The sequence below is a fragment of the Quercus lobata genome, chromosome 1 (genome assembly GCF_001633185.2).
Source record: "Quercus lobata isolate SW786 chromosome 1, ValleyOak3.0 Primary Assembly, whole genome shotgun sequence".
NCBI classification, from domain to species: domain Eukaryota; kingdom Viridiplantae; phylum Streptophyta; class Magnoliopsida; order Fagales; family Fagaceae; genus Quercus; species Quercus lobata.
Window position 1 is genome coordinate 51939737 of NC_044904.1, and position 72089 is coordinate 52011825.

General features: G+C 35.8%; 2 protein-coding genes across 4 annotated transcripts; both read left to right on the forward strand.

Annotated features, from left to right (window-relative positions):
* The first annotated feature begins 11441 nt into the window (after positions 1 to 11441).
* LOC115992023 (type II inositol polyphosphate 5-phosphatase 15) lies at positions 11442 to 29450 on the forward strand. 3 transcript variants are annotated; one of them, XR_004092400.1, is made up of 11 exons: positions 11442 to 12246; positions 12720 to 12960; positions 13567 to 14359; positions 20582 to 20706; positions 22541 to 22625; positions 24236 to 24541; positions 24647 to 24914; positions 25258 to 25381; positions 25971 to 26331; positions 28352 to 28837; positions 29013 to 29450. XR_004092400.1 is itself a non-coding variant. In XM_031116072.1 (11 exons), exons 1-11 carry the CDS (start codon positions 11556 to 11558, stop codon positions 28706 to 28708), a joined length of 3249 nt encoding a protein of 1082 aa, XP_030971932.1. In that variant the 5' UTR covers positions 11443 to 11555; the 3' UTR covers positions 28709 to 29450. The 3 variants fall into 3 exon arrangements, 2 of the variants coding, with proteins under 2 accessions (XP_030971923.1, XP_030971932.1); XM_031116072.1 differs by having other exon boundaries at positions 11443 to 12246; positions 24236 to 24401; positions 24504 to 24541; positions 28352 to 29450; XM_031116063.1 differs by having other exon boundaries at positions 28352 to 29450.
* Positions 29451 to 36149: 6699 nt separating this feature from the next.
* LOC115960029 (polygalacturonase-like) lies at positions 36150 to 38266 on the forward strand. The gene is made up of 4 exons (XM_031078748.1): positions 36150 to 36587; positions 37303 to 37592; positions 37699 to 37927; positions 38048 to 38266. Exons 1-4 carry the CDS (start codon positions 36150 to 36152, stop codon positions 38264 to 38266), a joined length of 1176 nt encoding a protein of 391 aa, XP_030934608.1.
* The last annotated feature ends 33823 nt before the right edge of the window (positions 38267 to 72089 follow it).

Sequence of the window (72089 nt, forward strand, 5' to 3'; positions counted from 1 at the left end):
TCTAAGGTCCACGTATGGTTTTCATTCGAAGCCAAGGTTGCTTGATAACATTTGTAGATACCGAATTTTGTCCACCCTTGATTTATGTGCCGGACCCCAAAAATCTCAAAAATATTAACTTTCTTCCATGGGGACATGGAAACATCTGGATTGATGTAGCGTAACTTGCTCGGGCATTAGAGCACTCAAAGTGCCATTTCAAGTCAAGTTGACCAAAATGCACCTGGTCTACACTAGGTTAACCAAAAGTCAAAACTGGTCATAATCATCCTAAAACAATATCTTTCCATATTTCTACATCAAACCCGAGCTACTTGGTGATTTTTGTCAACTTTGACCAAGTTTGACCCAAGGTTGACTCTTGGGGGCCCCAAAAACCCTATTTTTGATCCAACCATCAGAACAGGTTGAGACCAGCGTCATTGTAAAGATTATTGAATTCCTTTTCCAACGATTATTCATGGGTCTAAGTTGGAGTTAAAATAGTTAAGATATCTTGAAAACCATGTAAAACACGTTAGCTCGCTTCTTGAGGCCATAACTTTGATCCGACTGTTGGAATTTCAATTTCTTTAGTGTTTTGAAAACTAGACACCCGGAGCTTTCTAGGGACACCAAATTCTGCTTAATTAGAGTCTGAGAAGACATTCAGATAGGTAGTCAAAGTTAGAACCAAAAAAGTCGAACCTTGCTGATATTAGTACCAGCTAGGCGAATCTTTAGTGGCCACCGGAGCTGGCCGGTAGGAATAGCAACGGGTTGGGTTCGGGCCGGGTTTTTTCATACCCGGACCCGACCCGCAGGTCTGTCCCAAAAACCCGAACCCGGCCTGTTTATTAAACAGATTTTTTTCTTAACCCCAAACCCGGCCCGTCGGGTACCCGCGGGCCCCGTGGCCATGCCACGATTTGGGCCCAAACCGTGGCCCAATCCCAAAAAAAAAAAATTCTGCCTGAAGCCCATGTCGTGGCCCAAAAATTAAATAAAAAATGTTTGCCCAGATTTTTTGAGAATGTGTTTGCCCAGATTCAAGCCTTGATTTTGGGCAAACATAAATTTTTTTTTTTATACTAGCAGGAGTATACTTAGGTAGAGAAAATCAAAGAAATCAAAGGATGAAAATTGAAAAATTGAAAAATAAAAAGAACCACTAGGAAATCATGGATGAACATGACCAAAGATTTATGATTTTCCCTTTCAAAATCACAAAAACAAACACAAATCCTGACACAAACACAAACCCAAAAATTTCAAATTTATAATTTTCCCATTCAAAATCACAAACACAAACACAAATTCAGATTTATAATTTTTCCCATTTAAAATCACAAACACAAACACAAAAATTTCAGATTTATGTTTTCCCTTTCAAAATCACAAACACAAACACAAATCCTAACACAATCACAAACAACTCACATGATTGAGACGAAATGAACCCAGAAAAAAGAAAAAGAAAAAAAAAAAGATAGAAAACGAGGTGGTCCGGTGGAGACAAATGGAGGAAGCGAGGCGGCTGGAGGTGCAAGTGATGGCCGGCGGTGAAAGGCTTCAGGCTAATCAGGCCGGCGGTGACAGATGTTCAGGCCGACGATGACAGATCGGAGGTTGGGTGTGATGAAGAGGGACTGACCAAGTGAGAGTGGGAGAGGAGAAAAAGAGTAGGCAAGTGGCTTAGAGTGATTGTGTGAAATGGGAATATGGGGTTAGGTTTTTTTTTTTTTTTTTTAACTTATATATATATACGGGGGTATTTTGGTATTTTTAACTTATATATAAACGGGCCGGGTCCGGGTCCGGGTTCGGGTCGGGTTTTTGCCAAAACCCGAACCCACTTCAGGTTTTTTTTTTTAAAACCCATACCCGATCCTATAATTTATCGAACTGGGTAAAATCCGGCCCATTAGGATCGGGTCGGACCGAGTATCCGCGGGTTGGATATAAATTGCCATCCCTACTGGCCGGCGGCCATTGAAGAGTCACAAAATCAATACAAATACCCCCGACCCCCTCAAATTATAAAAACAAAAAAAATAAAAATTGGGCTATTTTGGAGCATTTTTCTAGGCAGATTCTCTCACTTTTCCTCTCTAATTTCTTTCCCAAACACATCAAAAAACCTTTGATTTCTCTCTTTTCCCAACAATTAAGAGGTAGTGTTCTTGGACTCTTTTTCCTCTCCTTGGTCTTAGGACCTTGAATTTGAGGTTTTAATGGTATAGATGCAGCTTTATAGCTACAATCTATACCCTTTACTTTATCTTTCTTCATAGCATGTCTATTTGCTTTCCATAGTATATCTTCACTTTATCTTGCTTCCTAGCATGTTTTATAGCCTTTTAGCATGTCTTTTTGCTTTATGTCATGTTTTACTGCTTTGATATTGTTGGCTTAGCCTTTTTGGGCTAAGATATGCCTAAATAGTGTGTTTGTGCTTAGATCCATGTACCTAGGTTCTTTTTGCCATGTTCATGCTTAGATCTACTTGTCTATATGCTCATTGCCATGCTTATGTTTAGATCTATATCTTTGTGTGCTCCGGGCCATGTTCATATGTCTAGATCTACATGTTGGTTGCTATGCCATGTGCTTTTACAGCCTTTTTGTGTCTTGTTGTCCCTTTTTTCTTGTGTTTCAGCCCATTAGGTAGGGTGTAGATCTAGATCTTGTGGTCTAGGCCTACATCCATACACCTAGGCTTATATTAAAGGGTTTGGATAACTTCCTTTATGCATGTCTATGATTTCTTGCTTCTATGCTTTATCTCTGTGTTTGCCTCTCTAGATCTAGACTCTGCCAAGCTTTGTGCCCTTCGTGGGCTTGTGCTTGTCGATCTTTGGAGCCACTTGTTTGTGTGGTTGCATCTGCCCCTCTTGTGCCTTGTTTGGGTGTGACCACTTGTGAGACACATCTCCCTGATGTTGGTGTGCTTGATACACACCTTTCTGTACTCTGTGCGATGTTGTTGTGCTTGCTTTGTGCCACCCGTTTGGCTTTCCTTGCTTCTTTGCATCTTTGCACGCTTGCTTAGATGTTCATGCATAAGTCTGTATGTTGTCCATATTCCAATCTCATGGAACTATGGACACTCGATCTAAACCTATATTTGTCCTCCTAGGACACCCCCTTTTGTTTGATAACATGTTTGTTTGTCCCCATTTGACACCTTTTGATGGCTTGTCTTTTAGCATGCTTTCCTTCTTCTTATTTCTTTGTTTGTCTGTTGGCTTGTTTCCTTTGTCATTGTGTGTACACGCTTGGAGCATGGACACTTGGAGCAAGGGTGCAACCTTCTAGGAGGTTGCTTTGTGCCATACATTTGGCTTTGCTTGCTTCTTTGCATCTTTGCATGCTTGCCTAGATGTTCATGCATAAGTTTGTATGTCATCCATATTCCAATCTCATGGAACTGTGGACACTCGATCCAAACCTACATTTGTTCTCCTAGGACACCTCCTTTTGTTTGATAACATGTTTGTTTGCCCCCATTTGGCTCCTTTTGATGTCTTGTCTTTTAGCATGCTTTCCTTCTACTTGTTTCTTTGTTTGTCTGTCGGCTTGTTTCCTTGTCATTGCATGTACACACGTAGAGCATGGACACTTGGAGCAAGGGTGCAACCTCCTAGGCGCAAGCAAAAAAGGGCAAGGATGCAAGCCCATAAAGGGCAATGTTCAATAAATTATGAGGCCTAGCCTCCTTGAATGGTTACATCTTTCTCTCTCTCTCTCTCTCTCTTAACCTCTTTTCTAGAGCAATGTATTAAGGTTCCCCCTCTCCTTGTACTTTTTATCTTTCTTGCTCTTAGCTTGGGCCGCGTTCCTTCGATATGACAATGTTTGTTTTACATTTCCTTTACCTTATTAGGCCATACCCTTGGAACGTTGGCAATGTTTCTTCTACTTCCCCGCTCTGTGTGGCAGCATTGTGCATGATGCATGTGTATGTATGTATATATATATATATATATATATATGCCTGTGTGTGTGTGGGTGATCGTTCACTTTGTATGATGGACTCTTATAGCTATATGAGTGACCCTATCTAGTCATGAGAGCCTTTGACCTTGTGGCATGAGTATGTGCTCAAGGCATTTGCTGTAGGTGCATATTCATGTCATACTGTGTGCATAATCATCGCAATGTGACCGTCCTGATCCATGTCACCATGTGACATTGGTTTCCCCATGAATGCGACACGTATCATTATACTTGATGCTTTGAGTCTTTAGCTCATCCTAGTATAAGCATGTTGGCACGTGCCATATACACAAGCACGAAACCTTGCCGGTGCGCCATAGCACACCAAACACAAAACTCTACCATATTTTTGTCGTGAAAATGGGGCATCCTTATTGTTGTATTCTCACAGTGAAAGCTTGGCAAAAATAGTTTTTTGTGTGCTATGATGCACCTGAGGCAAAGCGTTGCTGAATTTTCTCCTTGAAAATAAGGCGAAATGCTGCCGAATTTTCGCTGTAGAAATTTGGCAATGATTCCAAACACACTAAGGAATCATCAATCGAGACCACACCTCTTCCAAAACCAAACCTCAAAGCCCGACTCACTTAAAGCCCTGAAATCTAATGCCAATAACTCATTTTCATTTGCCAATGTCCAAAAATTAAGGTTTTACCATAACAAAGGACTGTCTACAGACAAGCGTTGTGGGGTGCCTTACACCCATGCGTAACTAGACTTCCGAACTCAAGAATCAAGATTTTTTACCCATCCACATTAGATTAGGAAAAACTCTCTTTTTCTTAGCCTAGGATCGGTAATAAAATCAAATAGAGTCAGGTGGCCAATCACACCTTAGAAAAAATACAATGATTAGTGGCGACTTCACTTACCTTTGGTAATTTCTTTAAAATTGACTCATATTCCAATCACACACCAGAGGTATACCCTTTTTCACAAAACCCGAGCTCTGAGCTTTATATGCACATGCATATCCTCCAAAAAAGCGCACTGGTGTCACCATGATGAGTGGTTGAATCGCCATAAGGCATCGACAGACATTCTCAAGCAATAACCTAATCTCCCTGAATCTCTCCCACTCCATAAGCTGTTAGGAACTTTACCTTCAAGCAATATGTTGAAGTGGCTGCTTTTAGACAATTTAGAGGGCATTGTATGTGGAAGGGCAATCCGTTATTAGGAAGTCAATTTTCTTGGATATTTGAGCTGGATAAGTTCATGCAACAATAGTTAGTGTAACAATCCCCTTAGGGTATCTCTTGTCACCTGTGAAGCTTACAAAGGGTGATGTGAATGGACAGAGCCGTTCTGTCACTATCTTAATCTACTATAAGGCAAGCAAGTAAAGGATATCTATTGAACTTCCATGCTCAATCAAGATTCGGCGAATATTATGCTCTTCTATTCTTAGCATAATGACCAAAGGATCATCGTGAGGCTATTTCATCCCTTTGGCATCCTTCTCGGAGAATGAAATGTCCAAGTTGTCCTTTCTATGAACTTTGGATGATGGATGGCGAGATTGAACGCTATCTTATTTCTCTCATGTATGCTTTCCTTAGAGACTTAGAAGATCCCCCCGTATTGAGTCCTCTGGAAATCATCCAGATTTCTCCGATGGGGGCTTTGGCTTTACCAGGACTTGATTCTCTTTCCTTATTCTTCTCGTCTCCATAGGGTCATCTTTGATAATCTCCTCTTCGCACAAACTTTTGCAGCTTTCCTTGACAGATCATAGACTTTACTTGTTCTTTTAAGTGCCTGCATTCATTAGTATTATGCCTATGATCTTGGTGGAATCTACTATACTTACTTTTGTCTCGTACTTCAGTTGGGGCTTTGATTGGTCTAGGCCATCTTAATGCAGGGTCATCCTTGATTAGCCTCAGCACTTGCTCAACAAGCATCACTAAGGGAGTGAAATTAGTGAATCTTGGCTTCTATTTTGGGGGGTTTCTTTTTCTTTTAGAGTTCTGCTTTGTGTTGGGCTGATCTTTCTTCTTCTCTAGACAGTGGTCCACCTAGTCATCTCTCTTTCTCCTTGTACTGACCATCCCCTTGGACACATATGCATCCTTTGTGTTCATGTATTTTCTGTGCTCTGTGAAGCAACTTTGTCACTGTCTTAGGTGGGGTTTAGGTTATAAAGAAAAAGAAATCTCCATGCAACAATCCAGCTTTGAATGTGGTCAATATAACCTAATCTTCTGCTTCATTAACCTGCCACACCTTCATGTTGAAGTGATCTACATATTGTCTTAGTGACTCTCCTTCTTCCTGTGGGATGTTCAGTAGATGGACTGTCTCTTATGGCATTGTCCCCTATAAAATGATGAACAAAGCTCTCACCTAATTGTTCAAAGTTTCCAATAGTACCTGGTGGGAATTTGCTGAACCACGCTCTAGCTGCACCCTTCAAAATGGTTGGGAATGCTTTACACATAACTTCATTTGGTGTCATCTGTAGATGCATATGAGTCTTGAAGGCCTCAATGTGATCTAGGGGGTCTTTTTGTTCATCGAACGACTTAAGCTCTAGAAGCCAAAATTTTGGTGGCAGCCGACAATTCAAGACTTCCGTGGTGAAAGGTGAATCTGTCCTTTCAATCATGCAATCCAGATTGACCGCGGATTTCTCCTTCACTACGCTTCTCAATTTGTATATCTTTTTCCTCATGTCGTGGAGTTCTTCCTCCATTTTGTAGGAATTCTCTCCTTCAAGTGTTCCTCGCCTCCTATGATTCAACAGATCGAGGGTATCTTTGCCATTGTTGTTTTCCTGTCTTTCTTCATTCCTGTGACCGCTTTGGGCTTTGACAATATGCCTTAGCTCCAGGTTTTGCTGTATTAATTCTTCAATACTTGTTGTTAGTGCTTGAATCTGATATGCTGCTTAAGCGGAATCCATCTAGTATCAAGATGAATTCTTTTGTAAAGAAAAAGGAAATTGTATGGCTTTGCTAACATTTTTCTCCACAGACGACACCAAACTGATAATGCAAAAAATTGTCAGTTGAACTCCTTGTCAATACAGATGAACGATTTCAAGTCAACAATTATGGAATCCTGGAAAAAAAAGAAAAAGAAAAGAATAAGTACTGGAGTACACCGTTATGGTGTGTGCTAAAAAGTCTCTAACGGGCTAGTTAGTAAGATTAAAGCTCAATTGTATGGAGAATCGCTATATAGCTAGTAAGTTTATGTGTGTACCTTTTCTTTGATTCTTTGTGCCTTTTTATAGGTCTCTGCCCTTCAGGATTGGAGTAATTGCCGACCTTAATGGTTTTGGATGGTTGGCCATGAATGCTAAGGCATTCTAGACTTCAATGATCTTCTGCCCGTTGTCCGTTAGTTATGCTTTTGGTTGTCTGGCGTGTTACTTGTCACATGTATCATTTATGTGGATCTCATTTAAAGTTCATTGTACTCGTCCATGATACGGACGAGGATGATTCTTCTCTTCTTTGTTATAATGACGATGGTGATTTTTCTCCTCTTCAATTAGTAATAAGATTAGATATAAAATATGTTAATTTCAAATTATGACGTCTACTTTATAATGATTGTTTCTATTATCCGGTTATGATACAAACAAGTTTTTAGTGTAAGTGGGATTTTGAAAGAGAAGGTCTCCGTGATGAGGCAGTAATAAAAATTAAAAAGTAAGAGTAAGAAATATGAGTTGAGTTAGAGAGAGAGAGAGAGAGAGAGAGAGAGAGAGAGAGTTTTTAGGGGCTGTTTGGTTTTTTTTTTTTTTTTTTTTTTTTTTTTTTTTTTTTTTTTTTCATCACTCCTCACTCAATTTTTATCACTCATCACTCGTTACTTAAAATACCCCAATTCCCTACACCCAACTGTTTGGCACATATCACTCAGTTATGGTTTCAACCAAAAAATCTAAAAAAATGGGACCCACACACTGACCCATGTCGTAGGACTTTCCTCTTTCCTTTTTTTTTTTTGTTATTCCTGAACCCTTTTCTTAGTCTCTGTTGCTTGTGCTTTTTTTTTTTCTAATGCTTGTGGTTACCTCTATTGGTGCTTGGCTGAAGATAAAGCACACAAAAACAAGATTAAGGTTTAAGCTAAAACAAAATCAATAAATGAGAAAATAAAAGCAAGAGAGAGGAAGCTCATGGTTATGATTGGTTCTCTGATTTTCTGTTGAATTTCTGGGGTTTTCGGTGAACGACGACACTGGAGCTTTTTTTTTTTGTGTATGAACATGTTTGTGGGTTTGTGTGGATGAACATGTTTGTGGGTTTGTGTGTTAGTGTGTTAGAGAAAAGATTGTGAGAAGTGAAGAAAGAAAGAAAGAAAAAGAAGAAAAAAGAAAAAAGAAAAGAAAAGAAGAGAACCCAAAAATCCAGTGAAAAGGAATGGGAAAAAAAAGAAAAAAAGAAAAAGGAAAAAAAAATGCAACCAAACCCAAAAACCCAATGTGAAAAGGAAAGAAAAGAAGAAGAAAAAAAAAGAAGATGAAGAAGACTAGACCTGACCCAGCGTGAAAAGGAAAAGAAAAGAAGAAGAAGAAGAAGCCCAGTGTGAAAGGAAAAAGAAAAAAAGAAGAAGAAAACCCAAACTCACCGAACCCAGTGAGAAAAAAAAAAAAAAAGGTCAAAAGTTGCGGTTGACCTTTGACTAGTGGGTCCCTCAGTGTGTGTTTAATTACCAAAATGCTATTAGAAATTGAAAACACCTAAAATGTGTTTTTAGGGACTGTTTGGATTTACTGTTTCCATAACTCATAACTTTGTTTTCATCACCCATAACTCAAAAATGGTGAGAAGTGTGTTTCACTTTTGTTTTCAGTTTTTATTTCCATTACTCAATTCTCTGATTTTTGAGTGATGAGTTATGGAAATTGAAAACACGTTTTAGGTGTTTTCAGTTTCCAAAACTCAGTTTTCAATGGCATTTTCGTAATTAAACACACACTGAAGGTCCCACGGTCAGAGTCCAATCGCAACTTTTAACCTTTTTTTTTTTCACTGGGTTTGGTGAGTTTGGTTTTATTTATTTATTTTTTTTTACTCTAGGTGATCTTCTTCTTCTTCTCTTTTTCTTTTCCCTTTTACGCTGGGTCTGGTTTGATCTTCTTCATTATTTTTATTTTTATTTTTTTTTTCACACTTGGTGATCTTCTTCTTCTTCTTCTTTTCTTTTCCCTTTCACGCTGGATCTGGTCTGGTCTTCTTCATCTTTTTTTTTTTTTTTTTTTTTTTTTTTTTTTTTTTTCACTGGATTTGGTGAGTTTGGGTATTGAGAGTTGAAGGAAAAAAAAAGTAAAAATAAAAGCTGCACCAAGTTACAGGTATGGGGCCCATAAACAATTGAAAAATTTAAGTGATGTCAAGTTGAGTAATGGTGCAAAATGGGTGGGGTGTAGGGAGTTAGGGTATTTTAAGTGATCAGTGATGAGTGATAAATGATGAGTGACGAGTGACGAATGACGAAAATTGAGTGAAGAGTGATAAAAAAAACCAAACAGGCCTAGTTTTCATAACTCATTACTTAAAAATCAGAGAATTGAGTGATGGAAACAAAAACCAAACACACTTTTTAGCCGTGGGTCCCACAATTTTTGAGTTATGGGTGATAGAAACAGAGTTATGATCTATGGAAATATAAAAACCACACAGTCCCTTAGGCCTCGTTTGGGAAGAGGAAATGAAAAGGAATGAAAAGAATAATTTTAGAGTATTTTTCTCTTCCCTTATTTGGGAGTTTTAATGGAGGGAATGGAAAACTCATTCCCTTATTTGGGAGTTTAAGTGGAAGGGAATGAAATGGGTAGGAGGGAACACTCATTCCTTTTTATTTCCTTAAAATCTCAAATTTTCATTCCCCCCGAAATTTGGAGAAATGGGAGGGAATGAAATTAGATTTAATGATTTTTTACTAAAACTCCCAAAATACTCCTATATATTCAACCTTTATTTTAAAATATGGGTCTAATAGTAATATTATTATAAAATGATTCCATTCCATTCCCTCCATGTTGTTTCCAAACAAAATTACTTACATTCCATTCATTTTCATTACTTTATTTTAAAATATCAAGATTACTTAGGGTATGTTTGGTACACTGAATATGGATTACAATAGAAATGGTAATATTTATTATCAGAAATAAAATGTGTTGTAATGGAATAACTAAACTTATTCATTAGTTTAGTTGTGAGTTGTAACATTAGAATAAAACTTATGATCTATTTTAGGAAATATCTTATTCATACAATTATATTTCCTAGAAAATAATATATTTTAAATTTTAGAGAGATGGGTTATTTTTTGATGATTTTTTATTTCTATAATTGTTAGGTAGATAAGGAAAATTTATTTATTTAAAAATATATTAATGTTAGAAATTATTAAATCTACTAAGGAATAGCTATTACAACCCTTTTAGAGAGAAATAGTTATTCCTCATTTTAAAGAATAGCTATTCATAAAGAATGACTATTTTCTGTAATAAAAACATAACCAAACTATTGAATAGCTAAACCATAGGAATAACTGTTACATTACAGTACCAATTACAGTCTACCAAACGTGTCCTTAATTCTATTCCATTCTTTTCTATTCCTTTCTCTTACTTAAATACATACCATTCTATTCTATTCATTTCAATTTCCTTATAATCATTCTATTTCATTCTTTATGAATTTCCAAACGGAGCATTATTCTTGTTATCAGAACACCCTTTCCAAATAACAATAAATATCAAAAAATTTAGTTAATTGTTATGTTTCAAAACAATACTGAAAAGTAGCATCTCGAGTGTCTAATATTCGAGTTCCAAGAAAAAACTCGAATTTTTAAGTCTCGATTTGTAAGTGGATGGGTTTGATGTGGAAAAAATCCACGTGGAAATCGAGTTTTAAAAACTCGAGTTCCATAAATTGCAGGAAAACGCCGCTATAGGGTTTTAAAACGTCACTATAGGACTTAAAAACGCCACTATAAGGCTCTCTAAACCTGGTACGGGGTGATCATACTTATAAAATTTTTTTTTACAGGAAAACGCCGCTATAGGGATTTAAAACGTCATTATAGAGCTTAAAAATGCCACTGTAGAGCTCCCTGAACCTGGTACGGGATGATCATACTTATAAAATTTTTTTTACAGGAAAACACCACTATAGGGATTAAAAATACCACTATAGGACTCCTTGAAGTGTGGGGTGATCATATAAAAATTTTTTTTACAGAAAAATGCCGCTATAGGACTTTAAAACGTCGTTACAGGGTTTTAAAACGTCACTATAGGACTTAAAAACGTCATTATAGGAACTCTAGTTTTTAAAACTCGAGATCTATGTGGATTTTTGCCCAACTCAGCACCACAAAATAAGTACAAAGCGAATTTTTGAGACTCGATTTTTAACGTAGAACTCGAATTTCTAAAACTCGATACGCTACTTTTCATTATTCTTACAATCGTTGCCTAACTAAATACATACAACCCTCTTACACAGCAATTCTGCACATTCCCTCCTTGTTATCGTGAAGTCTCAACTCGTAATCTCTCCTAAAGTCCTAACACCCAACAGTCTCTCCCTCACACACTCTAAATGGAAATGGATCCACTACCACCACTGATCGACTTAAACGACGACGACGACGCACCTCGCTTCTTCGACCGCTACAGTTCCTCTCCATCCTCCACCACCTCCTCATCCTCCTCCACCTCCTCACCCACCTCCTTAAACGGCGTCGTCCCTTCCTCCACCACAACCAAACGCCTCGACTACATGCTCCAATTCCTTGATCGCAAGCTCTCTACCGAAACCGCCACTACCACATCTCTCCCTGAGTTCATCGCCAAAGGCGGTGCCTCCGCCATCTTCAATCCTCCGTCCCGCTCCGTTCTCCACCCTGATCGCCCGCCTTCCCTGGACCTCCGACCTCATCCGCTTCGCGAAACTCAAATCAACCGTTTCTTACGAACCATAGCTTCTACGGATTCTCACTTGTTGTGCGGAAGCGAAAATGGAACTTTTAGGGTTTGGGACTTCAAGGATTTGTACGAAGCTGGAAACGAAGATGAGGAGGAAGATACGGCGCCGTTTTTGGACTCTTCCTCTTCGGCCAGTCCAACTCTGTGTTTGGTTGCGGATTTAGGGACTGGAGTGGTGTGGAGTGGACACAAAGATGGGAAAATCAGGTGCTGGAAGATGACGAATACGAAGAGTCCCGTTAAGGAAGCGTTGTCTTGGCAGACGAATCGCGGGCCGGTGCTTTCCATGATTGTTACGTGTTCTGGTAATGTGCCTCTTCCCGTTAACTGTTTGATCATTGAATTTGTTTTGTAGGATGAATTTTGAATTTTGAATTTATTTAAACGGTTTTGAATAAGTAGGATTAAAATAGAGTACATGTAGGTTTAGATTTTAGTAAATTAGAAACAAAGATGAAAGACTTGATTGTTGAGAGAATAGATTAAAGGATGCAAATTTCTTTAAGTTAAGTTAGAGATCATTGTGAAGTAAAAGGTGTGTTCAAACATTCTTCAGATGTTTGATTCTTTCAACTTTTAAATATAAAATGGAATTCACAAATCCCCTCTTTTCAGGGAAAAAAAAAAAAAAAACATTTTAGAAGTATTAGTTATGGCTCTACCTTTTCTGCTTTGTAAGGTTTAACCTTTATCAGCCAATCAACATTAAAGGCTTGGGGTTACAAGAATTTATCATTGTGCTTTCTCCTTTGCTCACTTCTGTTTGACTTTCGTCCAGGGGATCTGTGGTCGGGTTTTGAAGGTGGTGGTATTATAATATGGCCATGGGAAGCTATTGAAAAATCTCTCTCTGTGACGAATGAAGAAAGGCCCATTGCTGTTCATTTAGTGGAGAGATCGTACATTGACCTGCGGAGCCAACTCACTGCCAATGGTTTCAGTTCAGATGTTAAGTACTTGTTATCTGATAATTCTAAAGCAAAAGTTTGGAGTGCTGGTTATCTGTCGTTTGCACTATGGTATGTTTTAACTTTCAATACTGTTCTTTATTTCAAGTTTGATATTGTTTTTATTTGTTCATAGATTCCTTTTAATAAACTGTTTTTCAAACATTAGCAAAAGCAAAAGCAAAAAAAAAAAAAAAAATCTGACTAACTTGCTCGATGAAAAATCTGTCATTTTCCTATCATGTTTTTCTATGTATTAACTTTGGTCCTTGCTGGTCCATTCATAGCAATAATAAGAACATAAATTCTCCATGATCCATCTTGGGAGCTGCCCATGCATCCTGTGCAACAGATAAAGCTCAAAACTGCTTTATCTGGTCTGATACTTCTTCGAATGTGAGGAGGCAATTCGTATATTACCAGAGGGCGAAAATTTTGATAATAGTCTGCCACTATGCCGCATTTAAGTTTGGGCTTCCTATGTTTTGGGTTGGTGCACGCTTAAGTTGTGATTCCAAATGTGCTTGGAATGAAGGGAGAGTTTATAAATGACTAAAAATGATGCTTTTATGTATCTTTTTAATAAACGTATTCATGCGTTGCATCTGGTTCATCTAATTGTATTTGTTTGTATTTCATAGGTCTATGGATTTAACTTGTTCAGTTGTTATCTTACAGGGATGCTCGGACAAGGGAGTTACTGAAAGTTTTTAATACTGATGGTCAGATTGAGAATCGAATGGACTTTCCTTCAGTACAGGACTTATCAATGGAATATGCCTCTAGCTCAAAGAAAGAAAAAATTCAGAGTTCCTTTGGTTTCTTTCAGCGCTCACGTAATGCTATTATGGGAGCTGCAGATGCTGTGCGTCGAGTTGCAGCGAAGGGAGCCTTTGGAGATGACAATCGGAGAACTGAAGCAATGGTATTGACTGTAGATGGAATAATTTGGACAGGGTGTACAAGTGGCTTGCTTGTGCAGTGGGATGGCAATGGCAATCGCATACAAGAGTTTCAGCATCATGCTTTTGCTGTTCAATGTTTTTGTACATTTGGGTCGCGAATATGGGTAGGTTATGCCAGTGGAATTGTACAGGTAATGGACCTTGATGGCAATTTTATTGGAGAGTGGGTTGCTCACAACAGTCCGGTGATAGGAATGACTGTTGGAGCAGGCTATATTTTCACCTTGGCTAATCATGGTGGTATACGTGGATGGAACATCACATCTCCAGGACCTCTGGACAGCATATTGTGTTCAGAATTGGCTGGCAAAGAATTTGTATATACAAGGATAGAAAATGTGAAAATATTGACTGGTACTTGGAATGTTGGGCAAGGAAGAGCGTCTCATGATTCACTTGTATCTTGGCTAGGATCTGTGACCTCAGATGTTGGGGTCATTGTTGTTGGGTTGCAAGAAGTTGAAATGGGTGCTGGAGTTCTTGCAATGTCTGCAGCTAAAGAGACTGTAAGTACTACTTCTTTTCAGTCAAAATCTCTTGTCAAGTAAGTCAAAAGTTTACAACATACAAATTGTTCAGTTTGACTTTGGAAAGTATAGACTCTTAGAAGATATTGTATCAAAAAATAAAATAAAATCCAGAGCGTCAAAACTTATCCATGAATCCTCTTTCAAATGTACATTTGGTAATCAATGTTATGGTGTTGGAGAATGGGTGGTTCCAACTCAAGAGGGTTGGTTCAAAATAAAAGAGTTGGCCAGGATAAAAGAAATACAGTTTTAATATGCCATAAATAAGACAATGATTATCAAGAATTTTGGCTATTTAGATATCTTAAGAGAATTTTTAACATTATTGGTCTGAAGCCTCTAGAAATGTGCGGAATGCTGTGGAGACATTAGCGCTAGTAAGAGAGATCAGAGTTTCACGCTCTGCTGAGGGGCATTATAAAGTTGAATTTGGACTGGATTGTGTTGATATTCTGTGTTGAAGGCCTTGTATTATATTGTTATTCTAAGCAACTCATGACAATTGCTTGAATTGTGTGGTTAAATAATTAAATTTACCATATCCCAGTAGCTTAAACTTTTGGGACAATTGGTAATTTAACATAGTATCAGAGCATGAGGTTCTGAATTTGATTCTTGTCTCCTTCACTCTACCTCCCATTTAAATTTCCATGTGTTGGGCCTCACCTATTAAAAGATAGTTTCGGCCTACACGTGAGGGGGAGTGTTTGAATTGTGTGTTTAAATGATTAAATTTACCATATCCCAATAGCTTAAGGTTTTGGGACAATCGGTAATTTAACAATAACCAACAAGCTTATGTCATTCTTTAAAATTTTGCTAATTTAATATGTTATGACCCAAATCCATGGAACATGAATTTAGATACATGACTAACTTGCTAATCTTGCATATCTCAATAACATGATTAATTCTAAAATTAAATAAAATTCCAAATAAACAATGCTCTTAATAAACTTCTTACAATATCTAAAATCCACAATTTAGAAATAATCGTCAAATATTGTAAAATCTTAAGCGAAATAAAAATAACTAAAAATCCTATAAGACTTCAAGCTTTACTGAAGTTGCCTAAAAACTCCCACGCTCTACTTTGCATCTTACAAAGCGATCTAAAGGATATGTTTCCCAACTAAACTTTAATATGAAAATTGTAATTGTTGGGGTGAGCCACACATCTAGTAAGCAATTATACACAATATAGAACATAATAGAATCAAGCAAAGCATGAGTATTATGATTTCACATATTCACTCAATGATATCAAATATAGTTTTCCAAAACTTATAATGAACCGCTTTTTTTTTGATAGGTAATCAAAAAGCTATTATAAATGAGAGAAAAATGAAAAAAAGAGAAGTTCATGATGATGAACAACAAGATATAAAAGAAACAAACAGCACAACAAACAGAGGGTAGTCAGGAAACTAAGCTAAGGGAGGACAAAAACTCAGAGAGAGAAGAACAATCCGTAAAACCCCAACAACGAGACCACTCCAAAAGACTACGATGGCATAAAACCTTTAACTCATCCAACGTCTTCTCTGTCCTTAAAGGATCGACGATTTCGTTCCAACCACACAATCCACATTAAGCACCCTGGAATGAAGTTCCAAATGTCCGAATTATGCTTCCCAAGCCATTGATGCCAATAAGATAACAAACCCGCCACTGATCCTAGCATAACCCAATGAATACCAAAGGCCTGTAGCATAAAAGTCCATAGGGAATGGGTAACAGGACAATGAAGAAGAAGGTGGTCAACTGACTCCCCATCATAGCAACACATACAACACCTATTAGCCAAAGGGCGACCCTTAAACATTAGATTATCCAAAGTGAGGATTCGACCATGTGTAGCTGTCCACAAAAAGAACGCCACCCGCTTAGGAATCTTTGGTTTCCAAACACCCTTCCAAGGAAACAAAGAATTCAAAGCACCCCGAATCGCATGGTAGTAAGACCGAGTGTCAAACTTACCATCACCTTTAAGCTGCCAGTAAAGAGTATCTCTCCTATCACCCCGAGGAATACGAGTTTGGATAAGCTGAAGTAGAGAATAAGATGCAGCCAACTCCCAATCTTCAAAAGCTCTATAAAACTTTAAATTCCACACTCTAACAGTACCCCCTTCTGGAATCCACAAAACCTCTGAGATACAAGCATCCTTGACCGCTGAACACACGTAGAGCTCAGGATAGAGATCTTTTAGAGTATTGTCACCAATCCACCTATCATGCCAAAAGCGGATATGAGTGCCTTCCCCCACTACAAAAGTCAGATGCTTAGAAAAGCTCTCCCACCCTTCATTAACGCTTCTCCAAAGGCCACACCCATGAGTCCTCCTGCAAACATTAGTACTCCACCCCCCTTGACCCTCACCATATTTAGAGGAGATAACTCGCCGCTAGAGATGGGTAATTTCATGACCGTATCTCCACAGCCATTTCCCTAATAAAGCTTGATTAAAAGGCACTACACTTCTTACCCCTAAACCACCCATCTCAATGGGTAAACGCACATTTTCCCAAGCCACCAAAGGATATTTGAAACTCCCCTCAGAAGACCCCCAAAGGAAATTCCTTTAAATACTTTCCAATCTAGCAGCCACAGCTTTAGGAATAGTAAAAAGAGATAAAAAGTATGTTGGGAGACTTGAGAGAGTACTCTTTAGTAACATGAGCCTCCCACCCTTAGATATATAGAGACGCTTCCACCCAGATAGGTTCTTCTCCATTTTCTTCAAAATAGAATTCCAAATCGAGGCTATCTTAAAAGAAGTTTCCAACGGCATCCCCAAATATTTCATAGGCAAATTGCCTACTCTACAGTGAAGAATATTAGCCAGAGCATCTAGATTATTCACCACCCCAACAGGAACAATCTCACTTTTCCCTACATTGACCTTCAAACCCGTAAAAGCCTGAAAACACGACAACACCAACCTTATGGACAACAGCTGATCCCTAGAGGCATCACAAAATAAGATAGTGTCATCAGCAAATAGTAGATGGGAAATATGCACACCAACAGAGTTCACAGCTCCCACATGAAAACCCCGAATAAGATTACACTCCTGTGTCTTCTTCAAGAGTCTACTTGAAACCTTCATAATCAAAAGAAACAAAAGCGGGGATAGTGGGTCCTCTTGTCTCAACCCACGAGAGCTTCCAAAAAAACCTTCAGGGGATCTATTTATTAGGACTGAAAAACGGACAGACAAAACACAAGCCTTAATCCACCCCCTCCATTTTAAACCAAAACCCATCCGGCCCAACAAATAAAACAATGCCTCCCAATTCACACGGTCATAAGCTTTTTCAATATCCAGCTTGCAAACCACACCTGGCATTCTGCTCTTCAACCTGCTATCCAGGCATTCATTTGCAATAAGCACTGAATCCAGAATCTGCCTTCCGCCAACAAATGAATTTTGAGTCTCAGAGATGAGGTTATCCAAAACCACCCTCAACCTATTAGCCAACACCTTGGACAACAACTTGTACACACTATCCACCAAACTGATGGGGCGAAAATCCTTAATGTTAACGGCATTACACTTCTTAGGAATTAAAGTGAGGAACGATGCATTCATAGACTGTTCAAACTCAGAGTGCTGATGAAAGTTATCAAAAAAATCCATGACATCCTTTTCCACCACACCAACATTTTTGAAAGAAAGCCATGGTGAAACCATCAGGACCAGGGGCTTTATCACCCTTCATCTCCCTTAATACCTGGATGACTTCCTCCTTCGTGAACTCCTTCTCTAAGGATAACCGCTCATCCTCTTCAATACAAGCAAAATCTAACCCATCCATAGTAGGACGCCCCACCTCAGTTTCCTTATACAACCCTTGATAAAAGAGAACTATCTAAGAGTGCACATTAGACTCATCCTCATAAAGAACAACATCCACCTCAATCCTTTTAATTTGATTAGCAGTTCTATGAGAGTTTGCTAATCTATGAAAGAACCAAGTATTATTATCGCCCTCCTTCACAAATCAAATCTCAAAACCATTTGGAAGCACATATAGATAATTGATCAGAGCATAGTGTCACATATACGCATCACATATTCTTACATATCTGTGAGCAGATACCAACACTTATTCTCACATACAACACTGTGAGCGCGCTTACACATATATTTGATCAATTTTAAAAACATTTAATGAGTCACATATCACAAAAGAAAAGTTTATAAAAAGTAGAATAATTTACTTAAATCAAGGGATGCTTGACTCTTTTAGGGAATGAATAGGAACTGAGGAGTTTATATAAATATTTTACAATTCTTGAGTAAGTCTGAAAATTCAATTTTCTAAAAGAAACATTTTAAATACCATTTGGAAAATAGGAATATGACTTTGAAATCACTTGGTTTTAAACAATTTTAAAGAATATGAACCTTTTTAGAAAACTTATCTTGAAGCTTTATTCTTTTCTGAAAATAGTTTAGTTTAGGAATCATCTATTAAATGAGATTCGGTTGTTCAAAACGTTATTTAAAATTCGAAGTTTCTCTTTAAAACATTATTTAAAAGTTGAAGTTTCTCTTTCAATGATGTAAAAATGCTTTAAATAAACTTTAGAAAACGTATGCTTAAAAACATAACCTTTGGAAACCTTTGACTTCTAGGAGCCTAATGAACAAAACTTGGCATATTATACATAATTACTTACAGCACTTGAATCTCTCCAAATAGTCTCAAAACACTCTTAAATAGGACCTATAATCAACCATGGAAATTACTTAATATCCTCCACAAAATATAAAGCTTATTGAATTATATAAACTAACTCACTAGGATTATACTTTGCTTAGACTAATAACACTTTGACACTGATGTAAAGTTTCTCTAACCAATAATGTTTCCTTGCATTGGGTCAATTCTCATATTACCATTAGAGAGGCAGTAGCTAAAATATTCTAGACCTTGGATTTAATATTCCCATTGAAAACATAAGGGTACAAGGCCACCTTTAGAATTAAAGGTTATAATCATGAAGTCTATATTCGAATAAAATCTGTAGGCTAACTATTAGAAATTTAATATAATATATATCAACCTTTGTTAGACCCAAGGTCTTCAAATTCAATGGGTTACCAATATAAAATACAACACAACCATAAACTTAAGAGAATTACCATCGGATCTTTATCTGAATAACGCTTATATATAAACATCTTTCCACTGTAATCGAATAGTCAATATGATTGACATAACTTAATCTTACCATGCTGCCAAAACATAAATATATCTCAAGATTTATAGAATAGTATAGTAATATTGATCATCTTAGAGATGAAGGTTCTCACCTTGATTTCGCAGCCAAACCTTATGCCTCTAAACAATTTTGGCCTCCTGTCACGCTGACTCTCTCTCCCTCTCAAATTTTCTCTGGCATCCACGTTTACGGAGAAACCCACTTAGTTTAAATAGTCTTCCAAGACTTTAATTTCCAATTAACCTAAAATTAAGGTTTATCTTTTTAGATAGGCTGGAACTCCAAAGGATCCCAATAACTCTTAAACTTCTAATCCAAATAGGTTTTAATCTTTTATCATTTTTCCTAACTGATAATAAGACTAAAAGTCTTATATGAATAACCACAAAGTAACTCTTCACATTACATCTTCCTCTTTTTTTTATTTTTATTTATTTTATTTTATTTTATTTTATTTTTTTATTTATTTTTTAATATTTTAAACTGCCGCACAAAATTGTCTGCACTAAAACTTTAATTTTCTCACCTATTTTGTAGCACCACAAAATTGTCTACTCCCATCTTACTGTGCACACGTCCAGTACCTCAACTCTATAATAATAATAATAGTAATGATGATAAATTAGGGTATTACATAATAGTAATACCCTTTAGATTAGTTTTATTGCTTGGGTGGGTTTTTTGATATTTGTTATTTTTTTTAATGTTGAGTAATATTTGTTAAAAGGGAACACAATATATTCAACAAAGTGGATGAAACTTACCCTTCCTAAAAGAAACGGGAAGAAACAGAAAGAATTGGTTATCACCCTTACTACTGTTGAACAAAAGGACTGGAATAGGTTACTATTTTTTTCTTGAACACTTCTTTATTTTTCATTCCTGTAATATATTCAGATCCTTAATGAACTTCTCATTAGGATTTTTATCTCCTCTTGTTTATATTTTCCCCATTAACTGTAGGTAGGACTTGACGGGAGTTCTGTCGGGCAGTGGTGGCTGGATATGATAGGCAAAACGTTAGATGAAGGATCAACGTTTGAACGTGTTGGTTCTAGGCAGCTGGCAGGCTTGCTCATTTCTGTCTGGTGAGTATATGTCCTGGGAAAAGAGTGTGTTTGGATGAGCTTATTTCCATTGGCTTATTCTGTTTAAAATTAGTTGTGTAACAGTAGAGTTGTACCTTGAAAAAGTAAGAATTTAAAAATCTGTCCGTAAGCTGGCTGTGAAAATACATTGGCATTTTAAGCTAAAACAAATAAACCTTAAATTTAGCTTTGTTGGCTTTTTTAAAAATCCAGAAATTAAGCTCTCTTTTTTTTTGATAGTTAAGTAGTGCAATTTTATTAAACAGAAAAAAAAAAAAAAAAAAACCTTTGAGATCATGATGATGAACACAAAGGAACAAAAGAAAATACAAAAAAATTATGAGGCAGGTCTAAGTGAAGCTAGGAACTCAAAAACAGATGAATAATTAGAAAAGCCCCAACACTGTGCCCAATCAAAGAGTGTGTTGAAACACAGATTTTGATTGGTCCAATGAAATCATGTTGCCCTCAAACTGGTGACGATTCCACTCCTTCCACACAGTCCACATCAAACAACCCGGTACCATATTCCATATTACAGAGTCATGCCTCCCAAACCAATTCCTCTGACAAAATAATAAAGCTGCAACAGTTCCCAGCATAACCCAATGAATCCCAAATATCTGAAACACATCTCCCCACAGAGTTTGGACCCCATTACAATGAAGTAAAAGATGATCCATTGACTCCCCATTACTCCAACACATACAACACCAATTCACCAAAGGCAACCCCCTTCTCATTAGATGATCCAATGTAAGGATCCAACCTAAAGCTCCAGTCCGCATAAAGAACGCAACCCTTTTAGGAACCTTAACTGACCAAATGCCCTTCCATGGAAATGGGGACTTAGTAGCAACCCAAATCACCTGATTAAAAGACTGAGTATCAAACTGGCCCTTACTTTATGGCACCAACACATCCTGTCCATCCCCTCACCCCTTGGAACTTGCGAATAAATGTACTTAAGAAAAGAGAAGACTGCCTCTAGTTTTCAATCATGAAAATCTCTGTGAAATCTCAAATTCCAACTCCTAAAAATCCCATCCACTTGGTGATCCAAAACATCAGAGATAAAGCTTCCTTATCACTTGACATGCAAAAGGATCAGGGCACAGAAACTTAAGAGGAATATGCCCAGCCCACTGATCATGCCTGAATATATGATTACCCTCTCTAACTACGAGTGCCAAATGTTGAGAAGCTCTTTCAAAGTAATGAGGAGTTCAGAGAGTCTAATTAAATTTCATTGGTTTCATATTGTTACAAATAATATTTGAAATGAGTTAATCATATTTATCATGTTAGGTGAGGCTATCATTTTTTTCTTCACACTTATAATATTTGGCCAATTTTGGATGGCCTTGCCTCCTTTCTCGTGGAACTGTTGATCTGTGTCCTGAAATGCAATATAAAACAATGGCCTAATGAAATTTTTGTGATGTTCAGCTCCTCCATGATATGTGTGCGTGTGTGTGTGTGTATAGTTTGCCTTTCTCAGGCCATTAGCGTTGAGCCCAGTGGTATAGCCTGCTCTGATTTACTAGAAGATCCAGGGTTTGTATCCCCTCTCCCTCGTGTTATAACTATCAGATATATATAGTTTGCCTTTCTCTTTCTTTTCTCAGGCGTTTACTTCTTTGTCTTTAATCTTATTTAAGGCATCTATCCTCCTTATGATTTGATTGTATCTGTCTCAAGGGCAGTGTGTTTACAATCATAAACACATTGTTCTTTTTCATCAATAAAACTCTTATTATCTATCAAAAAAAAATTTAAGGCATCTATCCTTGTTGACTTTCTCATCTATGATAGCTTAAGTATTGTATTTCAGGGTTAGAAACAATATTAGAGCTTATGTTGGTGACGTTGATGCTGCAGCAGTTCCTTGTGGCTTTGGGCGTGCAATTGGTAATAAGGTATCCCGGACTCCATCTTTTTTGCTGATTTTTTTTTCTTCATAGTTAATACTTTATTGAAAAAATGAAGAGAGTTTATGATTACAGAAAATATATGCAAACCTCTTCTAAAGAGTAGCGTGGAAAGCAGAATTACAGTCTAAAAGAAGAGAATCTATGAAATCTACTAGAGTTGCATGTCACTGACTCCCGTGCACTGATACCACTTAGACAATGATCTCACAAATGAAGAATTCAGCTCAATAATTGACACCTCCACCCCATAAATAGTACTATAATTCCTTTACTTCCGAAGTGCCCACATTAGATATGAGGGGGCCATATGCCACACCCTGCCACACCATATATCTGCCATGTTACCCAAACCAAAGAATTACTCTGCAACATTCTTAGGCCATAAGCCTATAATCTTTTCAGCCGATGTTTAGTGTATGATATTAGTAAATGAGTTTATTTCACTTCACTTTTATTTATGTTCAGAAAAATGTCCATTTTCTTTCCATCCCACCTTTGTCACTACCCAAAAGAGGGTGAAGAATTAGAAAGAAAAAATACTAGTTCCCTCAAACCTGAGGACACCAAGACTAAAAGGAAAATATATATATATTTTTTTGATACGAGGGTTACTGACGTAGGACAAGGGGGAGCAAACAAAATCTGATTTAGAACACCTGGGGCAGATCTGGTATAGCTTGGGTTTTGAGGAATTAGGGTTAGGTTTTAGTGAGGAATAGGCTAGAAAATAATAGGGATTATAGGGTTTCTAAAGGGGACAAGGATTAGTAGGGTTTGGGTATGAAACAAAGGAGAAGAATCAAGTTTGGGTTGCTGTGAATAGTGTTCTGAACAGTAACCGTGAATGGTAAAATAAAAGATAAATATCTAGGAATCACTCCTGGAGTTCCTTGGCATCACACCTTGGAATAGTTTGCACACCTTGGAATAGTTTGCATCAAACAAACCATAAACAAAGCTTCATAGCTATAAACTGAAAATATTATTGTTAACCATCTCAATAGATGGCATGACAACTCTTTAAATAGAAAGACTAATACCTATTCCTAGTAGAACTATGATTTCTTATAACCCTAATAAGACTTGGACTTGGACTCCTTAGGCTTTTACGACTAAGCCCAACTAAATAACTAAACTTAAAATTAAAATAAGACCCAGAAGAAGATCTAATGGACTGTTAGCACAGCCCATTCCAGAATATTATGAAATTACAAAATAGCCCTTGATACATAAAATCAAATAAAATATAATAAATCTGTCTCCCCAATGCCTCCTGCATCAGTTACATTGAGACATGTAATATTTTTTTACTTGGGATGGCTTCCATTGTCTTTAGCTTGGTGCTGTGCTATTTTGTGATAAGATTTTATCTGATGAGGTTCTGATATCAATTGTCAAATAGTTGGTGACTCCTGTATCACATTTTCCAGAAAGTATAATTCTCTAGATGTGTGCGTCTGCGTTATAACTACAGACATGCTTAAACACAAAGACTTAAATTCCTTGGTTTGTATGAAAGTAGTTTCTTGTTCTTAATCAACTGCATATTATTGGTGGTTATTATATTATTGATGCGCTAATCGTTGTTTGATCAGGGAGCTGTTGGTTTGAGGCTAAGAGTGTATGATCGGGTAATGTGCTTTGTTAACTGTCACTTTGCTGCACATTTAGAAGCAGTTAATCGTCGCAATGCAGACTTTGATCATGTATATCGAACAATGACGTTCTCCCGACCAACCAACCTTTTCAATGCTGCAGCTGGTACGGTTCTGTACCTGTTCTTCTTTTGCTCGCTTGCCTTCTCAATGTATTTAGTCTCGCTTGTTTATAGATCTGGCTTGCCATTGGTCCTTTCTGTTGCAGCTGGTTCTTCTTCTGTTCAAATGCTTCGCAGTACCAATGTATGTAATTATATTGATTGGTAAAGCTGCCATTTTGATTGTTAAGTTACTTTCTGTAGAAATGATTTTGTTCCAGTTGGTTCATAAAGCATGATTCCCCTACAGGCTATTGGCACACACACTGCAGAAGGGATGCCTGAATTATCTGACGCGGACTTGGTCATATTTCTCGGTGATTTCAATTATCGGCTTGATGGTATCTCTTATGATGAAGCAAGGGACTTTATCTCTCAAAGATGCTTTGATTGGCTTAGAGAAAGGGATCAGCTTCGGACAGAAATGGAAGCTGGTAATGTCTTCCAAGGAATGCGTGAAGCAGTCATTACATTTCCTCCCACATACAAGTTCGAAAGGCACCAAGCTGGTCTAGCAGGTTGGTCTTACCTTAACATATATGAATTCTTAGATTAACAGTACTGGCTAGGGCCTCAAAGAGGGGAAAAAACTATAGTTTTATTGGTTATGACCTGCAATGCCGAATGAGTTGATTAAACATTGTTTGGTGACTTGTTGATTTGTTTACGACTCTGATAAGCAATTTCCCTGTTTATAAATGCTTTTCTTTCTTTCTTTCTTTATTTTTGTTTTGTTTTGTTCTCTATTTTGGTGGCAAAAAGCATAAAACCCTTTTGAAAGTTATTGGCACGTGGAGTCTCTCTTAGATTATCTAATAAGGGTTGCCCAAAATCTTCTGAACTTGTGTAAATTGTCTGCAGGGTATGATTCTGGTGAAAAGAAGCGTATTCCTGCCTGGTGTGACAGAATTTTATACCGTGATAGCCGCTCAGCTTTGGTATCTGAGTGCAGCTTGGAGTGTCCTGTAGTCTCTTCAATATCAAGGTAATTTTCCTGGTATTATTGCTTTCTGCACATTTATAGGGAATAGTGAGAATGTTAACACCTACAAAAAAAATTTGTAAATGATGCCTCAGATAATTTAGTGGAGTGTATATATTATGGCCATGTTAGATGGCATTTCTGTGCTTATCACATTTCAATTTGACTTGATTCTTTTTTTATTTAACCTGCATGCAATTTCATGTGATTTGGATGGTATGTGTCCAAAATATGCGAAGGGGATGCTAAGAGCCTTGTAGCTCAACTAGCACCTTATGTTGTTTCCAATAGAGACATCCATGGTTCCACTCTCCGCACCCAAACTATTGACGTATTAAAAAAATCCGAAGGGGATGTGATCAAAATCAAATATAGTCCGACTAAACTAGTCATTCTTTTGGTTTTAGATAAAGTGGTAACGGGCGTTGGCTATTATACTAGATGCAATTTGATATCTGCACTTGCTTTCTCTTTCTGTATGTATATGCAAGTGTACTGCCATTAATATAATTATATAAAGCCATCAACATACATAAGATTGTTTTTCTTTTCCCTTGAAATACTTTCCAACTTGACATTTCCTGTTTAATAGGTATGAAGCTTGTATGGATGTGACAGACAGTGATCACAAGCCTGTCCGCTGCATATTTACTGTTGATATTGCTCGAGTTGATGAGTCAATAAGGAGACAAGAGCTTGGTGAAATTCTTGGATCAAATGAGAAAATCAAATATGTTCTTGAAGAACTGTGCAAAATCCCGGAAACTATTATCAGTACAAACAACATAATCCTTCAAAACCAGGACACATCCATTTTGCGTATTACAAATAAGTGTGGGAAAAACGATGCTTTCTTTGAAATAATTTGTGAAGGTGAGTCTTCCATTAAGGAAGATGGACAAGCATCGGATCATTGTCCAAGAGGTTCCTTTGGCTATCCACGATGGCTTGAGGTGACTTCTTCAACTTGAATTAATTTGTGTACTTTTATTTTTGACATCTGGACCTAGAGTTGGCTTTGGTCAAATTGAAAGTGTTAAGAGTTAATGTTTGAGCTTGTTATAGATTCTGGGTCATGGTATTAGAGCTGTGGTTTGATTAATTGGTCTTGTGTTTGAAGCTATGGAACCAGGAACCCCCATTTGTTTCTGTTTCATTCATATACATGCAAGGCCTGCATTTGGTTTTAGCATTATTGGGTAGCCTTACAAGCGAGGTTGGGTATTATATTTAATTTATGTGAACTTGATGTACATTATTTCTCCACTTCTTGACAGCTATAGGTTTTTATTTATTTATTTATTTTTAATATTTTTTTTATATATATATTTTTTATAAGTAATAAGTTTTATCGATATCAAAAAGGGACACCCTAGTACACAGGGAGTGTACAGGGGTCAACAATCAAGTGCAAAAATTACAAGAATCAAGAAAATCAAAGAAAGAGGTGAATGATTGGTTTTGCAAAGCAAGCAACCAATCCAATAAAGTTCTAAAGAAAAATAAGTTGAGGTCTGGATTAATATGTTTCTTATCACCTGAAATCTACCTTTGTTGTTGACTTTGATGTTTATAATTGATTGGATTGATCTGAATTCATTCATGATTAAAGTACTTCAAATTTTGGATCAGATAACTCCAAGGGCATCATTGTTTTTGCATATTGACTTGCTTATACAATATATTACTTTGTTGTAATCTTATTTGATGTTTATATCATTGCGAATTCAAGTCCAAGTAGTTGAGAGTTGAATAACCTGTCAGTGTCGAAGAAAGGACCTTGAGGTGAATAATATTCTCTTAGTTGTTCAACAATATTGTTTAGGCAACAAAGCTTGGATAATGTCCTTAATCCTGTATAATGTTCTTTTGGGTATATGTTATCTTTTATTATACAAGTTGAGTCGCAAAGGAATTTGAAACAACATGCTCATGAAATAAATCTAGTGCCTTCTAAACAACAATCTGATGGAGAAAGAGTTTATACTTGAGGACATGAGGCATGCTGATGCAGGAGAACCCAGAATTATTTTAAAATTTATTATTTTAGATTTTCTTTATATCGTGGGAGATTGGATATTGTATGTAATTGGATTAGTTTATAATTTTAGATTATTGTGAATTCAAATTAGGATTAGATTAGATAGGGATTAGCCTTTTAGATTATTACCAGTTTAGAGTTTTATGGTTTATGAACTTTTATTCCTAGAAGCTATATAAAAAGCTTCAGGTGGTGTTTATTTGATATATAGTAGACAATTAATTAATGAAATTTCAGATTGGAGATTTTCCAATATGTTGGGCGCTGATTCCTAACGCCTTAGGTGTTGATGCCTATGCCTAAGTTTTATTGCTTGGTGCTGATTCCAGGCAACCCCTAGGTGCTGATTCTTAGGGTTATCTTTTAATTTTCTTGTTATTTTATTTTCCTGTTGATTGTCCTGCAGCAATTTATTAGACTAGGCAACAGCAGAGATCCTACAGCTGCCTACTTTTGTTTTCTTTAGAATAATTATTCAATTTGATTAGTGGGATGGGGACCCATCATTCATGCGAGATTTGGGAGTACCACATTGTTGTATTCCGGGAATATTGAATAATTTTCCACAAATCTAGGGCCCGTTTGGTAGTAGTGTAGTATTATTGTTCAGTTTTTAGTGTTGTGGAAATACGTGTCAAAAGTATTATTGTTGTTTAGACATTGAAAACTGTCGTTTAAAAGCCAATACCAAACAGGCCCCTAGACTTTTACAGCATTGGTTCCATATATATATATATATATATATATATATATATTGTGTTTCCTTGTTTTTTCATACATGAAATCATAACTATAAATTTATGGACGAATATTACCCTATCTCTTTGTAAGAGCAAGGTTGAGGGTGAGGTCTTGCATTCAAGACCCACCAGGTGTAACTTACCTATTAAATAAATAAAAAAGCTTATCTATTATTCTTGTATTTGAACCAGGTCACTCCAGCAGCTGGCATAATCAGACCTAATCATATTGCAGAGGTGTCAGTTCATCATGATGAATTCTTAACTCTGGAAGAGTTTGTTGATGGTGTCCCACAAAACTCGTGGTGTGAAGACAACAGAGACAAGGAAGTTATATTGGTGGTTAAGGTGCAGGGTAGATATACGATGGAGACAAGAAATCACCGTGTTCGCGTGCGCCATTGTGTTACAGCTAAGATAAAATGGAGTGACCCTGAACTGATCAGCACTAGGCAAATCCAAGGAACTGTTCTCCACCGGTCTGATATTCAAAGCCTTAGCAGTTCCTATGACGTGGTTGACCACCTACGGAATCTGCATAGCCCTTAAAGCATCTCTGTTAACATGAATTGTCAATGGAGAAAACAAGGCATTGGATGGCCAATTCAATTAGCCTAAAGGGATCCTCCTGTGTCTACATAGTCCAGTCATACAAGCATCTTGATGTAAATACTTGAGGTGCTTGGTTACCTTTTCATTCTCTAAGTTTTCTTTTTTCCAGTTGATTTGTGTCTATAGAATTTTCATTTAGTTCATCTGGTGCCAATTCTTTTGAACTTTCATGAGTTTTTTGTGCAAGGTCTCATTCCAACCTGTGATATTTTGGACTGATTTTCTGTTTTCAAGTGTACAGCTAATACATTGAGCAGCAGGAGGGGGTGAATTTTTATTTGACCTCCTGTTTATAAGTGAACCTATTTATTGTGTGAAATATGAACAGTATCCATCATCAATTAGATCAAGGAGCAGATTCTGCAGTGAGTTTCCATATATGGCACGGAATTGTATTCTCTTGTTTTTCAGTTGCTGCTGCTACTGCTACTGCTACTGCTACCGCTGCCAGTTTTAATGGTTTGTTGAATTATTTTATTGGTTCGAATAGAAAATTCTAAATTCATGATTTTCTGTTTTATAGTGAATAAACATTATATCTATGTTATTCTTACCCCATATACTGAAATTTACTTTGCTGGGGCAAAGCCCAATCCGGCATGGTTTCATTTGTATGTCAGTACCAGCTGAGTTACTCTTTACCTTATAATCTGAAAATATTAATGTAGGATTCAACTAATCAGTTATTTATTTATTTTATTTTACTTTATTTTTAAATCAGTTATCTTTCTTTAATTAACTTTTTATTCATGACAGATAATGATTGTATAGTGCCTATTGTCATGCAATTTCAAATAGTCAATGTGCACTTTACCTTTTGAGTATTGAATACTCTAAAGTCATGTGAAGCACCTATTATGGGTGTGACTTGCTGATTTTGCAAGAAGGGAGCTTCCCTTGGTGGTGTTAGGTTTTTCTGATTGATCGTGCTTTTGACTGCTGCTGCTGCTGCTGCTACTACTGAAGGTTTTTAAAATTAATTTTCTGGTTTTATTAAATGATTTCAGTATTTTCAAATTGACTGCAATTTCTCGTTTTATACTTGGTTTCATTTATTTGGGGGGTTTCAACTTTGAAGTCAGCATTTTACAACTGCTCACCAGTCCTCTTTGTAGCTCTGTGGCACGAATACTTATGAGTATCAAGTCATAGGTTCGAGAGCTGGTGAGACAGCAATGAGAGAAAAATGAAACCAATATATTGAAGTTAGGAGTTGAAAAACTGTTCGCCAACTTAGGAATGCAATAAAGAGGAAGTCTTCCTAGAGCTGCTTGATTGATCATATGATTCCCAAAAGCAAAATTCAAGATGAGTTTACTTTCAAACTAGTTGAGAGAAACTTTTTAAGCTTCTCATGTATCTTTGTTTTGGGTGTGAACCATGAAAATCTAACCGTTGAACTTCATGTCTTTATATTCTTAATATGCATGTTAAATTTCTTTCAAATCAAATTTTGTTTACTATTCGGTCAATAAATTTATTTTTTATACATAATTTTAAATTAAAAAAATTTAAAATTTTAACATTTGTTTGATGACATAGAAATTGATGTTTGATTTTCTTAAAATTTTGTAAGTATGAATGATATAATAGGAATGTTTAATCAATGGTTAGATTTTCAAAACTTACACTAAGGTTACGTTTGGATTCAGTTGAAAAAGCCGGCGCATCTGCGTTTGGCTTTTTTTTTTTTTTTTTTTTTTTTGCACAAGGAGACAAATTTTACTGTCATGGTTACTGTTCATGAACAGTAGCCGTAATATTTGACTTTTCAACCCTTTTAGCACATCAGTGGGTCCCGTGTACTGTTTACGGAACATACAAACTTCATTTTTCAGTAACTTTTTCATTAAAAATGGGTCTCATGATATTATTTACACATTTAAAAATTATTTTGCTACAGTGTTTTTCAGTTTTCAACTTTCAGTTGTATCTAAACGAACCCTTAATATAAAGATATATGAGGAGTTTAAAGGATTTCTCTTTAAACTAATTTGAAGGAAAGTTTTGTTTTTCTTTTATTGAGTGGTTTAGCATAAAAAACCTTTCTTGGCAACTGCAATGGGGTTGTAGGGAGATGTTCAATGCTTCTCTTTACAGGAGCTCGGAAAAGTAGGAACTACCTCTTAAGAATGGTTTTTTTTTTTTTTTTTTTTTTTTTTTTTTTTTTTTTTTTTTTTTTTTTTTTTTTTAATTTTTTTTAAAAAAGGAATTGGGAAAGTCTTCTTGGGAACTGTATTATTCTTAAACAAATTGGCGACTGTGATTCGGAGTTGACTTGGATTATATACTACTGGAAATTAAGTCTCTTACCAGTGTTGATTCTGAAAATTGACATGGTCGGATGAACAAAATACTCCAGAGAATCACAGTAGAATTTTAAGAACGAAGAAGCTATATATAGAGCTATCTACGCAGATGTTAGGCCAAAGTACACCCAATTGGGCACACGCACTAGGGTGATGCAATCTGCTGCAAATACCAGCACTAATTAAACAACAATTTGTCTTGCTAGGGTGTTGCTTTTGTCTTCCTTTTTTTTTTTTTTTTTTTGGGTCTTAGTTTTTAGTTTTACCAAATAAACAACAAAAGTTGATTTTTAAAAAAAATAAAAAAAATCAACTTTTTATTTTATTATTTTATTTTACATTTAGTAATTAAGCTATCGAAAACTAATGTTTAACGATTCGTCTATGCTTCATTGCACCACTGGACCATTTTCTAATGAGAACTAAATCAGGTCATGACTTTGGTTGTTGTCCACTTGTCCGACTAGAGTGCATTGAATTGGAACGTGTTGGGATGATAAAAAAAAAAAAAAAAAAAAAAAAAAAAAAAAAAAAAAAAAAAAAAGAAGAAGAAGCAAAATGCAGTTTTGGTCTTACTTTTTGATCTCTTATACGTGACGATAGAGTACTGACACTTTAAATACTGATGTGACTATTAAAATAATATTAAAAAAAAACATTGGTGATTGTTGGAGACGTTTTTGCGACAAGGACCATAAATGCAAGAATGGTCAAAATCTCCTATTAGGTTTTTCAGAAGTAATTATTTATGGAGAGTGTTAAGCCCAAAATTCCAATATTTATTGAATAGAGGCTAATGGTGTTTTAATAAGAGAGAATCAAAATATCAATAATAAAAATGTTGAGAAATACATAAAAACACAGTAAGTCAGAAACATAAGAAGTTATGGTTAGATTTGCTTTAATTGGGTAAGAGGGATGACTTACTTTTTTGCATAATTTGGGAAATGAAGTGGCCTAAATTCATGGGATGATGTTTCCTAGACATGACAGATCCTTCGAGTGTACATTTGGTTGCTGTAGTAGATAGGGCTAGTCACTTAGGGTCAGCTATATGCTTTAGGCAAAAAGATTGCAAAGAAGAAAAGTTGGGATATAGTCAGCAAGAGCATACAAACTTTATTGGGGTGAAAATTTTAGGTACAAGACTTCCTCCATGAGCTTGAGATGCTACTAATGTCCTTTGCCACTTGGTAGCACGCATAGGCTGGACTCATGCAAAAGGTCCGAAAGAAACCAACCATACCTTCCAAGCCACACTTCCTCAATTTCCTCCAATATGTCACATGAGCTTGGGTCATGTTTAAAAGAATAAAATAGAATTTAATATATGAATTGGACCCACAAGGAAGTTGGACTTAGTTGAATCGGACCTGTAGAAAATGTGTCTTGAAAATGGGTATCAACAGTGATTTAAAAAATGCCATGTCAGATCCACGTCAGCCTTTAAATAATACCACATCGACATGGTGGCAATGGTGTGGCGGAGCTGATGCCAGCATCGACCAAATCACCCAAAAAACCGCCTATCAAAGCCTTACCTTCTCCCTCATCAACCCAGTCGTGTGGGTTTGAGAGCCACTACCTAAGGTGGGGGTGTTAGGGAATGGCAATAGGTGGAACTAGGGGTTTTAGCCTTGGCTGGGATCAGGCTAGTGAAAGAGGAAAATAGAAAGGGTGAGATAGAGAGAAGGTTTGGCCAGTCATGGTGGTTGAGAGAGAGAGAGAGAGAGAGAGAGAGAGAGAGAGAGAGAGAGAGAGAGAGAGAGAGAGAGAGAGAGAGAGAGAGAGAGAGAGAGAGAGAGAGAGAATTTCTGGGTTTATGTGTGATTAATTCAGTTTTTTTTTTTTTTTTAAATTTTTTTCTTCTTTGAATGTCATTTGTTATTAAAATTTTAAATTTGATGTGGATGCTGAATATTCTTTTTTATTGTGCACATAATTTTTTAATATTATTTTAATAGTTACGTCAGCATTTAGTGTGCCAGCAATGCACCTCGCCTATCACGTATGATATTTTTGCTAGTGAAATGATGGTAGGGACCAAAATGGTAATAATTTTTAATTTTGAGGGACTAACATAGGCACTCCAAAAAAGTAGGGACCAAAATGAAAATTGACCATTTGCTAAGAAAGAAAAAAGAAACTACTCTCTCTCTCTCTCTCTCTCTCTCTCTATATATATATATATATATTAAGGCATTGGATTGCTACCATGACATTTACACATTGTCTGAAAGTTGGTGCTTGATGATGAGAAAATAAAGCTAAAGAATAAAAAAAAATGTAAATGAAAATGAGTGACATTTTTTTTTACATGGAAAACCTTTATGTTTGAAGAGGGGAAAACTCACAAGCTCAAGCTTAAGCTTGTTGAATAATCTACTATTTTATGGAAAATAGTTATAGTAGTGTATGTATTTACAATGGAGCAATAGAAAAGACACGATTCAAACAAAGAAGGCTGGTAAAGGCATTCTTAGATGTAGATTCCATCGTAACAAGAAGGAAGAGTTGTTTTTCTTTGGGTCCTTCATCATCTCTTTGTAGTGGTGGAAGGTAGACATGTGTTGGGCCTCCTTATTGGGAAATGACAAAGTTGAGTCTTGATATTGGACTGCTAGTGTGGGAGGGTCGAGGACGGGGGTACTCAATCCGAGGATAAACGTGACAACCCAAGCAAATAAACGCAATCAAGCCCTGAGGATTGCACTTACCTGAGGAGGACTAAAAGACTAAATGGCAGCAGGCACCTCGAAAAGTTGAGGATAAGGGAGTAGATGACAAACAAAGAGTACAAAACATATAGGGGTGGAGGAAGGAAGTTTCATAAAGGAGACACCTCCCGCCTCCGCATTCAATACTCTACACTGCTAACTGCATTAATGAGGAAATGACACCTGAACAGTGAATTCACAGCTCACAGCTCTCAGCTCTTTCTACCACCTCCAGAAGGGTCCTAATGGGACAAGCATCCCAAAGTGTTCCCCTGAGAAGTACAGATGAAGGGTTGAGATGCAATGGAAGGGGCTATTTAAGGAAATGAACCCCCTCAGAAATTGGAGATGAACATTTTTCAAGAAAAAAGGCACAAGTGAGAGAGCAAAGGATCACCCTGTAAGAGAGAGATCACCCTTGTTTATTAGTAAGAGATCTATCCTCGGACCCGACTGAGAAAGAGTTTATGCTGAATTGTCTTTCTTTCCATGCATCTTAGCTATTTTTATTCTATAAGTCTTAGGCTTGCATTGCACCTGACTCGGAAGCCAACTTTCTAAAAATTCATTAAATTGGGCTTGGTTTGAAGGACTGAGAACTACTATTCTAAGTGAGCCTAGACTTTTCTTTTTGAGTCCTTACAGTTAGTATTTCACACTAATTAACACTCTTTACACAAATATTAAAAAACTTAAGTTGATATATGAAATAGAATTAGCCCACAGTTGAAATATAATTTGAAATGTAATTGAATTTTCTCTCAAATTTGACTTTTATATATATAATATGAACTTAAGATATGGATATTTAAACAAATCCTAAGTTCTACATTTTCCACATTTTAGAAATCTCAATCATTAAATTAAAAAAAGAAAAAAAAGAAAGAGAAATCAATAATAAAAAATTCTCATAGTTTTAATATTGTTGTATAAAATCTCACTTGAGAACCCCTCATCAAAAAGAAAGAGTTGAAATAGAGGAAAAGGTAAATGGAACTTTTCGGTCGTCTGGGGCTACTCGGTTTCCAAGATGAATTGATAGGATATCAAACAGTCATAATGCCAAAACACTAGGTCATCATTTTGTATTTGGTAATGAATCATTTCGTGGTGCATTTAATTATCATGGCTACCTTTCACTATCTAAAATGTAAGCTTTTCCTTACCATTCTGTTAATGGTAATTATTGCGTCATAATCAACGTTCAGTGTAAAGTGTATAAACTTTTTCTAAAGGCTTTTGATATATTTTGTGGTATCTCCCAACCTTCCCAAATTCCTAATGTTTGATTTGATCAAGATGCCCACATTATGTCCTAACCAGAACTAAAATATAAGGAAATCCTACTAAAATGAAAAATTCTGTATATATATAGTCTCTCAAAACATAGAAGTTAAAGAAAATACAATCTATACATAAAGAGAGGGTTGTAAATGCCTCGTTGTGCACAGGAGTGAAGTACCTTTATCAATTATGTTGTTAACTAGCAAAGAAGAAGAAAGGTAAAAGGGTTGTGCTTCCTATTTTTAAATAAGCTAGTAGTAAATGATATCTAATATTCGTCAAATAAAATTAGAAAGTTGTTGGGTTTTAAAATCGTGTAGTAAGTGATGTCAAATTGGTTGAATATAATGAGCAAGTGCGTTGTTGGCTCAATGATACTATTATAAAAAGGACTTTCCATGTGACTTAATGTGTGCTAGACAGCTAAAGGTCACAACTCCGTACTTGCTAGCCAAGGTAATATAGCATTTAGTAAACCACTTTTCCTTAGTAGTAACATAACCAAGACCTTACCAAGTGTAAGAAAAAGATAAACTATACATTAATTTCCCTTTTCGTTTTTGATGGGTAAATATTAATTAATATTTTGACAGCTTTTTTCATTTCCTATAAAAGTGATGTCAAAACTTTCTCTAATTGGATTCTTAATCAGTACCCTAAGAGCACTCATTAGCATTTTCCTTCTTTTATAACTTAGTAAAAAAGGACGACCATTAACATAACCAAATTTTACGTAATTAGAGAGACTCATATGTTTGAATTAATGCAAGTATTACAAATTCCTTGAATCTGTAATTAATTTGGTGCCGATTGCATTAGGAGCTAAGTCACATAAAAAGAGTGGCCACCAAATAAGTACCGGCGCAGCTTTCTTTGCATTTCCATCACAGCATGCATGCATCCACCCTTAATTTCTTTAACCCCACACCATCCCAATTAAGTACCACCTTCAACATGTTGTTGTATATATACTCCAAGACTCTTCAACTTCTCTCCATTAATTAACATATTCTCAAACTTTCAATATCAAAAAAACTCTCTCTCTCCCTATTCCCTAAGCAAATCAACATGGCCAAGTTTTCAAGGCTCTTTTACACCCTTTTCTTCATTCTTTCTGTCTCCCACATATCACGTGCAAATATAGTTTACAATGTCATAAATTTTGGAGCTAAACCAGATGGCAAAACAGACTCAACCCCAGCATTTCTTAATGCATGGTCTGCAGCTTGTGCTTCCTCGGACTCTTCAACCATAAATGTGCCTAAGGGAAGGTACTTGATTGGCTCCTTGGCCTTCAAAGGTGAATGCAAAAGCTCTGATATCGCATTCCAGATTGATGGAACTCTAGTGGCTCCAGCAGATTATCGTGTTCTTGGCCAAGCTAGTAATTGGCTCAGCTTTGAAGGTGTTAGCGGAGTTACCATTATTGGAGGAGCACTCGATGCCAAAGGATCAGGCTTGTGGGCTTGCAAAGCTGCTGGCACTAACTGTCCCAGCGGAGCCACGGTATTACTTTGTTGATTTTGTGCTTTTCTGATCTCTTTATTAGTAATCCATTCCATGATTATAATTTTTTTAAAACAATATTTCAAAGTCAAATCTTTCAAATCAGTGTATTTTTTGTTAAGGTGGTAATATGCATACAATATCACTTTTACATGCAATTACTGCAAAATCAATTTTATTATACATTAGTCATAACTTGCCACCTCAATAATTATAAAAAATAAAGTTACGAAATTTATTATATAATTAGTCTTATTGTATTGGGTTAATGAAATTATTACATCTGTCTCTGCATGGTTTTGACAACTTCATTAATTTTTAAATGAAGACAGAAAGACTTTTGTTTTGTTCGGTATTATTTCATGAGCATTCATACTAATTACATAGTAGCTCATATATTACTCATCATATAAAAAAAAGAAAAGAAAAAAAAGATAGAGAAGAAAGAAGAAGAAGAAACCCTTTAGAAACCCTTTATTCATATATCAAGCACTTAAACCACCAATGTGCCATGTTCAAAAGCTAACACCTAACACCCCCCCCATATAAAAGTCAATGTACGATGATGACAATAATCATCAAAATAAATAATAATCACGACGATGGTAATTATTATTGTCCTTGTTACTATTGAATCATGTACGTACTAGCATTTCATCTCGATAGTTATTTCTAACCTTTTATTTTAAAATAGATTTCTTGTGGGTGATTGCAGGCTTTAAGTTTTACCAATTCTTACAACATTAGGATCAACGGGTTATTGTCACTAAATAGTCAGATGTACCATATTGTATTCAACGGCTGCCAGAATGTGCATGTTGAAAGAATCAAAATTATAGCCTCCGGGGACAGCCCCAACACAGACGGCATCCATGTTCAACTATCAAGTAATGTTGTAATAGTTAACTCCACCATCAAAACTGGGGATGATTGCATCTCCATTGGCCCTGGCACCAAGAACTTGTGGATTGAACACATCAAATGCGGCCCCGGTCACGGCATTAGGTGAATAAAATAAATTTTATAGATCTTTTATTTGGTTGAAAATATGATAGTTACGATAGCAGAGGTGTAATATATTGAGTGAATGGAATTCCTCTGCTTGTTGCAGCATAGGGAGCCTTGCGAAGGACATGGAAGAGGCAGGGGTACAAAATGTGACGGTCAGTAAAGCCATTTTTATTGGTACCCAAAATGGACTAAGGATAAAGTCTTGGGCCAGACCCAGCTCTGGATTTGTCCAACGGGTTCGCTTTTTAGGAGCTGTTATGCAAAATGTCCAAAATCCTATAGTTATAGACCAAAATTACTGTCCTCACAATATCAATTGTCCTGGTCAGGTAAGAAATCTTGTTATCTTATCTATAGATATGACACAGACTACTTTTATGGTCTCATAAACTACTTTCTATGGTCCAAATGAACATATCTTGAATGTATTTCATGTTTTCATATGCCAGGTATCTGGAGTAAAAATCAGTGATGTGTTATACCAGGATATCAGAGGAACATCAGCAACACAAATTGCTATAAAATTTGATTGTAGTGCCAAGAACCCTTGCACTGGTATAAGAATTGAAAATGTCAATTTGATTTATCCAAATCAAGTAGCTCAATCGTTTTGTACAAATGCAATTGGGAAGACCCTCGGTTCAGTCCAACCAAATGGTTGTTTGTAAAGGGAATGAGTGTTTTGTGTATTGCCATTTATAAAATACCATTTTGGGGTTACTTTTAACATTTTTGGATAGTAAACTGAATTCATTAAGATGAAATTGAAGTACAACAAGGCAACTAAATTACAAAGGATACAAATTAGGCATGTTCCAGTTGGAGAAGATGTTGAACCATAGGAGGATAAATCCCCTTCCAAACCTGATAAGTACTACCATTACATCTAGCATAACTAGGTAGCTCATGAGCTACCTTGTTGTATTCCCTTTTCAAATGCTGAATTTTCCAAAACAACTGAAGGTCTCAAGGATGCTATTAATTCCCTGATGCAGATGGCCAATGTCACGACCCAAATCCATGGAACATGAATTTAGATGCATGACTAACTTATCTTACATAACTCAATAAACATAATTAATTTCATAATTAAATAAAACTCCAAATAAACAATACTCTTAATAAACCTCTTACAATATCTAAAATCCACAATTTAGAAATAATCTCCAAATACTCTTAATAAACCTTTTCTATTTTTTGAGTAAATATTAATAATTTGCATTTATTATAATTTGAGATTTTTACGTGAAGTGAGTTTTCTAGATTTGAGGAGTTTTAAAACTAACAAAAGAGTGATTCTATTTTGTAGGAAGTTAGAGAGTAAAAGTAGGAATTTAAATTAATGTAAAAGTAGGAGTTTATTAAAAGTAAGAAGACATTTCAAGGTAGGAGTAGGAATTTATTATTTTTGTCAATTTACTATTTTAATCCTATTTTTAAGTTTTAGGTAGGGTTATTTTTTACAGTAAAAAAAGTAATAACTAACTTTCTTTTGCTAATTTACTATTTTAACCCTATTTTTAAGTTGTTGGTTAATTAATTTAGGGGTATTTTTGATAGGAAAAAAAACAATAATTAACTTTCTGAATCCTCTTAATATATACAGATAAAAATAGCTAAAAATCCTTTAAGGCTTCAAGCATTATTGATGTTGCCTAAAAACTCACATGCTCTACCTTGCACCTTACGAAGAGATCCAAAATTTCTGTTTCCAAATTAAACTTTAATCTGAAAATTGTAATTGATGAGGTGAGCCATACATCTAGTAAGCAATTATACACAATATACAATAGAATAGAGTCAAGTAGAGCACGAGTATTTTGATTTCACAAACTCACTCAATGATATCAAATATAGTTTTTCCAAAGAATATAATAAACCACTTAACACATATGTAATCAAATATTAAAATCATTCAAAAACACATGCAAATAATTGATCAGTGCACAGTGTCACATATACACATATCACATATTCTCACATACAATCATGTGATCGGACACCAATATCTAACTTCTGTTAGTGAGGGATGAACACTGATTCTCACATACAACCCTATGAACGACCTTACACATATATTTGATCAATTCTAAAAACACTTATTTTGAGTCACATATCACAAAAGCAAAGTTTATACAAAATGGAATAATTTTCTTAATATTAACAATTATTCCAAATATAGAGGCATATCAAATATCACAATATTGAATTGAAAAATAAACCAAAGGATGCTTAACTCTCTTAAGGAATAAATAGGAACTATGGAGTTTATGTAAGTATTTTACAATTCTTGAATAAGTTTGAAAACTTAATTTGCTAAAAGAAATGTTTTATAAACCATTTGAAAAATAGGAATATGAATTTGAATCACTTGGTTTTAGACAAATTTAAAGATCAATTATTTTTGGACGTTCAAAACGTTATTTATAATTTGAAGTTTCTCTTTAAAATATTATTCTAAACGCGAAGTTTCTCTTTCAATGATGTAAAAATCTTTTGATAAACTTTAGAAAATGTATGCTTAAAAACATAATTTTTGAAAACCTTTGACTTTTAGGAACCTAATGAACAAAATTGTGCATATTATGCATAATTATTTACAGCACTTGAATCAATCTAAAGGTCCAGCCGAAACACCCTTCAAATAGTCTCAAAACACTCTTAAATAGGATCTATAAATCAACCATGAAAATTATTTAATATCCTTCACAAAATATAAAGCGTATCGAATTATACAAACTGACTCACTAGGATTATACTTTATTGAACTAAATAATAATACTAATGCAAAGCATCTCTACCCAAAAAAATATGTTTCCTTGAATTTATCAAAACTCAGAGGCAGTAGCCAATACTTTAAGATTTAATATATGTCCTAAATGAAAAAGTAAAACCTTAAACATGAATTAGGCTCTATAACCGTGGCTTTGTTCTAGAAAATACAAACAGTGGGCTAGGATTTAATATATATAACCCCAAAGAAAAAACGTTAAAGCCATCCTAATATAAATATATAACCACAATTGAAAACCTTACAGCCATCCTAATATATATAACCACAATTGAAAGACCATAAAGCCACCTAATATATATAACCACAAAGACAAACGTAAAAGCCATGTTCTTGAATTAGGAATTGCAATTCCATGACTCTGTTCAAGAAAACACATAATGGGTAGTGGGCAATCTAGGATTTAATATATATTTATCCCAATGAAAATGTAAAAGCCAAAGAATTAAGATTTAAAACATGACTTTTGTTCTAGAACACACAGTGGGCAACTAATGTAATAGTGTAAACAACAATTCTAGGAAAAATCCCTTTTGAAAAATCTAAACATCACTAACGTTCCCAAGATAAAATTCTAATCCATTGTAGACACCCAATTTTACAACTTGCATTTAACCAACCTGTAGATCTTTAGATTTGTGATACAAAACAAATCCTGATGTTCTAACGATCATAATGGTATGTCATGGGTTTTGATCAGACCACCTGATCAAAGTTATCATACAAACAATTTTCAATGATCATGACTCGCCTATACGATGGGCCTGATCACATCTTATTCTACACACTTAATTTTGATTGGTTCTCACAAGAACTAATTTAAAATTAATTAAGTGTGATTTTGGATTGGATTTCATTTTATTTCATTTTTTAAAGAAATAATAAAAAAAATTTTTCTTTATGGCATCTTATCTGCTCTTTTTTTTTTTTTTTGAGATATGATCCATGAAAAATTCAAAAAAACAGAAAAATGCTCAAAAAACGTCATTATCTTCAGCAGCAACTTGAATCGCATTTTTGGCTAGAAAAAATTTGAAATTTGGATTTCTCTATTTCTATAAAAGTTGTAGAGAATTAAATTTCCTTTCAAAAAACATAAATCCCGAATTATTTGGAATTTTAAGCAGCAAGTTATGGCTAAAATACGAAACAGGTACAGAAGATAACACAAATTCAGCATTATCTTCAATTTTCTCTCAAAATTTCAAATGGGGATCAATATCAAATCTGTTCAAGCCTATCTAATAGACTTATCCTTTCCCTTTGCTTTAGAAGAAAGATTTTTGAAAAATAAATTGGATAAAGAAACAGATACATCCTGTGAAAAAATTCAAAAATGCTCAAAAGACGTTACTATTTTCAGCAGCAATTGGAAACACATTTTTGGCATGGATAACGTTGAAATTTGGCTTTCTCTATTTCTGAAAAAGTTGTAGATAATTGAATTTCCTTTCAAAAAACACCCATCTTGAATCAATTGGAGTTTTGAGCGGAAAATTAGAGCCAAAATACGAAGCAGGTGCAACACCAAATCCGTTCCAGCTCATTTATACAGGTTATCTCCTCCCTTAGCTTCAGAAGAAAGCTAATAATTTAGATTTAAAGCTAAGCCATCCCTTCCCCTATAAATAGAGAAGACCTCTTCCATTTTCTGGATCTCGAATTCCCTCTAGAGAGCTAATGAGAAAACAGAAAAGAAAAGCTGTTGAACAACCATTGTTCTTACTTTGGTTGTAGTTTAGTACTTCCTTGCTTTCTCCCTAGTCCTTTAAGTGATCACTTCCCCCTTTTAATTTATGCTAGTAAATAGTTAATTGTGTTCTTTAATTTTTATACATGCTAGAATAAATGCTTACAAATCATTATTCACTTCTTTTATGCTATGCTTGGATGAACATGCCTATATGTCTTATTGATTTTCTCTTAAATGCTTAGATGAACATTTCTAGGTAATACATAATTTTCTCTTGAATGCTTAAATGAACACTTCTAGGTCATAGCACAACTTTCTCTTGAATGCTTAGATGAACACTTCTAGGTTAAAGCACAAATTTCTCTTGAATACTTAGATGAACATGTCTAGGTAGTTATTTTACTTTTTAAAAATCCTTGAACAAACATGTCAAAGTATTTTGATTTTCTCTAGATAAACATGTCTAAGGGATTTTTCTTTACTTCTTTTCATAATTGCTTGGATGATCAAATATGCTTAAATGTTTTATTTTTATTTGTTTCTCTTTGCAATTATGTTGATGAAAAATAACATGACAACTTTGTTTTTTCCTTCACATGCTTAGATGAACATGTCTAGGCTAGGAATTCTTTGTTTATATTGATCTCTTGGATGAACATGCCATTATCTTTTTTTTTTTTTTTTTTTTTTTTTAACATTAAAATTGTTATCTAACAAGTTTCACTTTTTGTTTCTCTTTATGTCAAATTCCCCTAACACATATTTGTTTACAATTCCTGCAAATTACATGCTTATATGACATATTCTTTGTATTTTTTTTACATGACATGACATTGGCCACCTTAACCAAGGAGACCAGTTTTACAGGGCGAGATGGGTGCTTAACCTCTTCCCATCTTGTAAATTAGCCTCCGAACCAAGATCAAGGGTTCAAGACTATGCTTTTGTATATACAATTTTACTTTTTTTAGAATGTAACTAGGAAATAAAGTAATGTAATTTACTTTTCTTAGATTGTATCTAGGACAAAAAGGCATTGTAAATTTTTGTTACAAAATTTGATATAAATTGTCATATACATTAATACAACAGAAATATTTTTTATTGAAGGTTTTCTTATTTTTTTCTTTTAAATTAAATAAGTGATGACTCTATGTAAAACCCTCGATCTAGGGGGGAGTACATTTTACACCCATTAATCCTTTGTTTATAACAAATGGAAAATCATACCAGGAACAATTGTTTGCCTCTTCAATTGTATGTGTTTTAAACTATAAGAGAAAAGTACATCTCCTATCCTTCTTAGTGATGAAACCCTTCCTATGAAAACCTTGATTTATCTCTCCCTCTACCAGTTAACGCATTAGAGATATGGCCTTAGTGGGGTAGTGGACTGCAATTACTAGCAAAAAATACTTATGACCCATCAATTATATATAAAAGAAAAAAAATGTAATAACTCCAAATAAGGGTATGTGGGGTATTACAGCCAAGACTGCCATTTGTATTTCTAGCTTGAATATCTTGGACTACCATTAGAGCGGAGATTCTAGCCTTTTGCCCTTAATTTTGAAAAAAATTAGCAATATGCCCCTTTTTCGAAACTATATAGGGATATGCCCCTGTTTCGATACTCGATTACTTTAAAATCGAGTTTCATTAAAATACTCGATTCGTAGAAAATCGAGTTATTTCAAATAAAACTAAAAAAAAGAAAAAAGAAAAAGCATAGAACTCGATTTTAGGGAAGTCAAGTTCCAAAACGCCGCCATAGGGCTATAAAACGTCACTATAGGGCTTAAAAACGCCACTATAGGGCCCCTTGAACTTGGTATGGGGACTTATAAAAATTTTTTGCAGGAAAAGGCCGCTATAGGGCTCTAAAACGTTACTATAGGGCTTAAAAACGTCACTATAGGGCTTAAAAAAAAATCACTATAAGGCACCCAGAACAAAGCGATCACACTTATAAAAAAATTTTGCATAAAAACGCCGCTATAGGGCCTTAAAAACGCCATTATAAGGCTTAAAAACGCCACTATAGGGCACCGTGAATATGAGCCAATTACACTTCTAAAAATATTTGCAGGAAAACGTCGCTATAGGGATTTAAAACGTCACTATAGGGCTTAAAAACGCCACTATAGGACTCCCTGAATATAGAGCAACCACACTTATAAAATTTTTTTTTGCATGGAACTCGATTTCCTGAAACTCGAGTTCCATGGAAATTTTTTTTTTATATATATTTTTTTAAGTTTGATCGGGCATAACTCGATTTTCTACAAATCGAGTATTTAATTAAACTCGATTTTAGGATAATCGAGTATCAAAACAGGGGCACGCTCCTATATAGTTTGCAAACAAGGGCATGTTGCTAATTTTTTTCAAAATTAGGGGTAAAATGCCAGAATCCTCCCATCAGAGCATCTGATTCAATATAAACCTGTGACAGCTCCAGGTCCTTAGCCAAGAAGTACTCCATTCTCAACCACTAATATCTCCGTTTCTTCGCTGGAATATTGGCCAGGGAGGGACTTGCACAATGCTGCTATGGTGTCGCCCTTGCCATCCCTTATGAATACCCCAATACTAGACAATCTGCCATCAGCTGATGTAGCTCCATCTACATTTATTTTGAACACGCCTGGAGGTGGAGCTTTCCACCCTAAAAACACTGGCTGCTGGTTTTGACAGCAAAGAGTACTTGCTTCTTTGAAATCAAGAATAAGTCTCCTGGCATAGTTCCAGACCTGTGCAGGGGAGTGGTCAATATTCTCGAAGACTTTTTGGTTAGGCCACCCCAAAAAAAGTTTCAAGGTCTTGGGAGGTTCCTTTAGACAAAAATTCTATGGCTATATCTGATATGTCTAAGGGTCCTGCTCTCAGGTTCACTGGGCACTCATCCCATCTGTTCCAAACCTGCCTTGCATTGTCACAAAAAACTAGAGAGTGGCTATGGTTTTAACTTCATTATCACACATGGGGCAGATAGAACTTATGTCAATACCTCTTTTGCTCAGATTTAGCTTAGTTGGGAGGGCATTCACACAAGCTCCTAGGCAAAAATACGAATCTTTGCTGGGATCTTCAGGTGCCAGATTTTAACACGGTCTTTACATCTTAGTCGCAGTCAATTTAGTCTTTGGCCGACAACTTATTCACATTAAACACTTATGTGGCAAACTGTGTGCAACGCTAACTGGCTTACAGGTGACTAATAAAAATAAATAAATTAATTGCTATTAAAGAAAGCCGCGTCAACAATTTTAAAGTGAAAATATGAAAAATAATATAGAAACATTTGAAACATAACCCAGATACGCAAAAAATAATTCCTAGTTTTTCTTTCACTTGGTAACCAAACACAAAAATAAACAAATCCAAATCGGTCACATACACACAAATACAACACAGACATGGTTTGCAAGACCCACAAGCTCTACAAAGAAATCTCATAACAAACTCAATATTTTGAATCCAAACCCACCGTTAACGAAACCCCAACCTCTTTCTCAGATTGAATGTAACAGTGGAGAAGCCATGGAGATTCAACCACAAAAAGTACTATTGATAGTGGCGGCAGCGAGCAGAGCAAAACCCAGGAGGTCCATGGAGGCGGAGAGAAGAAGTGAGGCTGTGGGTTTTAGGCTTGAGCTCCTTGTGGTGTCTAGTAACATTTTTTGAAGGTTGCTTAAGCCCAGGCCCAAAGCAGATCTATAGGTCTACTAAAGGGCCGAAGAAATTGTGAGATAATGAGTAAGGGAATAGGGCTCGGTAGCACTAGCAAGTCCAAGAAAACACAACAATATTTGCAAGAACTATGAGAGCAAAACAACATTGGCAAGCATAAATATGGTTTTAAAAACCAGTACAGTGAAAGAACAAGAAAATGAACTGGTTACCGGTTTTCTGGTTGGACTAGAGTCTAACTAATGGTCAAATTGGTGACGTTATAAATAATTTAATTAATAATTATAAAAATAAATAAATAAATAATTTTATAACTAGTCATTTTAACTAAAATATTAAATAATAGTAAAACATTAAACTTTAGCTTACCACAATTCAACCAAAACAAAAACAAAAAAACATATACAAGCACCCACAACCCACAAGCCCACTATAAAATATTTTAATTATTTTTTAACCTTTCAAATAACAAAAAGTAAGTGCACCAATGGGTGGCAATATCATTGCCCACTTGATATTTTTTTCCCTCCACACATTCTACACGTTAATATCCCAACTACCACACATTTTGAAATTCATACATCCACACGATTGGTTCAACAACAACTCTGTACATATAATTTTCCCATCTCACTTTTTGCTTTTCATAACTCTCTCTCTCTCTCTCTCTCTCTCGTGAATATGTGCATGTGTAAGAGGCAAGAGCAGCAAAAAAAAGCCTCAACTGAAGCAGACAGATCATTACAAATCTGCTTATCTTTGGGCTTCTTTGGTTCTTCCTCAACACAAATATAGTAAATCTGATTTTTTTTTTCTTTTGACCAAAAGGCAAGTAAAGTAAATCTGATGTTTTTGGGTCACTATGGGTGTCTTAGGCTTCACCACTTCATACTTGAGAGAGTATTTTCAAAATCAAAATCTCTCTTCTTAAATCTGAAACAAGATCTCTCTTTTTTAATTTTTTTTTTGGGGTTAAAAAACACAAAAGCTGATGTATTCATGAAGAAATGTTGATGATGCACAGAAAATTAGTAGGCTGAATGCTTTGGGCTTCAATGATTTGAAGGCTTGAAAAGGAAAACAAACAATCAAAGGAGACCGGTGGTGACCGGCCAAGAACCCTCCGATGCTTAAGTTAGTTTCTCTCTCAAATTTTGGAGTTCCAACTTTTTGGGAATTGTTTCAGACTTACCTTTTCTTGTTGTGAATGAGTGTTTATATAGTGCACACTAGAAGTGGTTACTTGTTTAGTAACTTCCCCTATCTTTGAGGAGGTCGAAGGGTTTGGGGTTAACTTCTACAACCGCCGTGGAAGTTAGATTATTTGATCTTATTTTCCATAACTGTTTTTGGAAGTATTTAGTAAGAACTTGTAACAATGAACTTTGATTTTTACTCATGCTTCGGGATAGGAACATGTGGTTCACTTCATTAACTTGTGTAGAGAAACATGCTTGGAATTTTTGTTTGGGGGTCGTCCAAGCATCTTTGTTGATGGACGACCTTTTCATAGATGACAGATCTATAAAGTGCCCATTCTTCTTTGGACGACCCTTATGGACGAGCTTGGAGTTGGCTTATTTTATAGCATGCCATCAAATGCTAAAACCGGTTTAACCGCTCTGGTTTTCGGTTATGCTAGTTGAACCAGCGGTTTGTACTGTTTGTTCGGTTTTTCTTTCATTTTCGATTTTAACTAATAACCGGACTGGATTAAGGTTCGGTTCTCGGTTGAATTGGCTGGTCCGATTTGATTTTTAAAATCATGGGCGTAAATGCACTTTTAGTCCTTACATTTTGACCCTATTTCTATTTTGGTTCCTACATTCATTTCACCACTTTTAGTCCCTAAACTAATTAACGTGTGTTATTTTCGTCTTTTCCGTCAGTCAACATATGGAAATATCTGACGTGGCTGACGGAGGAATTAAAATATCATTAAAAATCCACCATGGCACTTATCACCCATGCCACATGGGTTTCCCGCCCCTTTATTTCACATGTGACCCTCACTACCACATAAATCCCCCAAATCAGTATTAAAAACCTAAAATCCCCCAAATCAGTACCAGAAACCCTAATTCTCAAAATTTAAGCTTGGACCTCTACCCACACAGTTAATCCTCACCTCCCCAAACCATGATTAAAACAATCTTCAAAGCCCCATACTAGAATGGAAGCAAGCTCTTCAACAAGTTCTAGCGTGAGAAGGAGAGCACCAATGAGGTGCTACTATAATAAAAGAAACCAGTCCTAGTTTTGTCGTGGACAACAGACAATCCTGGCAGAAGGTTCTATGGTTGTCTAAACTACTAGGTATGTTAATTTCAATAAATTGTTTGAGTGGGTTTTACTACATTAATTTCAGTATGTTTCAATTTTTTGTTGCAATAGTTTATGGATTTTCATTTTTCAAAGCATTATTTGCATTTCAGGTAAGGCAAAAGTGTAGGTTCTTCAAATGGCGTGATGATGAGATATGTGATCGTGGTAAGGTACTTATCCCACAGCAAAGGCAAAGGATCATCACACTTGAGGCTGAGGTTGTAGATTGTAAGAAGAGAGAGAAGTTTTTAGTTGTGGCTATGGCATTGTTAGTGGTGATATGTGTAGTTCTGTGTTTGGTTAGGTAGGGACAGAAATAACTTATGTGGGTTACTGTGGTTGGTAGTGTATGTAGGGTTGGCAATGTTAATGTATATAGGGCTGGCAGTGTGCTCAATTTTGGTAGGATTAGTTATTAGCAATGACACACCTGCCGGTTATTTTGTACTCTTTTTGTTGTGAAATAAATGAATACCTTTCTTCTTAAATGTGTGGATGTGTGGACTGGTAATGTGATAGTGTGATGGTTTGATAAACATTTTTCTATGAATTGGAAATTTGAAATAGTAGGATGTTGTGTGTTGCTGCTGTGCTGTTGCTATGTGCTACTGCTACTATGCTGCTTATTGTGGCATTAGTTGGGGCATTAGTTGTGTTATAAATAAGTACAATAGCAACCAAGATGTCAAAACAAAGAAAGCAAACTAATTGATGTTCAAAAAGAAAGAATATGAGAATTGAATATTTAACTGAACTATGACTGAAGGAACAAAAAGCTGTAGAGTAATGTCCTTGTTGAATTGCTGAACATGCATTCCTTGGCAACACATTGTCAAATTGCACCAAACCATGTAACATAGTTCCAAGTCAAAGCAACAAAGAAAACTAGTATTAACAGATAACATATTCTAAGTCAAGCAAGTAACATACTTCCAGGTCAGGCACTAGTGTACACATATAAAACAAGACACAAGGAAATAAAAAACTCAGCATCTTAATTAACATACTGTCATTGCTGGGAATACCAAAGCAAGGTTTACCAAAACACAACATATGCTCTAGTAAAACATCTTCATAGTTATCATTAAAAAGCAGGACAAAAAAAAGTATGTTTAAATCAACAGAAAGGCATTGTTCAACTGCCAATCTTAACCCAAACAGTAGGCATTGTTTAACTACAACAGTGATTGGCTTGGTTACAATTATACAAAACACAAGCCATTCATCAAAAAACAGAAAAACACAAGCTATTCATTTCTTTGGACCATGCATTGATGACTGACTCCTGGCAAATATGATTGCCCCCATGTATTTGGATGCATTCTTGGAAGTATTTAGGGTCTTTGATGTAACCATCCTTTACCTCCTCAGTCTTGGAGTTGGACTGCTGCCTAAGTTGGGTGGTGTAATTGGATTGAAGTTGGACTGATTTGCATAAGCTTGAAAGAATGAGCTTTCGTTGGCCTAAACTGGATTGGATGATCTTGTGGGGGCCTGAGGTGGTGCACTTGGGCTGGATTGGCTCATTTTGGTCTGATGTGCACTTGGACTGGAGTTGTGCATGCTAAACTAAGTGGTGGAAAATGTGTGGCAGAGTTGTGCATGGTGTACTAGTATGGTGCACTTGGGTTGGATAAGCTGTGCATGCTAGTCTGGTATGGTGTAAATGGCCTGGAAAAGCTTGTCCATGATTGAGGTGGTGCATTTGGAGTGAAGCTGGGCATGGTGTACTGGTATGGTGCACTTGGATTGGATGAGTTGTGCATGCTGGTCTGGAGGGGTGCAAATGGACTGGAAGAGCTTGTCCATGGCTGAAGTGGTGCATTTGGACTGCAGCTATGCATGCTGGACTGGAATGATGCAAATGGTGTGGCTGAGCTTGTCCTGTTGTTTGATTGTATTGGAAGAGTTTTTGGATCCGTTGGTCTACAAACAAGAAATCCACATTTCTTAACATATGATATGTAAAAGCATCTATTTGATAGATATGTTAGAATGTTATCTTATTAGCTGCATTGGTTCTGTTTGTGGTGCTTAAGTGTGAAGAGTTTCCTCTAATCTCACCCTTGCAATTTTTTTTATTGTGTCCTAATTTACCACAAGCCCTACACTACTTGGAGAAACCAGCTTTCCTACTTGTTGGTTCATTAGGCTCCCTTGCTCTCTTCTTTTTGGGCCTACTAGGTGGTCTTCTTTTGAAAGAAGGCTGAACAGGTTGGACACCACTGAGCCTCTTAGCTCATAACAGGCCTTGTATGTGGAGACATGGAAACACTTGTGCACATACTACTTAGCATCTTGCCTGTTGAAGAATATGTAGGTAATTGAATGGGCACATGGTATGCCAGTTATATCCCACTTCTTGCAACTATAGTATGCTTTGGCTAAGTCCACAGTGAAGCTTTGCAGTCCATTTTTAACTTCAAACTGTGTATGACCTGCCCAACAAGAAAGCCACCTACTGCATGCAATCTTTTCCTTATGCAACCTCTTAAGCACATTAGGACATATCTCTGATTGCACTTTCATGATCTTTTTTCTATTCTCTTGAAACCTGGTCATAAGATATAACCTGATGGACTCTAGCTGCAATCACACACAAACAATGAATCAAACAATGTATCAATCACAGATATCTAATTAACTGTTACTGAAAAATCAAGATTCATACCATAGTAATTATAGGCTTAGATCTGAACTTCATTATCCTACTGTTAAAACTCTCACACATGTTGTTCAGTACTGTATCAGTTAACCAATCCTCACTGAACATGTGTCTAGCCCATATGGTGGTTGAATGAGTTTACAGCCAATTGTGTGCATCCTCATCAATTTCCTTCAGTTCATGCATCACCCTATCAAACTCAGCTTTATAAGTAGCTTTGGCTACTTTCCAAAACAAGTCTTTGATCAAAACACCGGGATGGTTCTTCCTAAAATTGTTGTAGAGGTGTCTGCAGTAAATCCTATGCTAATATTGTGGCCAATTTTTAATGAAAGTCTGCACCAACCCTTGTTAGTATAACAAGAAAATATGTGGTGTTAGTAACTCTGTACATCCAATATGGTAATAAAGCTACATACATTCTGCTGGTCTGATATAAATGTCCATCTTGTGTTCTGGGTCTGCAAGTAGTAGATCTATGAACCAAGTCTAGGAGTCTTTAATTTTAGCCTCCACTACAGCATATGCAAGTGGGAAGTACTTTTCATTAGGATCTCTAACAACTGCTGTAATTAATTGCCCACTTGACTTAGCTTTCAAATGGCAGGCATCCAAACCAATGATTGGCCTGCATCCAACCATAAACTCTATCTTGCAACCCTCTAGGCATATGTACAACCTCTCAAAATAAGAAACCCCACAGACCAAGTCCATCTCAGAAGCCAAATCACCTTCATTGAAGGTATGTACCTTCATAAGTATGGTATTGCCAGGGCTAGCCCTCCTCAACTCCTCATAATACTCCCAAAGCTGATCGTACTACTATGTGTATGCCTTATCAACATATTCTCTTACCTTCTCCCTAGCCCTGCTAGCTTTTCCTGTACTTATGTTTAGTGTAAACTTCTCATGTACAACATTTTGGATGTCTTTTAGCTTCATGTTAGGTTGTCTTTTCACCTTTTTCATCAACTTCTTCCCAATGTATAGCAAAGTGCACCTTGAATTCTTATAACTCCTAGAGCATGTGTGATCCAAATTCAGTGTTCTTAGTTGGTAGCTCTTCTCCCCTGGCACCTTTGTTAGATAGGCTACAAACTTTTAGTTTTCCTGGCAAACTGCTTTTACCCTCTTCAAAACATTTTTTTGCAAATCTGATCCCCTAGCCACCATGAACTACATACTTAGTTATAGTTTCTTTGAATTGCTTAGGTGTTGTGAACAACATATCTTTCTCAAATCTGATATGTTCAGCCTTAGCAACTGGCTTAAACACTGGGAATATCCTCTTTTGCTCAATTTTTTGTCCCCTTCCCTTTCCCACATGTGTTTTCAGTTCATCCTCAAAGTTATCATCACTATTATCCCCAATCTCATCATTAGATGGTGATTCCTCAAGACTGTGCAACTCCTCACTCTCATAATCAGAGTTCATTACACCAGCACCCATTTGTACTGGTTCAACAACATCCTCATCATCATCATTACCATCCCAATTGTCACTACTATCCTCAACAAATTCCCTTTCATCAGGGTTCACAATATCTTCATCCTCTAGGCCACTTCTTCCACTATTACCTCCTCCACTGTCACTGTTATTAGCTATAGCCTTGTCCTTAGATGGGTGCTGAGTCACATGTTCCTTATCCGCTCTTCTAGAATACACCTTTGCAGCATTAGCCTCAACAACATCATCATTATCAACCTCCTCAATAATAGGTATTTTACCTTCTCTCCTAGAGTAGGCTTGTTCAACATCTAGTTCAATGGGATCCTCATTATCATTGTTATGATCTTCATCACTAATGTATATATCATTACTACCATAAAAGCTGTAAAATCCATCCTCATCATTGTCAACATCTTCATTACCACCATCATTACTACTGTCATCATCATAATAACCTAAAAGGTTTTGCTCCACTACCAATGACTGCACATCTTCCCCAATATCCTCACTTTCATCAACTAGTATAGGATCATCCACTGGGTGCTTTACAAACACATGAATCTCTTCATGACCGATCACTAAATCTGTCATGAACATGACATCATGATCATCAACTATCAAATGGAACTTAGCTCTCTCTTGATCCTTACCAAGCATTTTATACCAAAGCCTGCTCATAGAGGTGTATCCAAAGTCCCTGCATATACTCTCAATCTTTGTCTTGGACCACCTATTAAGGTCACAATTTTCCACTACATCCACTTTACTTCCCACATATTTTCGAGGGTTATTAGTAAAATACCACCATGATGCATAGACAAACTAAATAGGTCATCCATGCTGCATGCAAAACACATATAAATAATTTAAATAATATTGACTAAATTCCAAAACAACACTCATTAGTTGACAAAATAGCACACATTATATAACATTATTTAACATATCAACACTCATCATTCCACAGTCTATCTTAGCTGTTTTGAATTATAAAAATATTAGAAATGCACATTATCTTCAACAGAGGAACAGAGGGACCACATTGGAAAGCACAAATAAACACATATTAAACAACAATGTCATAAAAAACAAACATATGCATAGTAATCCACAAACAAACACATGTTATCATTATATAACATAAACTCACTTTCATAATGACTCAGCGTTTTGGTCCACCAATTCAGTATCACCAATATGCTTTTCCCACACATATTTGACAATATACATCAGACACAGAATCAACCATTTTGAAATATAATAATGTTAGGAAAATATCACTATCTTTAATAAGGGAAAATAGGGACCACATTAGAAGTCACAAACAAACACATACCCAGATAGGGACCAACAAACAGTCAAAAGTTACTAAACAAAATAAAGTCAAAAATCAAACAATCCAGATACAAAGTAACATTGTGGCCTTTATGAATAATATAAAGCTATATATAAGGACATAGATAGGAGAGAGAGAGAGAGCTAATACTTGTGTGTTTGGTTTCAGTTCACAAAGACAGAGGTGTTACTGCTTTTCTTTTCTTTGCTATTTCAAGAAAAATGGGGTTAGGTTTCACTTTAGGAATGTGTTTGGTTTTAGAAAAGGATTTGGGTTTGGCTTTAGAAACTGAGATGGATTCACCACAAGCAAATCTCGGATGGGTTTGTTTATTTGCACATGGTGGGGATGGGTTTGGGTATTTGCATTTCTGGGTTGTGGGAGATGGTTGATGTTGTTTGCTATGGTGCTTTGAGAGCAATGGTGGTTTGATCAACGGTTCACAGATATTGATGGCTATTTCAATTCGAGATAGAGGTGGTTTGACTGAGGGTTCATAGAAAGAGAAGATGGACTGATTTGGGGGTTCACAAAAAGAGAAAATGCACACGCGCCATAAGTGGTTGAAGTGATGGTCATGTGTGAAATAAAGGGGCGGGAAACCCATATGGCATGGGTGATAAGTGCCATGGTGGATTTTTAATGATATTTTAATTCCTTCATCAGCCACATTAGATATTTCCATCTGTTGACTGACAAAAAGGACAAAAATAACACACATTAATTGGTTTAGGGACTAAAAGTGATGAAATGTAAATGTAAGAACCCAAATACAAATCCTTAAAAGGGAATCGTACAAAGCCCATAAGTCCCAAACTTCGCAAACTTAAGTGGCCTCGAGGTTCATAAGGACTTGTAAAGTTTAGACCCATGGATCAATGTACAGCCATAAAGAAATACAACAAAACAAGGCCACTACTTTCTAGGAACTTGACCTAAGTTCTATATTTTCACTATAATTTCCAATTTTCTCTCTTTCCTTTTGTTTTTCACTTTTTACTGTTTTTCCATTTTGTTCTCTACTTCTTGTTCCTCTTCTATGGCTGATACCTTCCCTTTTATACTAGTCTTGGAGGGGCTAAAAATTAATATCTTCTCCCTTTGCCTTCATCTTGCCTGTTGATAGCTTGCGGCGGTCGACCACCCTGTGTGGCGACGCACGCACCTCCGACCCCTAAAAGGGGCAGTTGCATAGGCTTGGGTGCTGTAAAGAGGGTAAAAAGGAAAACCTCTGGTGTGTGACTGAGTTGAGTCATTTTTAATTGATTATTACCAAAGGTTATGAAATTGCCACCAATCATTGGATTTTTCTATGTGTGATTGGTCACCTGACTCTATTCAATTTTATTACCAATCCTAGGCTAAGAAAAAAGACATTTTTTTCCTAATCTAAATGGATGGTAAAAAGTCTTAATTCTTGAATTCTGAAGTCTGGTTACATGTGGGAAAGGGGAAAGGTATTAGGCACCCCACATCGCCTATTGTGAGACAGTCCTTTATACTAGTAAATTCTTAATTTTTGGTCATTAGCAGATAAAACAAGCTATTGGAATTGGCATTTAGAGCTTTAAAAGAATCGGCCTCTGAGGTTTGATTTGAAAAAGGGGTGGGAAGGACTTTATTGATGCTTTGCTAGCGCATTTGGAATTTTTACCAAATTTCCATCACAAAAATTTGTCAGCGTTTCGGGTCAGGTGCGTTGTAGCACACAAAACACTATTATCACCAAGCTTTTGTAGGGAGAATATGGCAAAAGATGCCACATTTCCATGGCGAAAATCCAGCAAAGTTTCACGTTAAGTGTGCTATGGTGCATTGTTAGGGTTTCATTCTGATGTATACTGCATGCGTTTGTGTGCTCGGATTAAGGCAAGCTGAGGCTCACCGAAGCACTAAACACCTAATGCATGTCACATACATGAGGAAACTAATGTCACTAGCTGATATGGATAGAGGCAATCGCACACGTGGTAGGTCATGCACCTTATGAAGCAAGAATATGCATCTACAACACAAGCCTTGAATACACACCCACACTCGAAGGTTAAGAGCATCCATGATTAGAAAGGGGTTACGTTCCTAACAGTCAATGCCTTGCAACGGTCAACCACCTTACGTAGTGACGCTCATGCCTTTTGCAGAGCTTGGGTGTTATGAAAGAAGGGTAGACCTCTGGTGTGTGATTAAATTGAGTCAATTTTAATCTATTATTACCAAAGGTAGTGAAGTCGCCCCCAATCATTGGGTGGTGTTATTGGTCACCTGACTCTATTTTATTTTATTACTAGTCCTAGGCTAAGAAAAATGGTCATTTTTCCTAATCTAATACGGATGGTAAAAAATCTTGATTCTTAAGTTCGAAAGTCTGGTTATGTGTGGGGAAGGTGTTAAGCACCCTACAATGCCTGTCCGGAAACAATACTTTGTTTTTGGTAAAATCTTAATTTTTAGACATTGGTAGTTGAAAACAAGCTATTGGCATTAGTTTTCAGGGCTTTAAAATAATTGGGCTTTGAGGCTTGATTTTGAACGGGGTGTGGCCTTTATCAATGCTTTGCTAGCACATTTGGAATTGTTGCCAAATTTCCACGATGAAAACCAGCAACATTTCGCCTTATTTTCATGGCGAAAATTCGATAGCATTTTGCCTTAAGTGCATCATAGCATATAAAACACTATTCTCACCAAGCTTTTGCTGTGTGAATACGACAAAAAGATGCCCTATTTTCATGGTGAATATCTGGCAGAGTTTTGCGTTCGGTGCATTATGGTGCACTGGTAGGGTTTCGTACCTGTGTATATGGCATGCGTCAATATGTTCATACTAAGGCAAGTTGAGGCTTACAAGAGCATTAAACATATTGATACGTGTTGCATACACGGAGAAACCAATGTCACTAGCTGACATGGATGGAAGTAATCTCACTGCGACAATCATGCATACAATGTAGCATGTATATGTATCTACAACAGTTGCCTTAAATGCATACCCACACCCCAAGGTCAAGAGCACCTATGATCATGAGGAGAGTACCCTCCTAACCATGGGAGTCCATCATGCAAAGTGCATGACCATCTTTAAACAAAAGATATAAATAAATAAATAAATATATATATATATATATATATACATATACAAGCATGCATAATGCAAGCACACAGAGTAGGAAAGTAAAACCAAACATTACAACATCCTAAGGGTATGACCCAAGCAAGGTACAAGAAAAGCAAAGATCAATCATTGCTGTTGGGGACATATTTTTATGTAATTGGCATATCCTTTGACAAAACGTACTTTATTTGTATTTGTATAAATCTAAGTAGGTTCAAGATGATCATTACAAGTGGTTAAATTGAAGACATGAAGACTACTCAAGAACTGCTCAAGAAAAGTGCAAATCTGCAAGCCTCGATACCTCCTCGATAGAATCTCGATCTGTCGAGATTCATTAAATCTTGATAGATGTCTCGATCGATCGAGCTTACGGGTTTTCAGATTATAGCCAGCAATGTTTTTATTCTAAAAGGCTATTTGTTTATGAGTTTATATAATCCTTATTAGATTAGGAAAACCCAAGGTTTATGTAAACCTATTTGGAATAGGAGAGCCCATTAAGCTCCTATTTAAAGGAGGTGGGAAAAAGAAAAACCTAACCCTAGAGAGCTTCATAAGGTTTTCTTTTTGAAACCCTAGCCTCCTCCTACAAAAGAAAGAGTTCTTGCTGCGTTTCTTGTACGCCTTTGGGTTCTATAACCAACCAAAGTCTCTTGCATCAACATTAAAGATCATATTGGTGTTTCTATGTGAAGCTGCTGCAAATCAACTACAACAATCAAAGGGTTGCTGTGAAGTTAGTCACGTACTTGGATTCGTGCAAAGGAGTAAGCCGCGTACTGGGATCTGCGCATCAAATTGGTTAGTCGTGTACTTGGGTGCTGTGCATCAGAAAGGGGAACTGTCACTACAAAACAAGTCCAATTGGGTATTGGGGTAAGGGTTCAACTGTAGGTTGGTAAGGTACTTGGATTCCTTTACTTGTAACCGCTTGTTGTGATAATAGTGGAGTTTCGGGAGTGGTGACCTGAAAATCACCCGGTGGGGTTTTTACCGTTTGGTTTTCCCCATTCGTAAACAAATCACTATGTTATTTATTTTCCGCTGCATATTTAGTTTATTGGTGATTTGTTTGTGTTACCACGCGTTTGCATGATAAATTGATTAATTAATAACTTGACTAATTAATTAATTAATTAATTTCTATCACAATGGGTCATTTAGTTTGTGGCCTATCAATTGCCATACCCAAGGAATGTGGCCCAAGCAAGGTACAGGAATGATAAATAAGACATTGCCTACATCTAAAGGGTATGGCCCAAGCAAGGTACAAGGAATGTAAAGATCAGACATTGCCATACCCTAAGAATTCCGCCCAAACAAGATACAAGGAAAGAAATCCCTAGTCTAGAAAGCAATAGACATGATTCTAAAGAAAAAGGCTAAGAGAGAAAGAGAAAGGAAACCATTCGGAGAGGTTAAGCCTCTTAATCTACTAATCATTGCCCTTTTTGGGCTTGCTCCTTTTGCTTGCATTTTTGCCCTTTTTGCTTGCATTTTTAGAAGTTGCACCCTCTCTCCAAGCGTGTACATGCAACAAACAAAGAAAACACAAAACCAGCAGACAAGCAAAGAAAAAGTAAAGAAACAAAGAAAGCCCTAAACAAACAAGCAAAAGAAGAATGCAAAGGGAAAGAGAGCATATAAAGGAGCAAACAAGCATGTTATCAAACAAGCAAACATGAGAGGGTGTCCTGGAAGGACAAATGTAGGTTTAGATTTGTTGTTCATAGTTCCATTAGATTAGAGTACAGATGACACATGTGCCATCAAGCAAGCTTCCTAAAAAGGACTCGGGATTCTGTGTTCAAAGACGGGTGTGAACCTGCGTGAAATCATAGGTAGGAACTAAGCTTGATGATACAAACATGCACACAAAGACACAGGCTTGAACAAGTAAACAAAGATGCAAAGATGCAAACAAAACAAAGAAAGTCAAACAAGAGAGGCTAAGCATGTTATCACACAAAGGGGAAAGCTAATCATGTTATAAGGTACAAACAAGGTTAACATGAGAAACCCTAACATGCAAAGCTAAAAAAAAAGAGAGAAAGGCAAGTCGCAAGAAAACCAAACATACAAAGATGTGCTTTCACACATAATTACATCCAAACAAGCCACAAAATGGGAAAGGATGCAACCAAACAAACAAAGAAGCACCAAAGGTGCAAGCAAACAAACCTACAAAAGGAAGACAAACAAGAACATGGCAAAGACCTAGATCTAAGCATACAAGCATGGATCTAAAGGATAAAGCATGGAAAAAAGCAAACGAAGCACAAACATGCAAAAAGGAACTAATCCAAACCCTTTATTGAAACTTGGGTGTATCACTAGATCTAGATCTACACCCTACCCAAAAGCCAAACGCAAGGAAAAGGCACAAATAAGATGTACAAAAGCTAAAAAGCACTAGGCATAGTGTCCAAAAAAAAAAAAAAAAAGCTTTAAGCACATAAACATGGCAAGAGGCACAAAAACATGGCAAAGAGCACAAATAAGAAATTTAGACATATCCTAGCCCAAGAAGGCTAGGCCAACAACATAAAAGCGATGAAACATGTTAAGAAAGCAAGTAGACTTGCTAGGAAGCAAGATAAAACAATAAACATTCTAGGAAAAATAAAGAAAGCAATAAACATGCATAAAATCAAATGGGTGTAGATTGTAGCTAAAAAGCTACATCTTCACCCCTAAACCTAAAATCCAAGGTAGATGGACCAAGGAGAGAGAGAGATGAGATCAAGAACACTATCTCTTGATTGATGGGAAAGATGAGAAATCAAAGGTTTTTGTTTGTGTTTTCAGAGAGAATTTAGGGAGAGAGAGAGAGAACACTGCCTAAAAAAATGCTCTAAAAATATCCAAATTATTATTATTTTTTATTTTTTGAAATCTAGGGGGTTTGGTGGGTATTTATAGCTGATTTGTGACCTTTTAGCTTCTAGCGGTGCTTGAAGGTGCATCGGGGCTGGTTGTTAACGTCAGCACTCTTGTCCTGTCCCGGTTCTGATTTCAATTGCTTACTTGAAGGCTTTCTCAAACTCGATTGAGATAATCTTGGTATCAATCGAAATGTACGAATGTCTAGTTTCCAGAACACTTGATAATTTGGAAATCCAACAGTCAAATAAAAAGTTATGGCCTTGGGAAGTGAGTTGATGCACCCAGCACGGTTTGCAAGCTATCTCAATTGTTTAAACTCCGATTTCGACCCATGAATAGTGGTTGGAAAGGGAATTCAAAAATAATCGCAATGACATTGGTTCCAACCCATTCTGAAGGACGTATCAAAATTAGGTTTTTGGGTGCTTCTAAGAGTCAACCTCAGGTCAAAGTTGACAAAAATCTCCAACAAGCTCGGGTTTGATGTAAAAGCATGAAAATGTTATTTTGGGGGTGGTCTTGACTAACTTTGACTTTTGTTTAACCCAAGGTTGACCAGGGGCAATTTGGATAGTTTGACCTAAAGAGGCACTTTGAGTGCTCTAATGCCCAAACAGGTTATACAATGTCAATCTAGATGTTCTCATAGTCCCCTGGTGAAAAATTAATATTTTTTGAATTTTTAGGGTTCGGCATGCAAATCTAGGGCAGAAAAAATACGGTATCTATAGCTGCCCCTTCTTTATTTGACATCTTGATTGCAATGAGAGGTGTAGGATAACAAACGTAATTTCGCATTTTGTTGCCCCCAAATTGCGTGCAAAAAATTGCACCGTTTATGGGCGAAAACCGGTTTTACCCTAATAAGGGTGAGCTATTGCAAAGGATATGAAAATCTTTTTTCTTGGATTTGGAAACTTGGCATTAAGCAGAAACTCCCCCCCCCCCCCCTTTTTTTTTTTTTAATAAATTTTTTTAGCTAGGCAACGATACCTAGCGGCCCTTGAATGTGCATAGGTCATCCCCGGCTGCCCTTGAATGTGTGTAGGTCATCCCCGGCGGCCCTTGAAGGTGAACCAAGCAATCCGTTCGTACGGGTGACTATAAATTGGCCTCTAAGCTCATTTTTGGCCACTTTAACCTCATTTCTCACTTTTCTCACCCAAAAACTTCTTCCTTGAGATGAGTCTTGGTCTTACAAGTCCAACACCTAGCTTCAACTTTCTTCTTCAAACTCCTATTCTGCATTTAAGGTAAGTGTCCATTTCGTTTTCTTTTCATTAATTCCTGCAAATATGTTAGTAGCAATGCAACTAGGAAGCATGCTAGAAATTATTTTATTTTTGGCATTTATATTTTTTGTTTATATCATTTATGCTATGATGATGTTGGAAAATATTTTTGTTCACATGCATAAGTAGATTTGCAAACATAAACATACTTCCATACATTCACATGTGCATACATGCATGCATAAAGATGTACATGCAACATAGATAAACATGTAAATGTGGGATGCTATGAAAACACAGTTAAAGACTATGAAAACTATGAGAAATGCTAGGCAAAACATAATTAACGCTATGCATGATAAAACGAAACATTTAGAAAATTTAAAACAACATGATGATTAAAACAATTTTGATTTGAAGGGGAAGCTTCAAAATTAGAGTAGTTTTGGAAACGTGGGATTAAACGAGCACCGTTAGATCAAATCCCAAGAGAGAAATTTTGGGTAAAAATATTATTAAACGAGCGTCATCGAATCAAATCCTCGAAAAGATGAAATTCAGCGATTGTCATCGAGTGATTTTTGGGAACAGAGCTAAACGAGCAATGCTGAATCAAGTTCTAGAGGAGAGTTAGGGATTGCGATCTAGTAACTCTAAAAATAGGTGATCGTGATGCACAAGGCATGGAATTCTCAAACCTTGGGTTAAACAAGCTTTGTCAAATCAAACCCTCATGAGATTGAATGAGCACTATCAAATCAAATCTCGAAAAGATAGATAGGATTAATTGAGCACTGCTGAATCAAATCCTAGAAAGGAATTATAGACTACCATCAGATAATTCTGAAAAGGAGAGCATGACTCATAGGGCGTGGAATACTCAAACCTTGGGTTAAATGAACTCCGTCAAATCAAACCCTCATGAGATTAAATGAGTGTTGTCGAATCAAATCTCAAAAAGATGAAAATCAGCGATCGTCATTGAGTGATTTTTGGGAACAGAACTGAATGAGCACTATAGAATCAAGTTCCGCGAAGATTTATGGACCTTTGTCCGATAATTCTTGGAAGGCAAGCATAGCTATCCAAGCCACGAAAATGCTTAGCCTTGGGTTAAACGAGGACAGTTGAATCAAACCCTTGGAACAAAACTTTAGATAACGACAAGATTGAGATAGGATTAAACAAGCATTGCCAAATCAAATCCTAAGAGAGAAAAAAAATGATAAAAATAGGATTAAACGAGCATTGCTGAATCAACCCTCAAAAAGATATTTTTTATAAAAACGGAATTAAATGAGCATCGTCAAATTAAATGCTGAGAGAGAAATTTTGATAAAAATAGGATTAAACGAGCACTGTTGAATCAAACCCTGAGAGAGAAATTTTGACAAAAATAGGATTAAACGAGCACCATCGAATCAAACCCTAGAGAGAAATGTTGATAAAAATTGGATTAAACGAGCACCGTCAAATCAAACCCTGAGAGAGAAATTAGCAAAGAGTATGCTAGATACGATCATGCATGATATGCACTAGGTAGTAAGGTTAAACATACTTACTTGTTTATTTGCATCACCATTTAATCTGGACTTGATGACTAACCACAAATTTGTTTTGCAGATTATGCCTCAAACATCGAGGTTTAGCGGGGATCACGAGAAGAATCCTGCCATTGTTTCATCCAGAGTAGACTCATCCAGCTGTGACGAGGACACACTTTCAACTAGCAGTCGAGTTGCCTGGGCTTTTCAGAGTCACTATGAAAGGGGTTGAGATGACATCACGCTCTGAAGGGGCATTGGCATTGCATCACGCACTCGGAGCCGATGTTCAGTTGAGATAGCTAGTGTTTCCTTACAGTCCTGTACAGCTTTCGGAGTTGGCCCCTCACGAGTTGCTCGTCCCAAGGATAGGCGAGGTTTAGAGGGTGATGATCTTAAGGATGAGATCATGTTTGACTTAAAGGAAAATTTAGAGGCCGATGATATAGCTGGGCCAACCCTTAGTGCTCTTAGACACAACACTTACCGGTCGAGATACCTGCTAAGTTAGGCTCGGGTAGAGGCCTGTACTGATGAGATAGATGAGAGTGTAAGAGATACTCATCTGCAGCATGGGTTGAAGACGCATCCTTTCGCTCAGGCTCGGAGGGACTAGGTATGCTCTATATATATATATATATATATATATATATATATGCGCTAACAAATAGCTTCTCAATGCTTCTTAATGCAGGGACCTGTGAAGTGCTGTGGACGGGATGCGCAGTCCACATTTTGCGAGAATTTGTTTGATAGGGAGACCCATATGCGTTATCGCACCTTCCTAATCGATCAACATGGTTTTGGTATGAAACGGACATGGTATATGTATTATCTACAAAAAGGGGTATACATAATGTACATATGTATATTCATATGTACACAAAGGTGAATATAGATGTACATACGTATATACATGTATACATATATATTTTTTTAAAATAAATGGCTGTGTTGGTATGACACAGACATGGTATATGTATTTTCTACACAAAAAAAAAATAGGCATACATACATACATATATTCATATGCACACAAATACACACATGTGGGTGTATATAGATGTACATTTGTATATACATGTATACGTGTAGACTCCATAATTTGTACCCGTTACGACTTGGACCTCTGTTCCCCTAATGATGTTGGAATTCTAAAGCCAAAGGTTGGTTTAGGGCTTGATCAAATTGAAATTAACTTGAGGAAAGTGTTTTCGAAAAAATATAACTCTTTTATGAACTAAATAAGCTTTTTTGGAAAAGCAAGGCCATGGAAACCCTAGGGTGTGCGCACGCATACAAGCGTATGTGTGCTCATCTCAAGCTCTACGTACGCATGCTTAATGGATGTGTAGACACTGAATTTTGCACCCATAATTTAACCTTGGAAGATGACCAAAATAATCATTCTAAGTACCCCAAAATCATAATTGCATTTCATGCATTAAATCATTCATCACATATCAGAAAAATGATCTTGAGATTCTAATGATTATGATGATATGTCCGATTTCTAAATCGGACCGTCAGATTGAAAGATATTACAAGATTAAATTTTCACGGTCTGCATACGTTCATTTGGGTAAAACTGATCACATGTGATTAAATGCAATTAATTTTGATTGGTTAGCAATTAAAATTAATTAGATAAATTTATGTGATTGGTTGTTGATTTTGATTAAAATTAAGTTTGGTTGCATGAGAATAAAATGAATAATCTTGTAATGTGGCAATTGAGTTGATAATTAGGTTTTTAAGGTAATTATCTTTTAGATAATTATTTTTAAGGATTTAATTATCAAATTAAAATGGATTTTATTAAGAATACAAGTCTAAAATATGTCCAAGTATGATTCCTAGCTCAGAAAAACACCCTAAAAAGAGTCCAAAACGTACATGAAGACGAAACTAGGTGAAGCACTAAGGAGTGCCAACTGGCATAAATTTTGAATTGGGCCTAGATGCATTTGGTTCAGGTTTAGACTCATCAGATTCAATTTTTTAGGGATAAGACCTGACCCAATTTGTGTCTATTTTCTAAGCAACCCTAGCTTGTTTTTTAAGTAGGTACATCTCTATAAATAGAGGAGAAAACCCAGAATTTAGCACCCCTCTCTCCCTTTATGTAAAAGAAATTCTAGAAGTTTTGGTTTAATAATTTCTTTTCTGTTAAGTGACCCTATTTTAGACCTCAAAGTGATTCATTCTCTTTAATTTCTAAAATAATCCCCTCTTGTAGAACACATTCATGCATGTATGTTCTTATTTTACTTCTCATAAACATGCTTTCATTTCCGCTTTATCTCCTATGAACATGTATTTGCTTCTTTCATTGTTTTTATAATTGTGTTCTTAATACGTTAATGCATGCTTCTCCTTTTGAAAAATTCACATGATTAGTTTAGATTTTAATATGTTGATTGATTAACCTGCATAGATCTAGGGTTGAATTTCTTCTTAAAATCTTAGATTTGCAAGAAAATCCATCATAAATTTCACTCTTTTCTTTCCCAAAAACTAGATCTATGCTTTTCATAAAAATTTGATTTGTGCTTTCTTTCCCAAAAATCATAACTATGCTTTTCATAAAAATCTTATTTGTGTTTTCTTTCTAAAAAATCAAATATGTGCTTTTCATAAAAATTTGATTTGTGTTTTCTTTCCCAAAACCCAGATTGTGCTTTTCATAAAAATCTTATTTGTGTTTTCTTTCCCAAAAATCAAATCTGTGCTTTTCATAAAAATCTGATTTGTATTTTCCTTCCCAAAAACTAGATCTGTGCTTTTTATATAAATCCATTCTATATTTTCCAAAACAAAAACCAGATCTATTCCTTTTCATATAAATCCAATCTATATTCTTCAAAACAAAAACCAAATCTGTGCTTTTTACGTAAATCCAATCTATGTTTTCCAAAATAAAAACCAAATCTGTGCTTTTCATATAAATCTAATCTATATTTTTCAAAAACAAGACCAGATTTGTAATTTTCTACCAAAATAAGCATTTTCATTAAAAAATCTATTTTCTCTTACATTTATAAAAATAAAACCAGATCTGAATTTTTATAAAAAACTCACTCTTTCTCACCATGGAAACTTAGATCTAGATTTTTAATCAAGCAATCTCATCAAACCTTTTTCATACAAAATAAGATTGCAAATCAAAGGCTCTTAAATACTATTTTAACACTAGATCTAGAATTTGACATGGCATTTGTTGCATATCATTTAATATTTTGAATATGGGTATTTAATGATTATTTGAAGTCAAGAAGACTGGATTCTGTCTGGGCAGAATGGGTGCCAAACACCTTCCCATTCTGTAACCTAACTCCCAAACCATAGATCTTAGGTTCGTAGAATAAAGTTTTGTCTTTTCTTTTGATAGATTATAACTAGGAAACAAAGTCTTGTAACTTTTTTTATTATTATTTTTTTCTAGATTGTAAGCTAGGAACAAAGCTATGTATAGTTCTTTTTATAAAACTATAATTCATTCAAGTTAATGAAAATTTGTATTATTCAGATATTTTATACTCTTTTTGTAGTTTTTCTTATTTTTTGTAATGTGAGAGACCGCAAACTTGGTGCCTCTTAAAAAAGTGATTTGGGTACTTTTTTAGGGCACCTCTCTTTTTGGGTAAGTGGTGTGGAGTCGCCACTTTTTTTTTATACAAAAAATAAGAAAAAATTAAATACAAATTTACATGAATGAATTGTTCCTTTCTCATTGATTGAATAATAAAAAAAATACATATTTGATAAATTGAGTATTACATGGCTTTGGGTCCTAGTTACAAACTGCCAAAGATACATGATTATTTGTCCTAGTTACAACCTACCCAAAATAAAAGCAAAGATAAAGCCTAGGTCTACCTATCCAAAGACACTAAATTCAGAGGCTAGGTTACAGAATGGGAAGGTATTAGACACTCATTCCGCCCAGACAGAGTATGGTCTTCTAGACTCTTATGACCAATGTACCCCTTTTATGCATGACATGAATGATATGTTGCACACATGAAAAACTAAATCACATAAGTCTATTTATGAATGCATCCTCTTCTTTATTAAAAAAATCAGATCCGTGTTGTGATAAAAAATTTGATTTGGTTTAGAAAAATCAGATCTATTTTTGTACATAGAAAAGTCAGATCTGTGTTTATTAAATAAAACAAAGTCTTTTGGTTTAAAAAAAAATATCAGATCTGTTTTTGAGAACTAGAAATATTGGTTTTTGGTTTGTATTAAAAAAATCAGATTTGTTTTATAACAAAAAAAATTTAGATTTGTATATAGGAAAAATCAGATCTGTTTTTCTTTTATGAAAAAAATAAGAAAAATATTTTTTAGAAGAGGACTATATTTATGAAATAAACCTACACTGCATGCATCAAACAAACCAAACAAAACTACTCATGACTCTTTTTTCATTTCAAAATTTACTTTGTGGATTTAAAAAAATTCAGATTTGTATCTAAGGAAGATACAAATCAGTCATTGTTTTGAAAATATTTAGATCTGCATCTAATGCAGATGCAAATCAGTTTTTTGATTTAAAAAAATTCGGAGTTGCATCTAAGTAAAGAAAAACTACCTCTTGCATGGACGTACTCTTTTTTTGAGAGAATATTTTAGGGTTCAAAGAAATTTATGAAATTATCTTTGAAACCTAAAACTCCTAGCTTACGAAAAAGAATTCTTAAGACTAAAGCCTCCAAAACCTCTTTAACGTAAGAGAGAAAATACCAGAAAGGGGAGTCAAAAAGAGGGGAAATCTGAGAGCGTGAAAAAGTGTGCTGAATTTTGAGATCTAGTCTTTATTTATAGAGGCTGGAAGGCTCGAAAAAATAGCTTACACAATCAGAATAAGAACTAGGACGCATCCTTATCACTAAAAAATTGAAAAGGATGTGTTTTAACGTAATCCCAATGTCCTCGAGTTGAGGCCCAAATGTGTGCCATTCGGCACTTCGAAAGTGTCGTTCGACACTTCAAAAGTGCTGATCGGCACTCCAAAAGTGCTGAAGGTGCCAATCCCGCTTTTGAGTTTTAGTTTGTTTTGGACTCCTTTTTTGAACCGGGTCTTGCACTTAGACGAGTTATTAATCCGTATTCTAAAAATTAAACTCTTTTTTGGATAATTCAGGTATTTTTAGCAAAAATTATCTTGTAGAGAAATACTTAAAAAAAAAAAAAATCTTGATAAAGTCTAGATTATCCACAATTTTATTGTTATCCAATTTTCCCCTTTATTTCCATGCAAACAATCCTATTTTTGACACTAACTAACAACCAATCACAAATCATTTAATTAATTTTAATTTTTTAACCAATCAGAATTAATTTAAATTAATCATGCGTGGTTGACTCTACCTAGACACAATGCATGTTGATCATGCAAACTTGATCATGGGATATCTTTCAATCCGACGGTCCGATTTGGAAACCGGGCATACCGTCGCGACTGTTAGAACCTCAAGATCATTTTTATGATATGCAATGAACAAATTAATACATGTAATGCAATCATAAATTTTGGATCCATGAATGGTCATTCTAGTCATCTTCCTTGATTAAATCATGGGTGCAAAATTGAGTGTCTACATGTAATATATAAATAAGTGGTGACTCTACATAATCTTAAAGGAGAGGTGCCGATACTTTCTCCTTTGATTTGAGAGTACCCAAAAGGAAAAAAGGTTCTAGTCTCTCACAGTGGTGACACCACTGGGGATGTCGAGAGCTAAGTTTCACATTAGACTTTAAATGATTAGTTAAGTACCCTTGTGTATGTATGATATTCTTTGCTTGTATTATGCTTGTATGATATTATATTAAATCTAATATTTTATAAAATGTTGTATGAGATACCATGTTGTATGTTTATAATTTTTTTTTTTTAACTGTCATTGATGCATGCCATGAAACAACAATTATGCATGAACCTGTCTCAAAATTTGGTGGTAGTTGTAGATACTCGATTTTGCACCCATAATTTAATCAAGGAAGATGGCTAGAATGACCATTCATATACCCAAAAAATCATAGTTGCATTACATGCATTAATTCATTCATTGCATAACATAAAAATGATCTCGAGATTCTAACGGTTGTGACGGTATGCCCGAGTTCCAAATCGGACCTTTAGATTGAAATATATCGTATGATCAAGTTTGCATGGTCAGCATGCATTTTTTTTAGGTGGAACCAACCACGCATGATTAATTTAAATTAATTTTGATTGGTTAAACAATTAAAATCAATTAAATAATTTTGTGATTGATTGTTAGTTAGTGTCAAAAATAGACTTGCTTGCATGGGAATAAAGAGGATAATCAGATAACAATGAAATTGTAGACAATCAAGACTTTTCAAGATATTTATCTACAAGATAATCATTACTGCAAAGACCTAAATCATCAAGAAAAGGGGTTAAATTTTTAGAATACAAATTAAAAGCGCCTAAGTGCAAGTCCCAACTCAAAAAAAACTCAAAAAATGAGTCCAAATTGGACCGAAACTCAAACGTGGGTCCAGCACCCAAGAGGGCCATTCGGCACTCTTGGAGTGCCGATCGGTACTTCGGGATTGAGATAAACCTTACATTTTTCGATTTTTTAGAGATAAGGATGCATCCTAGTTCGTATTCTAATCATTCAGCTAATTTTTTTGAAGCTTTCTCACCTCTATAAATAGAGGATGCCTCTCAAAATTCAGCAGACTTTTCACATTTTTTGACCCCTCCTCTTTCTGGCACTTCTCTTCTCTTCTTTTCCCCCTTACATTCAAGATGTTCTGGAGGCTCCTGCCTTAGGAATTTCTTTTTTGTAAGCGAAATATTTTAGACTTCAAAGAGTTGGATAAATTTCTTTAAATCCTAAAATATCCTTTCACTAAGAAGAGCACGCTCATGCAAGAGGTAGTCTATTTCTTTTCATTTTCTAATCTTTTCTGTTAATTTTGTTTGATGATGCAAGAAAAGTTTAAGATGTCTTATTAATTCTAGTTTTTAATACAATTGCCATGTTTGTTTGAATTTTTTCCCTTTAGATGATTTGTTGTTATGATTCCTCTCTTGAATCTCAAAATTTGCTAATGATCAAAGATCTCTTTAAACTAAAAACTGATTTGAATTTTTCAGAACTGATTTTCAAAACTCATAATGGATCTGTATTTTCATTAAATATAAATCTGATTTTTTTTAACCACAAAATTGATTTGTATTTTCATTAAATACAGATCTGATTATTTCAAAACTCAAAACTGATCTATATTTTCATTAAATACAGATATGATTTTTTTTAACACACAAAACTGATTTGTATTTTCATTAAATACAGATTTGATTTTTTTAACACACAAAAATGATTTGTATTTTCATTAAATACATATCTGATTTTTTTAACATACAAAACTGATTTGTATTTTCATTAAATACATATCTTATTTTTTTTAAGAAAAGTTTTCTTTGTCATACAATTGCAAATTGTGAAATTTAAAAGAAGAAATTAAAAGTTAGGTTGAAGTTTTGTAAGTGTGATGAATGTAAAATAAATTTATCTAAGGAGTATGAATCCTCTTCCAAAAAGTCTTTTTATTTTAACAAAAAATTGTTTTCTTTATTATTAAAAATAGACCTGATTTTTCTTGATAAAATTTTTTATTTTATTTTAAATTTACACAAAAACAGATCTGACATTTTTTAACAGAAATCTAATTTCTTTATCTACATAAAAACGAATATGATTTTTCTCTACAAATCCATTTTTTTTTTCATCTGCATAAATACAGATTTGATTTTTCTTTACAAATCTCAATTTTTTTAATTCACAAAACATATCTGAATTTCTTAAAGAAGGGGATACATTCATAAGATAAATTTACTTAATTTAATTTCAGTCAATGTTTGTCATGTATGTTGGTCATTAGAGTATAGAAGACGAGACTTTGTCTTGGAGGAATGGGTGCCTAACACCTTCCCATTCCGTAACCTCGCCCCTGAACTTAGGACTTTTGGATAGGTAGATTAGTGTCTTATTTTTTTATATTTGGTAGATTGTAACTAGGAACAAAAGCTTTGTATTCTTTGACATAGATTATAACTAGGACTCAAAGCATTGTAAGGTTTAATTTACCAAGATTGTATTTATCTTTATTCAATCAATGACAATGAAGTATCTTGATCATCTATTTTGTATTTAGTTTTTTCTTATTTTTTGTATAAAAAATAAGTGGTGACTCCACACCACTTACCCAAAAAGAGAGTTGCCCTTAAAAGCACCCAAAAATCTATTTTTGAGAGCACCTTTGCTGTTTCTCACAGTGGCAACTCTGTTGGGGATGTCGAGGGCTAAGCTTCGTGTTAGACTTAATTGACCAACAATATACCCTTCTCTTTTGCATGATATTGTTGTTTTTTTTGTTTATTTATGTCTTGAGATGTTTGTACGATACTTTTGTTTGTGTTACCATGTTTGTTTGTTAAGAGCTTTCCCTAACTGTCATAGTGTGTGCCATCAAAACAACAAAAATGTATGCACCCCTCTCAACAATATGCTGGCAGTAACCATGAATCACCATTCTTCAATAGATTCGGGTACCCAGTGGCGAACTTACCAACTTATAGCCCAAAGTCACTGGATCATTTCTTGTTGACTATAAAGGATAGACCATGCCGTTTGGACTAACACAATGTTCATTACATTACAAGTTGGGAGGTGTAACATCCTAGCTATGGAAAACAATAAAACAACAAACCCACCCTACAATGTAATGACTTAGAACATACCCTTAGGCCAGTCCATGTTAAAATTGCATTGGATGTTGTGTGTGTTTGTTTGGTTGATTGATTAATGTAGATGGAGACTTAGCTTTGATTGACCCGACCAAGCCTTTTCTTAGGGGAGAATTTGGTCAAGATTTGAAGGAAGGCTTCAAAGAGAACCCAAGGCTGACACTCAAGCTAGTAGCTCCAGTTCCAAGCCCATCACTCCCATCACGGTACTGAAGCCCGTGAGCATAAAAGACACTCCACAACTGCAACATCACAATCCCATATTTGACCTACAAGATGGTTCAAGCCACAAGAAGTCTGAAGCTCCTGACACTATGGCAGAAGAGGGAGAACATCCGAACACTAAAGAACCTATGAACACTCAAGAGCTACTCAACACTATGGTAGCTAGTCAAATCTAGTTAAGGGAGGACATGAACCTTATGCTGCAACAGTTTCAGAACTTGAAGAGTAACCAAAAGGAGAACAAGGTTGACCATAATCCTCCAACCATGGAGAGTGAGAAGAAGATCAACAAGAGGATAAACAAGATGGAAGAGATGATCAAAAGAGCTCGCAAGATGGAGGACCTCATGGACTACCAATCACTTTCACTTTTCCCCGATGTGAGATTGCCTCCTAAGTTTACAATGTCGACCTTGGACAAGTTCGACAGGACTGGCTGTCCAAAGTCCCATTTGAAGATGTATATAAGGGCCATGTAGTCCCTAGGTGCAATTGAAGAACTACTTGCTCAAATGTTCCAAAACACTCTAACTGGATCCGCTCTTAGGTGGTTTCTCAACTTAGATGATGCTAGAGCAAGGAGTTGGGAGGACATCTACCACGAGTTTCACAATCAATACAAGTATAACATAGAGGTGGATATAACAAGGAGGGATCTCAAGACCACAAAGCAAGAACCAAAAGAGTCTTTTTTCGTTACCAAATGGAGGTCCAAAGCTGCACAGATGATGAATAG

Bases quoted from the DNA above. Each gene is read 5' to 3' on its own strand.
- LOC115960029 (XM_031078748.1), top strand. From the start codon at position 36,150: ATGGCCAAGTTTTCAAGGCTCTTTTACACCCTTTTCTTCATTCTTTCT. The intron at 36,588-37,302 runs GTATTACTTTGT...GGGTGATTGCAG, and splicing joins ACTGTCCCAGCGGAGCCACG to GCTTTAAGTTTTACCAATTC. The intron at 37,593-37,698 runs GTGAATAAAATA...TGCTTGTTGCAG, and splicing joins GGCCCCGGTCACGGCATTAG to CATAGGGAGCCTTGCGAAGG.
- LOC115992023 (XM_031116063.1), top strand. From the start codon at position 11,556: ATGGAAATGGATCCACTACCACCACTGATCGACTTAAACGACGACGAC. The intron at 12,961-13,566 runs GTATGTTTTAAC...GTTATCTTACAG, and splicing joins TATCTGTCGTTTGCACTATG to GGATGCTCGGACAAGGGAGT. The intron at 25,382-25,970 runs GTAATTTTCCTG...CCTGTTTAATAG, and splicing joins GTAGTCTCTTCAATATCAAG to GTATGAAGCTTGTATGGATG.